Consider the following 72089-nt stretch of genomic DNA (forward strand, 5'->3'; position numbering starts at 1 on the left):
ATTAGCTGAAGCAAGCGAAGTCCTTGCGGAAAGATTTGAGGCTTGGGTAACTCGGGTAGAAGTGAGTGTGGGGACAAGGATCCGGAGGAACACTGTAGAACTCACTTTTGTATCTGTGTGCCTGGGGCAAACGCTGAAGGAAGTGGGCATGGTGGTGGAAGATGGAGTCCTGTCACCTGGATAGTGACTAAATAGAGTGCTCGCCTCCCCCACCTCTCTGAACCACAGCCTGAATGCCACAAACTCTCCAAGCTTACACCTCTCCAAGCTTACACCTGAGAGAATCTCTCTGCCTGGCTGGAAGGATGCTTTGATGTTGGTTAGGACTTGCCAGGCTCTATAGCACTGCCAGTGGTCTCTGAGGGAGCCAAGCAGACTCTGGACTGCTGAAAACAAGAAAGGAAAGGAGATTGGCCTGGGAGAGTTCCTCTCCATTCTTTCATTGTAAATACTGAAGCCTAAATACTCCCCAAACGTGTCTAGACCAGAGTGGTATTCCTAACAGCTTTCATCCTGCTGTGCCAAGCCTCCTGGCCCTCTCTGAAAGTCTGTTAAGTCTGGCTTAGGAGAGCTCTGCAGGCCTAGGGTTCTCTTTGATCTTCTTTTGTTTTTCTTCTTCTGGTTTCTGTCCCATAGGCTTATAGCAGATGATGCCTCTTCCTACCTCCCCAACACGGGAGGAGGCTGATTCTTCATTCCATATGTCATCATCCTATGTGGTTTCCTTTGGCTCCATGCCCTGGGAGTAAGAGGAACTCCATCCTCAAAGATTCTTATCTTTGTTCAGCCAATGCTCAAAGCTCAAAGCTACAGAGCTGGATTACTGGGGAGACAGGATCAGGATCCTTCCAATAAGGAGAAGAGTCTTTGCTTTTTTTTTTTTTTTTTTTTTAAATAGGGTAGCATATTTGAGTAGTGTGCCTGACTCCACAGATTCCAATACTGTTGACTTGGGCAGGAACTTGAGAGATAACCCTGGAATACAGAGACAATGAATAAGAGCAATGCTTGAGAAAGGAACTCAAGAAGGAAGGACATTCATATGACCCCAAACCGTGGGTGGTTTTCTCAAGAAAGGCCATGAAACAAAAGGGTCAAAATAAACAGGACAAGGAGCTTGTAGGTCACAGAGGCACCTGGTGGCACTCCTATGGGGAGGTGGGAAGTGCAAACATGAAAGCTGGTCAGAGGCCCGAGTGGGTGGGCTAGCCTAGAGTACAAAGTACAGTAGCAGAAAAAGTGAGATCCTGCATCACCAAGGTGAAAGTTGAGAACCAACTCCTGAAGAGTCACCCTCTGACCTTTAAACATGTACCATGGTGTGTGTGTGTGTGTGTGTGTGTGTGTGTGTGTGTGTGTGTATGTGTGTGTGTATGTGTGTGTGTGTGCAAGTATGCATGCATGTGTGTCTGTGACTGTGTGTGTGTGTGAGTGCATATCTATGTGTGTATGTGCAAGTGTATGTGCAGGTGTGTCTGTAAGTGTGTGTGCACATGCATATCTGTGTGTGTCTCTGTGCGTGTGTGTATGTATGTGTGTGTGTACAGATGCATATCTATATGTGTGTTTTAAAAGTCTTGGGGGTGGTGGTTTAAAACTACAATTACAATGCTCTGCAGGGAAGAAAATACATAAAGCTAGGATTCCCCAGTTGATGAGAGAGAGGAGAGATACTGCAGGCGAGGGATGTCGAGATTATGATGGGAGGATGTGCAGAGATGACCGTCCACACCAGTGGAAGCCCATGAACTGTGGACTGGTGGCTGTGGAGCCACCATGGGACTGGACTAGACCCTCTGGATAGATAAGACGGTTGTTTGGCTTGAATTGTTTGGGAGGCACCCAGGCACGGGGATTGGGATCTGTCCCTGGTCTATGGGCAGGCTTCTGGAACCCAGTGCCTGTGGTGTGACACCTTGTACAGCCTTGGTGCAGTGGGAAGGGGCTTGGACCTGCCTAGGCTCAGTGTGCTGGGCTCTGCTGACGCCCCTTGGGAGACCTCGATTTGGGGGATGTGGGGATGCGGGGTGGCTTGGGAAAGAGGGTTGGGGGTGGGAGGAGGGAGGAGGGGGGATCTGTGGATAGTATGTGGAGGGAGTAGAAAATTTCTTAATAATGAAAAATGAAAGAAAAAAAAAGCTAAGATTCCCATTCCCATTTTTGTTAGTATCCCCTGTCCTTCCTTCCAACATACCTTCCCCTAACACAGTCACAATTTGAAATTCATGTCTACTATGAAGCAATTTCCTGATTTTCTAACCTTACCCCTGTATCTTTCTCTTCTGTTTTTTTGTGGGGAAGGAGGTGCTCACCCCAGGGCTTCATACATGCAACCAGATTACATCCCCAGAGGTATCTTACACTTCTAAATTCTATCGAAGTTTTACTATATTATCTCATTGTCAGCTATAATACCGAAGGTCCTTGTATAAGGTAAGATCTCCTCACATGTCAAGAGCAGACAAAATGAGCAAGACTGTCATGAGAGGGAAATATCTGTAAAGGAAACTGGAGGAAATGTGTCTGAAAGACTGGGTGTGGGGGATGGAGGATGACAACACAAGACTTAACCCCAGTGACCAGGAGAGGCCAGGCAGGGCTGGGACATCCTCTTGTCCTGGGCAATACTGGAAAGGTCTCAGAGCCTGCTGTGAAGCTGGAGAGCCAACACTTGTGAGTAAAGCAGCCCGGTGTTTCCGGGAGATGAGTCTGCTTCAGAAGTCTGGTGTACAGACAGTGGATCTCAGAGCACAGCAACCAGTTCTCAAGGAAGCTGCACAGTGGCAGGGCCTGTCAGTTACTTCCGAGTGCTAACTCCAGTATTCAAAGGAATCAGTACAATAATCGGTTATTAAAGGAGTAAGGCACCAAGCTCCATGCTCAGCCCAAGTACACATATTTGTTATACAAATGTGACGCCTTTTACAGAGCTCAGAATGTGAAGGTAATAGGAACGCAGGGAATCTTGGTGATTAAGTCAGTTTGATCTGGTGATATTGGTGACACAGCAGCCAAGAGGGTGAAGGTTAGGATGTGCAGCCGGGAAAATTTTAGCAATGAACCCTCCCAGTCTTGGATTTTTCTTTGTTTGAAAACACATATTATTCATTTAATCTCACTACTTACTTTTGGTTTATTTAGGTTTTTAAAATATCTTAATTCAGTTTTGTCCCATAAATTTGGCCATTTCCTCCAGATTTTCCAATTCACAGCATATTTTTCCCCAAAATCATCCCCATGGATGAATTTATATGGTATTAGTTGTTATACCATCTTTTTTAATCTCTAATTTTATTCTCTCCCTCTCTCTCTTCCCAAGCCTCCTCTTCTCCGTACCCCTCTCTCATTTCTCTCTATCTTCACATATGTTTTGGTTATTGCTGTTTTGTTAGTTTTGCTAAAACTATTAATTCCCTCTTTTCAAAGGACTTTCCCCTACTGCTGTTCTTTAAAGTTTGATTCATTTGTTTCTCACTGCACTTTATTTTTCTTTATTCCCACTAATTTGGGTTTGTTTTGTTCTTTCCAAGTTCTTGAGAAGCATCCTTGGTTTGTTTATTTGAAGTCTTTCACTCTCACTCTTATGACGTGGACACTCACTGCTGTTAACATTCCCCCTTAGTACAGCATTGCTGTGGACCACAGCTTTTAATATTTTGTGGTTCTACTTTCATTGGTTTCAAAGAATGAAATTTTTTTTCTGACCTCATTGACCCACTGCTCAACTGTTTATTATTCTCTCTTCATCTATGTGTCATTTCTAAAATTCTTCATTTTATAACTAGAAGAGACACAGCATATGACTCCATTCATTTTTTAATTTGATAAATCTATTTTCAGCCTCATATATGGTCTACTCTAGAGAAAATTTGCAAGCATTGATGAAAACAATCTATTATTCACATTTGAATAGAAAGTTCTACGATTATATGTAAATCTGATTTCTAGTAACACCTATCATTTTGTTCATATTCCAGTCATTTTGATACTTTGATTATTTTTTCTTATTCATCTTCAGGGTATTTTATAATGCCCAATTCCTCCCTGTTCTCTTCCATATGTCTGTTTTTTCATATTTCATCATGATGGCAATTATCTTCCTTTCACTTTTGGATCTTCTATAAAGGCTGGTTGGTGAACATGATTTTCTTCAGTTTTATTTATCTTGGGTCTATTTCTCCTTCATTTCAGAATAGGAGATAGAGGTATAGTCATTTGTTTGGTGTTTGTTTTCAAGATGTGACATATGTCATTCCATGTCCTCTTGATCTGTAGAATTTCTACTGAGGGATCTGCTGTTACTGGAATGTGCTGACTCTAATGTATAAATTAGAGCTTTCATGTGTCTGGGGAGGGGAGGGGTGCACAAGTAGGGCAAAGGAAGATGTAGGGTATCTTTGTTTTTTTTTTTTTTTCTTTCTGCCTTATTGCTTTGAGATGGGTCTCACTGACCAAGAGCTTACTGTTTTAGCTAGTCTGGCTCAACACTGAGCTCCCAGGATCTGCCTGTCTCTGGCTCCCAGTGCTGGGGTTACAGGCATGTGAATGTCTCCATGCCTGGCTTTTCATGTGAGTGCTTAGAATTTGAACTCAGACCCTCCAGCTTGTGTAACAGGAGCTCTTACCCACTGAGACATCTCCCCCACCTTATTTGGGATTTTTCTCTTGCAGATTTAAGAATTCCTTCTTTGTGCTGTATTTTGACAGGCATATGTAATTGTCAACATGTCCCCTGGTTGTGCCTTATTGTTGGGAGTCTGCACATATTTATTTATTTGTTTGTTTGTTTATTATATATAGATGTCCACATCTTGCCTGAGATTGGGGACATTTTCTCCAAACTATTTTATTGAATAAGTTTTCTATGTTCTTAACCTTTATTTTTCGCTCTCCATACATGACAAGATGAGGACCATAAATCACTTTGTAGTCCCAGTTATCTTGAACACTCTCATTATTCTCCAGTGTCTTCATTTTTCTCTCTGACTGTGATGTTCCTAGAGAACAGTCTTCACATCTCAGTATTCCTTCTCACATTTGTCCTAGCTTCCTGAGCTCCCACTCTGTTTTCATTTGGCTTACTGAATTTTTCTCTTCCTATTGTTTTTGTTTGATTTCTAACTCTATATCTTTGCTGTGTCTCTCATTCATTCATATTCTGAATTGTTTTCCTATTTTCATTCAAACACTCATCCCTAGTCGTCTAGAAATCGGCAGTCACTCTGAGTTCTTCAGCAAGAATTTCATCCTTACTCTATCTTTGGAGTGAGTTACCAGAGAATTATGATCTTCGGGGCATGGCCCATCTCCTGATTTGTGCACCTGGGATGCCCTTCTTTAGTACACAGCTTCCTCTCCTTCAGAGGTGTCAGTTGTTAAGCAATTTTGTGTTTATTTCTAGCTGATAATCATGACAAAAGTCTCCATGTAGCCTCCTTAGCTGTGGTGAGTGAGTGTGGCCACAGTATATACACCCCAGTGTCAGAGAGACCCACTGTCACTGAAGGTCATGCAAGAATAGAAAATGTGGTGTAGATAACAGTGTGTGGGATGCATGTGGTAAGGCTATCCCTACAAAGGAGTAGTGGCCCCCATGATGTGGTGGGGTTCCATTAAGCACTCTTGATGCTATTTATGTCACCAATAGGTGTCTCTGGTACTCATAGTTCAGTAGTCTTGAGAAGCTAAGTCAAATTCCTCTGATTAAACACTGGTGTGGGCCCAGATGTTTCCTGAGAGGCAGTGACAGGGTGACAGCACCCCTCTGTGGCACTCCCATCTGTTCGCCAGCACAGAAGGATGAGACAAGGTATGGTGATGATAGGGATCTGTGCAGGTGTGGTGACAGCAGCAGTTTATACCACTTCTCCCTGCAGCTACTATGGGCCTGCCTGCCCAGGAATGTCACTTCAACCTAGATAGAGACAGTGTTGTGACTGGAAGGTCTTCTCTCATGTATCCTATTAGCTGTTTCAAACTTCATTGACTGAGAGTGAGCGATGCCTACAGTCACAAAACTTACCTTAGCTGATGTGTGAACAAAAGGAGAATATAGGTTGGCATCAGGATATGTTTCTCTCCAGATACTACGTGCCTCATGGGCAAGATAATAGTTATAATAGCTGTGGTGTCCAAGATCAACCAACACTCTCAATTGAGTGAGAGAGCCATGGAATCAGAGGTGAGGTGAGGTGACAGGCCCCATACATGATTCTGGTGACAGGGACAGAGGGAACCACATGAGTAACTGTCTTCTGGCTCTGCTGTGAGACCAATGCATGGCTGAGCCTTTGTCCCCCAGATCTCTGGTCCTAAGATAATACTGCAAGGTTTTAATTCTATGCCAATATCCAGTAGAACAAACCTCACTTCTTTAAATTGAACAAGTCATTTAAAAGTGTACTTTTCTTCTGGATTCATCTATATGTGGTTTCTCCAGTATTTAATACAAAGAACAGTGAAGTGATTCCTTTAAGGCAACAGTTTAAACAAACATCCATTTTTCTTTGTCTACAAGGACACAGCTCTCTCTCTCCATTGTTGACAAGACACACACTCTAGGTTATTTTTGAGTGGTTTCGCCCCAAGCATGTTGTCTTAGTTTGGGTTTCTATTGCAGCAACAAAACACCATGACCAAAGCAAGTTGGGGAGGAAAGCGTTTATCTGGCTTACACTTTAACAGCAAGGGAATCCCACCCATTGCTTATGAGCTATTGACAATTTATAACTGCTGGGAGAGGAAGAGTCACTTTGTGTTAAAGGCATGACCTCTAGTAGGGCACTCTAGCTCTGGAGGATGCCCCAGAATATTTGAGAAGTACTAATTCCACTTGATGGGTTAGAAAAATACAGGACACAAAGTTGACTAGGTAGGGAAGTAGGGTTAATCTAGAAAAATTTGAGGGAGGGTGGATGTGATCAGAATATATTGTGTGAATTTCTGAGAGAAGTAATAAAATATTATTAGAAAAGAAGACACTTGTATAGTACAGATATGGCCTGAACTTCAAATATTCCATGCCAAAATTTCTTTGGCTTCTAAAATTTCATATTAGTAGTACATTAGGTGACATTTTAATAAGTGCTTGGGACAGCATGTTGCCAAGCAGATAACCTTTGAAAACTAGATGAAGCTAGCTACTTCAGGGTGAAAAGTGGTGCACTTAAATTGTTATCGTGCTGTGCTGTGATTTGACAACATCATGTTTTAATTAGAGTCCAACATTATTATTTCTTTCTGAAAACACATGCTTTTTATTAAAAAGAAAACATTTCCCAAAAGTTTCAAAATTTGGAAACAGAATGGCAACTTGCTTTAAAAAAAAAAACCTGCTAAAACTACCATAACCAAAAATATGGGCTTTATTCAACACTACTGTATCAATATCATCTCATTACTAATATGAGATTTACATATTTGTGTAAGATGCTAATAATCGAGCAAGATCAAAGTGGGCATATGTGAACTATGTGCTATGTGTAACTTTTACTTAAATTTAAGTTTCCTCCAGAAGTAATTTATTTAAGATAGCTTTTAAGTGACGTTTAATTATATAACTACTCTCATTATCAACATATACAATATCTCCATTGCACCTAAAAATTCCCTGTGCTTTTTATTCAGTCCTTGTACCTGATCCAAGTCCCTGTATACCATTGACTTGATATATTTTGACTATGGATTGTATGTGCTAAAATATCTAGCAGAAAAGGTAGGTAACAAAGAGAAGTTTTGGAAGTTTTGCATGTCAATTGTGAAAGTAAAAATGTGCATATGAACTATCAGAAGAAATCTTTTAATAGATTTCTCAGCAGACTAGGCACAATGGAAGGAACCCTCACTGAACAAATGAGGACAGTAGGAATTATTCAAGTGAAAACATAGCACAAAAACTGAGGAGAGGAACAGAGCAACCAAGATCTGTGAGACAATGCCACGGTCTCTAAGGTGCAGAATTGATGTCCTCCTTGGCAGAGAAGAGGCACACATTCCAGAAAGGATAATCAAAAGTAATGGTGAAGAGTTTTCCAAATCTGGCCCACTCTGGTAATCAGACTAGTGAATACCCTAACTGTCATCATAGGGCCTTCACCCAGTGACTGATGGAAGCAGATGAAGAGATCTACTGCTGGGCGCCAAACCAAGCTCCAGGACTCCAATTGATGAGGGGGGGGGGGATTCTATAAGCAAGGGACATCAAGATCATGATGGAAAAACATACAGAGACGGCCAGCCAAACTAGTACAAATGAATGAACTGTGAACCAATAACTGAGGAGCCCCCATGGGACTGGACTAGGCCATCTGGATAGGCGAGACAGTTGTTTAGCTTGAACTGTTTAGGGGTCCCCCAGGCAGTGGGATTGGGATCTGTCCCTGGTGCATGAGCAAGTTTTTTGGAGCCCAGTGCCTATGGTAGGACACCTTGAGCAGCCTTGGTGCAGGGGGAGGGGCCTGGACCTGCCTCTGCTGACTCCCCATGGAAGACCTTGCCTTGGAGGAGGGGGGGGTTGAGGGGGAGAAGGCTGGGGGGCGGGAGGAGGGAGGAGAGGGGAATCTGGGGTTGGTATGTAAAATGAATAGAATATAAAAATTTAAAAAAGTTTTTCAAAATCTCTCATGGTGCTCTGGAGTGAGAACTACTCCCCATTGCCCCCTTTATCTGGACACTTGACACTTGGTCTCCAGTTGGTGACACTGTTTGGGAAGGCCAGGGAACCTTTAGGAAGTGGAGCCTGGAGGGAGGAAGTGCTAGTGGTAAGGCGGGCCTTTTAGAGTTTGCACTTGATTTATTTCACCTCTATCTCCCCTTTTCCCTCCTCCTCCCTCTCCCCCCACCCCACTCTTTCATTTTGCATTTGAAGATGTATTCAGGCAACTTCCTGCTTGGGCCCCATGCTGCCACACTTCCCTCACCATGATAGACTCCCATTCCAGAACTGTAAGGCAAAATAAACTGTCTTCCATAATTTGCTCTTAGTCAAATCTCTAATTTGGATTCAGCCACATATAACACAGAAAAGGAACAGCTCAAAACTACCCCTGGGCCTATACTACACTGATCATATATTAAAACTGAGAATGCTCAGGAAAATAAATAAATAAATATTTAAATGAGCACTGATTTCCTTAATATATTTGCAGCATAGAATTGATTTCTTGGCTGAAACCTGCAATTATACTTTTGAATGAGTGACAGGTAGAGATGAGAAAGGAGAAGTGTGATGTTTCTTATGCAGATCTCTAAACCTTGAGCTTCTCTGAGGAGTTGGGGGGGGGCAGCTCACACTTGGGAAGAGCTTTTTTGGATGCTATTTCAAAGGAAGTTCAGATCTCTAAGGTCCTCCTCTCCATCATCTTCTGTTCTCTCGAGCACACAGAGGCTTACATTTCAGCACAGCTTCTCCTCCGCTTTCTTCTGTAGTTACCAACTCTTCTGAAAGCAGACCTCTAACCTCCAGGGTCACCTGGCTGACCTCCCCCAGCCTGACTTAGTGCTGACTTGAATTATCAGCTCTCCTGTGAGGTCTAGAGAGACACTGCCATGGTTTCCAGCTTCTTTCAGTGGAATACTTTACAGAAATTACTTATCCACACATATCACAAGTGCAAAGCCATCTCTTAAAGAGAAGTCATAAGTCAGTAGCGTAAAATGAATTGTAAATGGTTAGTACAGTTTTAAGGTATCAAGTTCCTTACAAAATTCCAATGGAAAAAAATGTGACTTTTAAAATGTTAACTCAGCAAATATAAAAGAAATGAGGTTAAGGAGCAGGTTACTGGCCTCTTCAGTGCTGACAGGGGGGTTGAGCATCCTTCAGAAAGGAATTTTGATGATTATCAGTAAGCACATCATTCTTCATATGACACCATGATTTCAACTCTAGGTGATTTATTTTAAGGAAATAATGCAAAATATAGACAACTATATAGGGTGCATATAATTAACCAAGAACTACTTTTAATCAGGAAAGTATTTTATATTCCCTGCGTGGTCATAGTTAATTGAATCATAGTATATAAGTAAGACAGAAAATTATGCAACTTCCCAATGTATCCAATGTATTAAGTATCCTTCCTATGGCTTTAATAAGTGTCAAAAGAAAAAAATATAAAGCCATACTCTGAATTCAGCTACTCTAAAAACTAAATAAAATAAACTACAGGAAAAATATTTCAGATATTAGTATTGGTTAGACATATGATAGATATTTTTCTTTGCATTTTTATATTTTTAATCTTTTCCCAAATTTTGTTCTGAGAACAAAATTCTTTCATAATCAGAACTAATAAGAGGTAAATTTTTTTGATTTATGTTAGTATTAGTCACAGCAATTAATCAGAATAAATAAGAGCCTGATGGTTTAATATTACAAACTAGATAGGATCTAGAATCCTCAGGAGACAAGCCTCCAGATATACCTACTAGGGATAACATTGGTTGAGATAGCCTCTGGCCATACTTTTGAAGGAATAGCATAGAGGGAAGACCCTTCCAATCGTAGATGGCACCACTGCCAGAGCTTGATTTCTAAACTGCATAAAAAGAAGGAAGCTAGCTGAACAAGTGAGCATTCAGTGTTCTCTTCTTTCTGATGACTATAGACATAGTGTGACCAGTTGCATCAACCTCCTGATGCCTTGATTTCCCCACCAAGATGGACTGCACCCTGGAACTTGAGCCAAAATAAAAACTTTCCTTCTTTCATTTGTGCCTTGGTTAGTTCTTTATCAACTTGACCATGCTCAGTCATTTGAGAAGAGGAAGCTCTTTGAGAAATGCCCCCCTCCACCAGATTGGCCTATGGGCAAGCCTACGGGACATTTCCTTAGTTAATGATCAGTGTGGGAGGGTCCAGCCTACTGTGAGCAGCGTTAGTCCTATGAAGGTGGTTCTGGAAAGTGAATGTATAAGAAAGCAAACTGAGCAAACCAGGAAGAGCAAGCCAGTAAGCAGCATTCCTCCATGGCTTCTGCTTCAGTTCCTGTCTCCAGGTTCCTACATTGAGTTCCTGCCCTGACTTACCTCAGTGATAAAGTGTGAGCTGATAGTTGTAGAATGAAATGAACCCTTTCCTTCCCAAGGTTTTGGTGTTTAATCACAATAGAAAGTGTAACTAAGTCGTATTGCCTTTGCTGGAGTATTTCATTATAGCAACGAGACAAGTAACTAAGAAAGAGATAATCCTGGTTAATTTAATTTTCAGATAATTAAGTATGTATGACTTGTTGAAAACTCTGAATATCGCAACTTTGAGGAATCTTATCATAAAACAATGCTAAAACATACGCAGATCAGCTTTTCTTTGGAGATTCATACCATACTTCAAATATGACTATTTTGAAAGATCACAATTATGAATTACTGATCTGTCCATCAAAACACTTCTGTCTCTTCATTGTCTTTGCCTTATCATACTGAAGGTTTGTCCATCATTTTTTGCAGTGCTTTACAGTTTTTTTGCATTTATTTACTTTATGTTTGTGTTTACGTGCCCCTATGTACACACAAATGCATGTACACGTACACACATGCTCACATGCACTTCCTGTAGAGATCATAAGACAATTTACTGAAGTTGGCTCTTTCCTTCTACCGTGTGGCTCCTAGGGGTTCCTCCTGGGTCTTGAAGCCTGGCAGGAAGCACCCTTACGTCCTTAGCCATTTTGTCAGCCCTACAGCCTCTTGGTAATTTCTTCCCACTTCATCCAAAATCAACTTTTCCTTCATGTCTTACAAATCAGTCACAAAGTCACCAAAAAGCATATAACTTTACTAAACTTTTCATCCAAGTCCTGCAGTTGGGACTTGTACGCAGATCTGTACTCAGCTCTCTGATTTCACCTCCCCCAACGCCTTCTCTCTAATACCCCCTCAGGGTATGATGGGAATAGTGAAGAACAGTAATTATGGGTTGATTTAATACCATTTGTCTAGTCACTCAGAGGTAACTTAATCTACATTTTCTCCCTCTTTATACTGATCAGTAACACACTCCGTTTTCTACCTAATGAGTATTTGGGCACTCAGTTGCTAGTGCCACTTTCCTGTCCTTTCATGCAGGGTTTTCACCCTGCGGGTTCCCTGGCAGCCACCTCCCATCACTATGGTGCCCTCCCTTCAGATTGGACACAGCAGCATAAGCAGCTGCAGCACAGTCCTTTGTCCTGGCTCAATAGGAGAACAATGGACTTGGCAGCAGGAGCCGACCAGAAGGAGCTGTCAGTGAGGGACGGACCCTCTCCTGAGCTCTCTCTAAGTGCCCACTGTCCCACACCAATGAGGAGCTGTCGGTGAGGGACGGATCCTCTCCTGAGCTCTGTAAGTGTCCACTGTCCCACACCAACGAGGATCTGTTGGTGAGGGACGGACCCTCTCCTGAGCTCTCTCTAAGTGCCTACGGTCCCACACCAACGAGGAGCTGACGGTGAGGGACGGACCCTCTCCTGAGCTCTCTCTAAGTGCCCACTGTCCCACACCAACGAGGAGGAGGTGCTTCCGAAGCTGACACAGCAAAGCCTGCACACCAAGCAGTGAATGCCTCGAGCTTGGCTCTGAACCCGATTTCTTATTTGACTGTGCGAGATAGAAGAAGAACAAAAGCACCCGTCGGTACACAGTGGCGTCTCCTCAGCCTTGGAAACATTTCAGAAGGATTTAAATCTTCCCTTTACTGGGACAGGCTTGGTGTGACTGAAGCTGGGAGAGTTTCTAAGACTGCATTGGATCAGTACACCACGGGCACTGTCGTGTACATCATGGACGTCTGTGTGTGTGTGTGTGTGTGTGTGTGTGTGTGTGTGTGTGTGTGTGTGTGTGCTTACAGAATGTTAAATTTATAAAATCATGTATTTCCAACACCCCCAGTAAACACTCATATACAAATAAAAGTTGAAATATGCTTGAGCAGGATTCATAAAAGTTGTGTATAAGAATCTGAAAACTGAGAAAGATTATTTTCTAACAATTAGTTCATGTAGGCCAAATACAAGTAAAAAGGGTTATATTTTGTGAAACTGTAGTAGGTATTCTTTAGCAAAAAGAATAGTTATTTAGGGTAATAAATAACTGAGAATTTCTACTCTATTTCATCATCATATTATGAATCAGAAAAGTCATATTTTAAAAATAAAGACAACTGTTATCTTTTTGTAAGAAAAATGCAAGCTGTGAGCTGGAGAGATGGCTCTGCAGTTAGGAGCACTGACTTCTCTTCCAGAGGACCCGGGTTCAATTCCCAGCACCCACATGGCAGCTCACAACTGTCTGCAACTCCAGTATCTGATGCCCTCACACAAAGATACATGCAGGCAAAACACCAATGAACATAAAAGGAAAAAGAGAAGACAAGTACAAACTATTGTCACTTCGAACATCCTGACAATAGTTGTGGGAGAGAGAGAGGCCTCTTGCTAATGAGCCCATCACTCCCTCCTTCGCCACAGCCCGTGTCCTAGACACAGGAGCTTGAGTACTCGCACTCACAGTGTGAGCCCTACTGTCTCTCATCTCTGTTATCACCTTCATTCACATCTTCGATCTTGCAGAGGTGGTGCATCAACTAAAGCATACAGAGCTGCAAAAAGAGAGAGGAACTAGCTCACGTTCACACAGAATTTTACACCTGCTGGGCAATGTTTGCTCTGTGGTCTAAGCGCTTTTCCCCTGGCATAGGCTCTGTTACTTTAAAAAAAATCACACGCTGGCCGTGCCCGGATGTTAAGCAGGGAATTTAATACTCTCCAAGTGTTTGAAAGGTCTCTCACCGTCAGTCCCACTCACTGCTTCTTGTGCCTTCTAACTTGCTTGTAACTGTGCTTCCTGTTTACATTTGTTTGTTCTGGTTCAGTTTTTATCTGTGTTTTTTAAAAAAAAAATAATATTTCTGTGTGTTCTTCAGAGACATTTGAGTTCGCTTCTCAAACTTTATGAAGTATTTTAGATACATGAAAACATACTACATACATCTTTTTGGTTACATATACTCCGCCCTCCTCCATCCTCCTACACCCCTGCTCAGTTAACCCTCCACCGGTCCTTTCTTTCCAATCATATGCATTCTACTATCTCTCCAATTGTATTTTTTCATTGTGTTGTGAAACAGTAAGCTTCCATACAGCACTTTATACACCACTCCAAAATGCCTCCTAAACGTTTAGGTTTATACATGTGCCAGCCAATTTTATGCCAACTTGACACAAGCTAGAGTCATCTGAAATGAGAGAACCTTAAATTAAAAAAAAAAAAGGCCTCCATAAGTTCTGGCTGGAGGGCATTTTCTTAATTAGTGATTGATGGGTGAGGGCCCAGCCATTTTAGGTGGTTCCACCCTCGGTCTGATGGTTCTGGGTTCTATAAGAAAACAGGCTGAGCATGTAATGGTGGGGAAGCCAGTAAGTAGCACCCATCCATGGCTTCTGCATCAACTCTGACCTCCAGGTTTCTGGCCTGTTTTAAGATCCTATCCTAACTTCTTTCAATGATAGATTATGATGTGGAAGTGTAAGCCAAATAAACCCTTTCCTGCCCACCTTGTTTTTGGTCATGATGTTTCATCCCAGCAATAGAAACCCTATCTAAACAGTATCCATGGACCTTAGGTACTCTCACCTTGGGTCGAAGCAGCTTCTCTTTGCTGTGGGCAGCATTCAATGCAGAGGTGCATAATGGGTCAAAGTCCTAAGACTAAGAGACTGAGTGTTTAGCCTTTAACCATATCTGTCAAACACACACACCAACACACACACACACACACACACACACACACACACACACACACACACACACACACACAGGACCCAGGGAATGTGGTAAAAGAGAAAATAGAATGTAAGGGCTGGGAGATGGGACAGAGCACTGTGAAAGCTGTCCTCTGGGCAGGATATGGCCATGGCATTGATTAACTCACACCAATTGTGTTTGGACCCTTCTATGAGCAGTAGATCAAATGAAGCTAAAGACCCACGCTGTAAGTCAATTGATAACCTGAGATTGAACTCTATCTTAGGAGAAAATGCTATGAAAAACATTATCGGAAAGTGTCAGCACACACATTGTCACCATCTCAGACAAATGCTGGTATTGGGGCAAAAAGTTGGGACATGGGTATTTTCCTTTCATGGATGTGTATACAATGTTTTACTAAAGAGAAAAACACACATTCATATTATTTGGGAAGAGAAAATACAAAGTTGTGAGGATATGTGTGTTGGAAAGATTGTGATTTTTATTTTTAGTCATTTCTAAATTTTTATTAGTGAGAAATACACCAACCCTATGTAAAAATAAAAATATTACATTTTGCATTTATTCATATTAGATTAAATTTTGAGGGATTTTTTTTTTTTTTTTGGTTTTTTTGAGACAGGGTTTCTCTGTGTAGCTTTGTGCCTTTCCTGGAACTCGCTTTGGAGACCAGGCTGGCCTCGAACTCACAGAGATCCGCCTGGCTCTGCCTCCCGAGTGCTGGGATTAAAGGCATGCGTCACCACCGCCTGGCCTTGAGGGAGCTTTTACATGATTCTGCCTATACTATCAAGCATAACTGCTTGATTCTAATAACTTAAGTCTGTCTATTTTTAAACAGCTCACCAGATTGTCTAATTTTATTTCTCATGGTGTTTATTTTTCATGTTAATACTTACCTATTAGAGTTAAACAACCTCAGATAACCTAAAGAAAAATCAGTTCAAAAGTGCAAGTACTTCAAAATCTGAAGAAGAATCTTGACATTAACAGTTGTGTTTCAAATTAGCTAAGAAGATCCTATGAGCTAGTCAACAGGAGAAGCCCCACCTGCCCCCTCCACAGAAACAAGGACAGAGTGAAACCCAGACTGGATGCATAACATCAGGCGTGACTGGTGTGTCCAAAGAGGACAAAGCAGTACAAGAGCCAGAGAATTTGTGTCCGAGGAAGTTGCAAAATCATCCCGTATCTGAGGTCATCTTGTCCTTGGATTTCAAGGACATTTTTCTTCCTGAGCTGAAATCTTGGCTTCCCAAGAAGACAGATGAACATAAAATCACAGGAATAAAAGATGGTTTCATCCAAACCTGGGCTTATGCAGGGTCGCTTGGCTCGGCCTGGGAGGAGGGGACTGGACCTGCCTGGACTGAGTCTACCAGGTTGATCTCAGTCCTTGGGGGAGGCTTTGTCCTGGAGGAGATGGGAATGGGAGGCTACTGGGGGGAAGGGGAGGCAGGAGGGAGGAGAACAAGGGAATCCGTGGCTGATATGTAGAACTGAATTGTATTGTAAAATAAAAATAAATAAATAAATAAAAAATAAAAAAGATGGTTTCATCCTATCGTCTTCATCAAGGCTAAGTAAACAGGCCAAAGTATTCACAAAACAAGGCTACATGTGGGTCTCTGAGTGAAGCCCAGCATTTGTGAAATTATTACTGGATGCTATAGAACGGAACCGATTTCTCCAAACAACAGTGACCTCAGATAAACGTGGTCCAGTGGCATTCAGTACACAGTTAAGAGTCAGCCCTTAAAGATTCCGTGATAGAGTTAACCATATAGTCACAGGTTTGTGTGTGTGTAACTAGTTGTTAAGCTGATTAGTTGGCTCCAATACAGTACCTCTGAGGATTTATACCTTCATTGGTTGCTAACATGCGAAATGTTGCATACAGTCAGCCCCTCGTAGTTACAGATTTTATAGGCAGGGATTCACACATGGTGGATCAAAAATGCTATTTTCAATGTTATGTTATGTCATGTACTATATCGTTAGGATTCTGGTGGTTGCATATGTTTAGAACATACACAGACTTTTTCTCTTGTCATTGTTTTTGAAACAACATAGTATAACAACTATTTGCATAGTGTTCACATTGTATTACTGATTTAAAGGATATAGAAGACTGTGCATAGGTCATATGCAAACATGATGTCATTTTATACAAGGGAAATGAGCATATGTGATTATTAGTATGCATTGGAATCTTAGAGCTATACTGAGGGATAAATTTTTATTACATTCATGTGTGTGTGTGTGTGTGTGTGTGTGTGTGTGTACATGCTATGGAGCATATGTGGACTCAAAAGACAATCTGTGGGAATTGGATCTCTCCTTCCACCAAAGCAGATCCCAAGGATGGAACTCAGGTCACTAGGTTTGGCAACAAGCAATTTCACCTGCTAAGCTATCTCAGCAGCCCTGGGAAATGAATTTCATCAAGATTCATGAACCTACAGAGAACCATGTGCATGGAGGCCTATTATGCTCATAATACTGCTTTAATTCTTACTATTATAGAATATGATTCAAAAACCTTCAATAGAGCTTTCAAGTTCATCTACATTATGAAAAAAAATCATTTTAAAGCCCCCATTGTCTGCTTTCAGATTCTCAATAAATTCATCTTCCTATACTTGATATTATTGTTTCTGATGGAAGTGGTCATTCTTCCACTTTTACTATATCATAATTGTATAATCCTTCCTCATGAAATTATCTCTAATCATTTTTAATTCATTTCTGTTTCCACTTTATCATTCAGTAATTTCACTCTTTGATTTGGAAATACTTGTGGCATGTCTACTATGTATAAACTGCAATAGCTATAACTATGAATTTTTAAATGTGACTGCTTTTTTGCAACTTATATTCTTCAGTGTGCATACATGGGAAATATTTTTAGCATGTAATGAATATATATAACATAATACCTCTTATATCACCAATAGTAATTTATAAAATTTTATCCTTTAAAACTTGATGAAAATATTATTTTTCCATTTTTTTGATTTCTCTTAAAGCTCAACAAGTGCTTCCTAGATAGTAAGTGTTCAACAAATATGACTGAATTTATTGTTTCAAAGTGATACATTTTAGGGCACCTAGATTAGATCTTGGTAAGCACACTCAGACCTAGCAGAAGCCAAATAACTCTCAGAGTACCCAGCAGCATTCTGTGCCTTGAACTTTCTTTGATGAAGGTATGAAGGGATGGCTAATTCATAAGCTTGACAGACTCGGACTGTTCACCTTCATTCTATACTGATCTTGTCAGTCTGTCCTAAATGTCCTATACTAATCCCCTTTTGATAAATTAGAAACTACGGAGTTAGAACTATTTTTAAGTTTTAACTTTGCATCTTCTAACTTGCTAAACACAGCCTTTTGCACAGTTGAGAAGACAGCTTTCAAGTCTGATAAAGAAAAATCTCCCAAAGAGCAAGAAAAGTCATAGGGAAAGATTCTTGAAATGTTCTTTCCAAAAGTATTATTCAAGTATTTTCCTTTTTTGTGGAATATTTGTGCTTTCATATTAACCTGCCATTTAGACCACGCTCTTGCAATGTACAGAAGTGACACAAGGCAAATGTTTGGTAGGTCATTTTCTTGGTTGTGTGAATATGAAAATTGGAGAAAGTTCAAGGCCAACAACCTCCTCAGTTAAGATTGTGCTAGAACTTATCTCCTCCAATTCATCACTTAACATATCTGATGCAGCCATTTCTCCAGGGACCAATGCTCATTGTGATGGAGAAACTCTTGAATTTATTTCACTTATAAAGAATGAAGCATCGTTTCCTTCTTTGTCAGTACAGAACAATGGGGCACATGTCGCACGTACTCAGTACTTGGGAAATAGAGATTTACATGACAGTTTTCATTTCCTACAAAGTCACAATGAGTTCCACATGCAAAAAGGAAAACAAAGATGTCTCCTGAGAATTGAGGTTAGAGAAAGCTGTCAGAATGGTGACCACACAGGCTATTTCACAACTTCATCTAATGGTCACTTCATTCTATCATGGTAAATTAGAACTTAATAACAAATTCAATGTGTACCATCATTTCTGGCATAATTCTTTCTATAGACCTGTCCTTTAATTAGATCAAGGTTTAAATGTTATGCAATAAATATCCAACATTGTTTTTGTATCATCTATATCATTTTTTCCTTTCAAATAATTTTTCCTATGCCTCCATCTTCTTAGAAAAGATGAATTTTTATCAAATTAAAGAAACCTTTATTTCTGAAAGAAAATTCTATAAAAAGCAAGCAGCAGTAAAATAGCAAATAAAATACATCGCAAGCTCAAAATGAGAAAGGCCCTCCCTCCCTCAGGGTGAGGCAGTATCTAAATTATGACCTAATTTTAATTCTAATTTATTCTAATGTGTTTTCCACTTGCAGAAAATACTTGGTACTTAAAAATAAGAGATCAATGGCAATGGCAATAGTTCAATAAGGCTGAACTAATGGCCTGGGGGATGGTCCAGTCTGTACAGTGTCTGTCATATAATTATGAAGACTTGGGTTTGGATTCCCCAACACCCATGTACAAAAGTCACAATGAGTTCCACATGCAAAAAGGAAAGCAAAGATGTCTCCTGAGAATTGAGTCACATGTGCTTACTTACATCTGTAAACCCAGGACAGGGTAGGAAGAGACAGGTAGATCTGCAGGATAAGCTGGCCAGCCTGTCTAACCAATTCATGGGCGCTGGGTTCTGTGATGAGCCCTGTCTCAGAAGATAATTCAGAGACTGATGAAGGGAGACACTCAACATCACACACTGGCCTCCCCAGGCATGCACGCACATATACATTATATGTACTTACATGCACACATACACACACTCACCAATAAGAGTTGGACAAAATTTTCCTTAGTGAAGACAAAACATGAGCAATCAAGCTTTGGGAAGTTCAGAGATATCTCCTGGGGCTTCTCAATGTTTCTATTTTAGTAAGACGTCAACTTTAAATTTGTGTTCCTAAATATATAATACACTCAGAGAAGAATGTAACTTATGTTTATTTCCTTCTATGTATGTGTGGCTTGCACATAGTTATCCTATATACAACTTTTACTAACTTTTAAGACAACTATAATTATGTTTAATGGAATATATAGTAAAATATTATATGGCAAAACAGTTTGAAAAATCAAAAATGTCTCAAATGAAATTTAAAATCATTTTAAAGGTGGTAGAAATACAATGTAACATTAAAAGCCATGGAAGCTAGAGCAGTACATTAGAGAATATTTATATTTAAATTCTTATAAAAAGAAATAAATCAATATAAATAATAGTAATAAATAATAAATTAATATACAAAATTTAAGAAATAAAATTCAAAACAAACAGAAGGAAGGAACTAACAAAGAAAAAACAGAGACAATAAATTAGAAAGTCGACACGTGTTTTTAACAGCAAAATGAAAGTCTAGTTCTTGCAGACTATCAGTAGAGTTGGCAAACTTTTATCCAGACTGACCAGAGGAAGAGATGGTAAGTAGAAATGACCGCATCGCGACAGAAGACATCACTGCAGACTCTTTAGACATTGAACGAAACCGTAATAACTCAAACCATAAGTTTGAAAACTTAGATGACAGTTTCCTGAGTGAATCAAACTAAAAGGTGGTGAATGAAAAACTACATCAGTTCTAGAGTCCTGTATCCATCAATTAAATAAGTCTTGAGTTGAAAACTTCCCAGTGAAAAAATAGCAGATCCACATGGTTTCACGTGTAAATTTGAGCACATTTTTCAAAAGAGAAGAATGGGGGACACAGACAGGAGGGGTGGACACAGACGGGAGGGGAGGGAACAGACGGGAGGGGTGGGCACAGACGGGAGGGGTGGACACAGACGGGAGGGGAGGGCACAGACAGGAGGGGTGGGCACAGACGGGAGGGGTGGGCACAGACGGGAGGGGTGAGCACAGACGGGAGGGGTGGGCACAGACGGGAGGGGAGGACACAGACGGGAGGGGCGGGCACAGACGGGAGGGGTGGACACAGACGGGAGGGGAGGACACAGACGGGAGGGGAGGACACAGACGGGAGGGGAGGGCACAGACGGGAGGGGAGGGCACAGATGGGAGGGGAGGGCACAGACGGGAGGGGAGGACACAGACGAGAGGGGAGGACACAGACGGGAGGGGTGGGCACAGACGGGAGGGGAGGGCACAGATGGGAGGGGAGGGCACAGACGGGAGGGGTGGGCACAGACGGGAGGGGAGGGCACAGATGGGAGGGGAGGGCACAGACGGGAGGGGAGGACACAGACGGGAGGGGAGGGTACAGATGGGAGGGGTGGACACAGATGGGAGGGGGAAACACAGACGGGAGGGGAGGGCACAGACGGGAGGGGAGGGAACAGACGGGAGGGGTGAGCACAGATGGGAGGGGTGGACACAGACAGGAGGGGTGGACACAGACGAGAGGGGAGGGCACAGATGGGAGGGGAGGGCACAGACGGGAGGGGAGGACACAGACGGGAGGGGAGGGCACAGACGGGAGGGGAGGGCACAGATGGGAGAGATGGGCACAGACGGGAGGGGTGGACACAGACGGGAGGGGAGGGTACAGATGGGAGGGGTGGACACAGATGGGAGGGGGAAACACAGACGGGAGGGGTGGACACAGACGGGAGGGGTGGGCACAGATGGGAGAGATGGGCACAGACGGGAGGGGTGGACACAGACGGGAGGGGTGGGCACAGACGGGAGGGGAGGGCACAGATGGGAGGGGAGGGCACAGACGGGAGGGGAGGACACAGACGGGAGGGGAGGGTACAGATGGGAGGGGTGGACACAGATGGGAGGGGGAAACACAGACGGGAGGGGAGGGCACAGACGGGAGGGGAGGGAACAGACGGGAGGGGTGAGCACAGATGGGAGGGGTGGACACAGACAGGAGGGGTGGACACAGACGAGAGGGGAGGGCACAGATGGGAGGGGAGGGCACAGACGGGAGGGGAGGACACAGACGGGAGGGGAGGGCACAGACGGGAGGGGAGGGCACAGATGGGAGAGATGGGCACAGACGGGAGGGGTGGACACAGACGGGAGGGGTGGGCACAGACGGGAGGGGAGGGCACAGATGGGAGGGGAGGGCACAGACGGGAGGGGAGGACACAGACAGGAGGGGAGGGTACAGACGGGAGGGGTGGACACAGATGGGAGGGGAAAACACAGACGGGAGGGGAGGGCACAGACGGGAGGGGAGGGAACAGACGGGAGGGGTGAGCACAGATGGGAGGGGTGGACACAGACAGGAGGGGTGGACACAGACGAGAGGGGAGGGCACAGACGGGAGGGGAGGGAACAGACGGGAGGGGTGGGCACAGACGGGAGGGGTGGACACAGACGGGAGGGGCGGGCACAGATGGGAGGGGTGGACACAGACGGGAGGGGTGGACACAGATGGGAGGGGAGGGCACAGACGGGAGGGGAGGGCACAGATGGGAGGGGAGGGCACAGATGGGAGGGGTGGACACAGACGGGAGGGGTGGACACAGACGGGAGGGGTGGACACAGATGGGAGGGGTGGACACAGATGGGAGGGGAGGACACAGACGGGAGGGGAGGACACAGACGGGAGGGGAGGGTACAGACGGGAGGGGTGGACACAGATGGGAGGGGAAAACACAGACGGGAGGGGAGGGCACAGACGGGAGGGGAGGGAACAGACGGGAGGGGTGAGCACAGATGGGAGGGGTGGACACAGACAGGAGGGGTGGACACAGACGGGAGGGGAGGGCACAGATGGGAGGGGAGGACACAGACGGGAGGGGAGGACACAGACGGGAGGGGAGGGCACAGACGGGAGGGGAGGGCACAGACGGGAGGGGAGGGCACAGACGGGAGGGGAGGGCACAGATGGGAGGGGAGGGCACAGACGGGAGGGGAGGACACAGACGGGAGGGGAGGACACAGACGGGAGGAGAGGGCACAGACGGGAGGGGTGGGCACAGACGGGAGGGGAGGACACAGACGGGAGGGGAGGGCACAGACGGGAGGGGAGGGCACAGATGGGAGGGGAGGGCACAGACGGGAGGGGAGGACACAGACGGGAGGGGAGGGCACAGACGGGAGGGGAGGGCACAGACGGGAGGGGAGGGCACAAATGGGAGGGGAGGGCACAGACGGGAGGGGAGGACACAGACGGGAGGAGAGGACACAGACGGGAGGGGTGGGCACAGACGGGAGGGGTGGGCACAGACGGGAGGGGTGGGCACAGAAGGGAGGTAGTGGGGAGACAAACAGAAGGTGGGGGCACAGACAGGAGGTAGTGGGGAGACATACAAAAGGTGGGGTCACAGACAAGAGGTAGTGGGGGAACACAGGCAGGAGGTGGGGCTAACAGCAAGCCGATGTGGAACAGAGTAGGAGATACTGGCGATACCTAACTGCCCGGTAACACCGAAGGCCTGCCCAGAGCTTTTAGGACGTGCTACCAGAGGCTTCCGTATCCTCAACAGAGTTAGCTCCCACCCTACACCCACAGCACTTCAGCCACTGAACATGTGGTACCCGAACCTCTCCAGTCAGTGCAGGAGAAAATGCAGGCAGCCAGCTCCACCCACAGGCTTCAGAGAAAGTACTTGAGCTTAAGTTCTTCAGAGATGTGCCTAAAGGAAAATAGACAGGAAGCACTCAGGATACCGCTTGACTTTGTGGATTAGCAAAAGCATCAACTCGCAAGAGTGAGGAACTGAGCAGACACATCCATGGAACAGATTGGAGAGACACTCGGGATCCGGCGAGGCTGACTAAAGTGTCTCTTTGAGGTACTTTAAATACATGTTTCCTCAGCCGAGGAGACAACAAAAGTATTTCAGGGAACATGGAGAAAATATAAATATTCTTAAACGAATCATTTCTTTTTATTTTATTAAACAAAATATTTATTTTATTTTGTGGTGTTCTGCCTGTATGTACGTCTGTGTGAGGCTGTTAGATCCCCTGGAGGTAGAATTACAAGCAGTTGTAAGCTGCCAAGTAGGTACTGGAAATTGGTCCTGGGTCCCCTGGAAGAAGAGCCAGTGATCTTAACCACTGAGCCATCTCTCCAGCCCCAGAAATATTTTCAAAATATATTAAACAAAAACAAAATGACCAGGGAAAAATTCAAGTCAGCACTCACAGCAGATCAACGTTTTCAAGTCCAAAATGCAAAGCGAGCACCTCAACTGTGCCTCAGCAGAATTTCTCTATTTTGGAGTCATGTGGGGATGTATTTTCAGCAACAGGGGTACTAGTTTAAAAAAAAAATAATGATGTTTAGAAAACTGAACTTTCAAACACTGGGCTGATGAGATGGCTGAGTGGTAAAGGTGTTTGTAGCACAGGACCGGCAACCTGGGTTTGGTCACCAGAACCGGCATGATGGTGGGAGGAGGGAACCGACTCCAGGAAAGTGGTTCAGGGCTTCACATGTGTGCCATGGCACACCCACCCACAGACAGACATCATGCACACACGGTAACGAAACAGCAATAATAATATATTAAAAATCTAAAATTAGTAACATTTCGATGCACTAAGTTGATAATTACATCTAGATAATCTAATAGTGTTTAAACAGGTAATGAAGAAGATTTGTAGGGTGGTTCCAAATGATCAAACTTAAGGGAAATATAAATACACATAAAGAGTTTATAAGAGTGAAGGATGAAAACAAAATTTCATTTTCTAGCAATGAATTCCAGCAATATTTCAGCTTCTAAATAATATCCCCAGTTGTCACTATGAATTAGTGTGATTCTCGAGTTTTTGGAGAGTGTTGTATCATTTATTTATTAAACATGTTTGAATTCACTAAGATAAGACATTGAGAACATAGATGTAGTTTAGTAGTAGAACATTTGCTTAATATTTAGGAGATCCTCCATTTAATCACTAGAATCTACATAAAACAGTACAATAAAAACAATACAGGATAGCTAGGTAAAATAATAATGGCAAATATACACATAAAAATGTCTTTTCCTTTAAAGAAGGTCCATCCATGTTTTCTGTCATTTGAGTGACACGTCACTATCAGTCTGGAGATTTAAAATAAATAAATAAACAAACATTTCAGCTCTAACCTCGTAAGTCAAGCTCTGCAGGGTGGAGCTGGGCTGTGTCTTTTAGCACCTTCTGGGTGACCCCAACCCTGTGGTTAAAAAAAAAGTGAGGTTTTTACTCGATTAATTTCATTTTCCTTAATTCTTGATATGAATACCTAATTTTTTATCAATTCCTTTTTTAAAAAATCCCTAAAAGACTATTTAAAATGTCTCATGTCTAATTTTGCTAGGTAGATAGAATTGTTAGTTTATTTCCTAAATAATCTAGGATGGGTTTAAATTTTATGTTTTACTTAATATTTCTATATTACTGGATTTTTTTTTGTTGCTTTTGTTGTTTGTTTTGTATTGTTGTCTTAGTTAGAGTTTCTATTGCTGCGGCAAAACACCCTGACCAAAAAGCATGTTGAGGAGGAAAGGGTTTATGTGGGTTACACCTCCATATGGCTGTTAATTACAATGTTCATTACAAGGAAGTCAGGACAGGAACCCAGATCTGGAGTTCCTGGAGGCAGGAGCTGATGCAGAGGCCATGGGCGGGAACTGCTTACTAGCTTGCATCACATGTCTTGCTCAGCCTGCTTTCTTATAGAACCCAGAAATGGCACCATCTACAACGGACCGGGCCCTCCCCCACTGATCACTAATTGAGAAAATGCCTTACAGCTGGATCTCATAGAGGCATTTCCTCAGCTGAGGCTCCTCCTTCTTCTCTGATGACCAGCTGTGTCAAGTTGACACAAAACCAGCCAGTATGATTGTCTTGTCTTGGTTGAGGCAAGGTCTTGCGACCTATGCCAGAGTGGTCTAGAATCCACAGTCCTAACTCAGCCTTCTAAGGGCTATGATTACTAGTATGTGCCTCCATGCACTACTGAAGGTGTTTTTATTGAAAATTTCTGGTGGCTAGATTTGGTTTGAGGCAGACTAAACATTTTTTATTAATATCTTTATTCTGTCATCATTATGAATAAATATAATGTCATTATTATAACTTTAGCTTAAGGTACCTAGAAGAAGCTCAAGAAATAATATGATATCATATAAAATTAAAAAGCTTCTACAAAATGAAGGCACAACTCCATGAAGAGATAGTCTGCAAAATAGAAAACATTGTTTGCTAGCTATGTATATGGTATGACTAATATCTACATTATAGAAAGAAACCAAAACACTAAATACCAAAAGAAAAGCCCCCAAACAACTCAATTAATCAATGGCCTAATAACATGAACAGGCCATTCTCAAAGAATAAAATATAAATGGCCAATGAACACATAAGAATGATTTCACATCCTAAGCCTTGAAGGAAACAAGATTAAAACTACACTGAGAGCTCATTTCACCACAGGCAGGAAGGCTGTAAAAAAAGAAAACTGATGATAAATACTAGTGAGAAGGGAAGCAGTGAATCCTTATATTTACTGGTTCGAATGTAAATTAGTCTAAGCACTATGGAAATTTATACAGACGTTCCCCATAAAGCTAAACGTGAGCCTGCCTTCTGACACAGATGCACCAGATCTGACTGTTGACTCAAAGGACTCTAAACAACAAGCCACAGAGATATTTGGAAATTCATGTTGACTATGGCACTAGGGCCTATAGCTAAGCTATGCAATCAGTGGAGGAGTTCGTCAGCAGGTGAATGGATAAGAAAATGTGATACCCATGCCCCAGGCACACACAATGTAGTTTTATTCAATAATATACAAGAATGAAGTTACATAGTTTGCTAGAAAATAATCCAACTTATGACCATCATATTAAACTAAACCAGACTCAGAAATATAAATACATATTTGTATTCCTATATCTTTACCTGGTTGTTCAATTCTTTGTTCATGTCAGGGCACAAATTCTGGCAATCCACTAGATAACCACCAACACTCTGTTACACTATTTTAAATCTGTATTGTTTCACAGAAAAGTTTGCTAATGTCATAATTTAATTCAAGAACCTACCATTTTGTATTGGCATTTCCTAGACTACAGTCACTAAAAGGTCTGTGCTCGGTTCATTGGATTTAATTGTCTCAGCTTCTAAAATTATCTCTGCTATCATCAAACTTCCCACATGCCTCCTACTTTGTATTCATCAGTATATTATTGCTTTTTTTAATTCAGGAGTTTATCACTTTGCTTAGGTGCATCTCATGTATAGACATATTTTGTGATATTTTTCAATATCAGTATTCAATAATATGAATTTAGTCATGTTTATGAATATGTTCACTAGCATGCATTCAAATGCATGTTCAATGCCCCTTCTGGGTTATCTCTTCTCTTGTTTTATGTGTAGCTAATTGTGAGGTTTTTTTTTTACATCTTTTTCTGATTGGAAAATGTCTTTTAATATTTAAGAGTAAAAGAATATTATCTGCAGAAGCCTAAGAGAGCACTAACTACATACATAGAATCCAGATGTCTTCATGGTGATGCATGGTACAATCTGCAAAAAATAAAAGTCTTCCTGACTCCACCAACAAATAAATTAAATATAAAAAGGGGTTCCTGTAGCTGGAGAGTTTTCTCTCAGGGACCTGCCAAGCCCTGGCAGTCCAACAGCCCACTTATAAAATAAACACACAGACGTTTATATTATTTAAACTGTTTGGCCTAATGGCTCAGGCTTTTTGTTAACTGTTCTTATATCTTAAATTAACCCATTTTTATAAATCTATACCTTGCCACGTGGCTCATGGCTTACCGGCATCTTTAAATGTTGCTTGTCATGGTGGCAGCTGGCAGTGTCTCCTTGACTCAGCCTTCCACTTCCCAGAATTCTCCTCTTTCCTTGTCCCACCTATACTTCCTGCCTGGCCAATGGCCAATCAGTGTTTTATTTATACAGAATGATATCCACAGCACTTCCCCTTTTCTTTTTAAAGGAAGGTTTTAACTTTCACATAGTAAAATTACAGATAACAAAACAATTATTAAGCAAGAATTACAGTTATAATATCTAGTCTACAATAACTTGTCTATTTATATTTGGCAAAATTAAAGAAGATATCCTATCTATCTTATATTTGTGAGTCTAAGGTTTCATATCTAACTTATCTCTTATATAACTAAGGAAAAATTGTAACTATCTAGCTTTAACTACATCAAAGACCTCAGAAGGATATACTATTACCTGAGAAATGGGAGAAGGATGTAAGCAATTTTCGGGAGTCTTGTAGGGTAGACAGAGACAGCTGGCAGCCTGGACAGTCACCTAATGTTCCTTTGTCAAGTTGGGGCATCTGTCTTTAGCCCACAGGGCTAGAGTCTCTTGGTTACTTTTTTCAGTGTCCTGTAGAATGTCTGGCAGTTTCCTCTGTGAAGCAGGAACCTGAAGGACCTTTTTGTCAAGCAAAGTTCAGTAGTCACCTTTCTATGGGTCCTGTATGTCCAGTCGATCAAGCAGTCCAGGCAAGAACAGTTTCTTGCCCAAATGGCTATTTTTGTCAAGGTGAAGATAAACTCCATATGGAGTGTCTTCGATGCCCATTCTCCTCTCTGAAGTAAATCGGTGCTGCCAGGAGCAGACATGTCTCACCATCCAGAAAGTCTAAATTTTTAAAATATTTTAAATGCCATATTTTGTAGGTCTTTGAAGTATTTGAAGATTATCTATCTATCTGAAATATGTCTATGTATACCTAGAAGACTTAACTAACATGGCTACGATATGATTATCATAGATGACTAATTATTAATCTATTTTTAATTAGCCATTACAATTTTAAATGAGCTGTACAAACATAACACCTTAAACAAGAGTAGAAATATACACACAGTATAACAAAATTAACTTTAAGTTTGTATCAGTAAACTAAAATCTATACCAATGTAAAACATTTTAAAGAAGCTGCTCTTTAAAAGTAGGTTCATTAATCTACCCTTTTATCCTATCATATCTATATCATATATATCTATATCAGGTTCCTTAGATGGCTTAACCAGGAAATGATCCCACCAAAGTAGCATTTGTTCACTGTGAGAGCATCAGAAGAAGGACTTAAAAATAAGGGGGGAAAGCAATGCAATCGACAATACAGAGCTGCAGCCTTGTCCACAGAGATTCCCTGGATCCTTCACTCCCCTCCCTGCCTGTTCACTCCTTCTCAGAAGAAGATGTGGAGAAAGCAAAAAGGTGGACTTCCAGATGTCACCTATCAGGTTGGTTGGAGACAAATGAAAAAGAAAAATATAACTATCAGAAAAGGTGGCCTGAATACTTTCTACATTTCCCATAATTCATCTTACTGTGGAAAAGAAGCTGCAGTGTTCTTAGACCTGTAAAGGCCACCAGTTTAAAGGTGGTTAGCTACACAGACTTGTGTAGCCTATTGAAATACATTATTCCAATAAGACCACTTATGCTCTTGTTAGCAATTCAAAAAGTCTTCACTTTATTTTATTTGTAGTAAACTTTAAAAATACAGTGATACATTTAAAAATATTCCTTCTTAACTATGAAACAAGAAAAGTGAAAAATACTCTTATAGGTTTTGCTTTGCCCAGCCATACATTTCAGTGCTATATAGCTGCTTTCTGCATCTTCACATATTGAATAGTTTTTAGACCATATATGTTTACTTTAAGGAAGTTTTTACTTCTCTCTCTCTCTCTCTCTCTCTCTCTCTCTCTCTCTCTCTCTCTCTCTCTCTCTCTCTCTGTGTGTGTGTGTGAATGGACTCCTCTGTGTAAGTGGAGACCAAAATGTCCATTTTGGATATCATCTTCTGTCACAATTTTTACACTTTTTATATTTATTTTATTTTATGTGTATGAATGTTTTGTCTGCATACACATATGTGCACTGTGTGTGAGTGTGTGTATGATGCCTTCAAAAACAAGAAGAGGACATTAGCTTGAAACTGAGTTACAGATGATTGTGAATCACCCTGTGGGTGCTGGGAATTGAATTCGGGTCTTCTTCAAGAACACATGCTCTTAACCATGTGTATGTACCATCTCTCTAGCACCCTCTGTCTTATTTTTGAGACAAGGTCTCTCATTGACCCTAGAGCTTATCTAGACTGGCTAAGTCAGAGAGTCGACAGTATCCACTGGCTCCTATTCCTCCCTCCCCAGTGCTGAAATTCTAGACACAAAGCACCACGCTGCCTATTTTATATGGGTTTTATATGAATTTAGGTCCTCATCCTCACACAGAAAGTGCTTTACCCACTGAGTCACACTCCCAGACCTCAACAATTATTTTAATGTGTGTAATACTTTGTAAGACATGACATGATAATGACTTAACCATAGTTGTAATTGGTTACTATTCTCATAGGAATAAAAGTTTTTATATATTTTGTGCTCTTTCCCACTAGTAATATTTTGAAATTTGAGCACCCAAAACGTGAGCAGAAGAATGTATTTGGACATAGAGATTGTAATGAATTGATATTGGTTTATGATGGTCTAATATAACTGGTGTCATTATAGAAGAGGAAAGAGATATAGACCCACATCCATACAAAGGGCTGTGTCAGTGGAAGCCCAAACTGAAGTTCTGCTAAAATGGAAAAAATGTCAGCTATTGCTAGAGAATTATCAGAAGCAGGAGAAAGACAAGAGTTCTCCACCCAGAGTTTCAAAGGATATACTAGCTCTCAATAATTAATTTCAAATATATGTTTTAAAATAATATTTTATTAATTTGTAATTTTCATAGAATGTGTTTTGATCATATTGATGTACCCCCCCCCAATTCCTCCAAGATCTCTCTCTATCCTCATCTCTTTACCCAACATTGACTTTCCTCCTCTCCTCGCCCCCATACAGTTAAGTTTGTGTTACTCGGCTATTTGGAGTGGGGACTGCTATGGAGTGTGGTAAACTTACCAGAGGTCACACCATTAAAAAAGCTGACTGACCCTCCCTTTTCCAGAAGTTATCAAATGTGAATAGCTCCTCAGCTAGGGGTGGAATTTTGTGCTCACCTTCCCTTCTCCATGCTGGGATTTGTCTGGCTGGAGGTGGAGTGAGTCTTGTGTATGCTGTCTCAAACCATGTGTTCAAGTTTGAAATTGCACTGCTTTTGTCTAGAGGGGGGGAACTGTTTTCTGAAAGTCAATCCCTGCCCCTCCTGCCCCCCCACACCTCTGGATCTTATAATTGCTCTATCACTCTCTTCCCTGAAGTTTCCTGAGCCTTGGTGAGAGGGATGTCATACGAATGACCCATTTATGGTTGTGTGATCCACAGCATGTCACTCTCTTCATGTTGAACAGCTGAGCATCTTTGTGTTGTTAATTGCCATCTACTAAAAGAAGAAGCTTCTCTGATGAGAGCTGAGAAATGCACTGTTCTATGAATACAGCAATGAGTCATTACAAATCATTTTAATGCTAATGTCCATTTAGCAGAATGATAGTTTTAGGTTCTCCCCTATAGCCTATGGCCTATCTGGCCACATGATCTTTGGACTCATGACAGGAATGGGTTCCATCTCATGAAACAGGCTGTGATGGTTATTTTTGGTTGTCAACTTGACATCTGAAACTAATGAAAACCCAAATGACTGGGCACACTGTGAGGATTTTTTTTTATTAATTAAATCATTTGAAGTGAGAAGACCCACTTCTAATCTGTACCTTTTTGGTAGGAAGACACACTTTTAATCCAGGTCTTTTTTTTTTTTTTTTTTTTTTTTTTTTTTTTTTTTTTTTTGGTTTTTCGAGACAGGGTTTCTCTGTGTAGCTTCTCTTTGTGCCTTTCCTGGAACTCGCTTGGTAGTCCAGGCTGGCCTCGAACTCACAGAGATCTGCCTGGCTCTGCCTCCTGAGTGCTGGGATTAAAGGCATGCGCCACCACCGCCTGGCTAATCCAGGTCTTTTGAGTGAGGAAGATCAACCCCTAATCTGGAATAATACCTTCTGCTGGCAGGCTATGTAAAGGACATGGAAGAAGAAAGCTTACTCTGTGTCTGCTTGCTCTTGTTCTTGATAGCAAGTCAATTCCTTCACTGGCATTAGAGCCTACTACTTCAAGATTTAGACATATACTGAAGACCAGCTGAGACATCAGCCTTGTGGACTGAACAACTACTAAATTCTTCTGTCTTCCATTTTTAGACAGCCATTATTGGACTAACTTGACCACAGCCTGTAAGCCATTCTTTAAAAAATTCCTCTTGAGATAGAGACTGAGGTAGAAGTATAGATAGATATATTCATTCTATAAGTTTTATTCCTCTAGAGAGCCCTGACTAATACACAGAGCTTAGAATTATCAGATAATGGTTGCTTACATCCACAACATTCATGTCATTATTGCATTAGTGGTCATATCTTGTTAGGTTTGTCATTATTTCAGCTTTCATGGCTCACATTGGGTGAGATTGATGATTATTTTTCTCATAGCATTCATAGCACCTCCAGCACTATATAAACTAGCCACTAGGAATAGAGCTTCCAAGTTAGTACAAAAATGATTTTTTCCTCTTTCATTGAGTCCAATAAATGATGTCTTCAGCAGTAGGGTCTTCCTGTCAAGTTCTGGAAGGTAAACAAGAACATTGGTAATAGTGAATAATGCTTGGGGAGGTATTTATAGATTTCATTGGCCAAGAACTCACAAAGAGATAGCCTAAAGAATGGTAAGACAATGTAGTTCTGTTGTTTTAAATAAAGCTCATGCTACTTTCTTATGGAAGCCCTAGAAAACTAATAGGCTAAGTTAATAACATTTATGATTTTGTAATGCTCTTGAACAGATTTTGAGTTAATTAACATATGAATTTATTATATGATTCCCCCAAAGAAACTTTGAACTCAGAATTGTCCTCAATCTTTGTTCTGGTACAGATTTAGACATGTATTGTTTATGAAAGAAGAGCCATCCTTCCCATAAATTCTCAAAGTCATCTGTGACTTCTACTCCCTATAGAAAACTACCACCCAGAAACCTGTTATAAATCCTGCTTGTGATATCTCTAAATGAATATCTCTATATTCATTTCAAATACTTCTTTGGGCTTTTAGTATTTGTGTTGAAGTCCTGCCTTCTGTATAAATTTGAAACAAGGTCAAAATATTCATGTGAGTAAATAAAGTAATAAATAACTTTAATAGAATGATACCTCACTAACACATGTGTTATAAATAAAGGCTACAGGGTGCTGTTTCAAATGAGCCACAAATTCTTTATCAGTTCTTGTTGTTGTTTTTTTCTCAGTCTTAAATCAATATTTTGTTGTGGTTTTTTGTTTGTTTATTTGTTTTGTTTTGGGGGATTGTTGTTGTTGTTGCTGCTGTTTTGTATTTTTTCTATATGAAAAATATATGGACGTAGAGTTCTTAAAAACTTCAGGTAAAATCTATATTTCTAAAATCCCTTCATTCTGTTTCTGAAGGTATGTGCTGGCAGTCATACAGGAGCTCTATTGGGGTCTTTCTAAATCTGCTTTCTAAACAATATGTTTCATAGTGGTTACCAAGTTCCCAATTTATTACCAAGAGAATTCCCTAAAATATCTCTAGTGTTGGTATTTTTTTTCCATACTATAAATTCTTTGCTTGGTTGGATCAGTACTTGGCAAAGGTGGAATTTTTCTCAGGTAGGTTATGCCAGGAAAAGTAGCTATGGGAAATGTGCATGAAAACACCCTCTTGTCTCTTTATACCATAATAATTTTGTATATCACTGACAACTTGAGCTGTGCATGTGTTTACTTCAAAGTGGGAAAACTAGGTTTTTGATAAAAATATCACTTGGAAAAGCATTTGATTCTCTAAATGGCCCATCACTTCTTATTTCAAAGTTATTGTATTTCATTGTAGAGACAAGAACCCTCATTCTAAATCTTAAAATGAATACTTACCTTTTGCTAGTTCCGCAAGCCTGCTCACACACTCTTAGTAATTATATGGTAGTGCCTTTCTACATTTCAGACATGTCTAACATGATTTTATTTGTTACAGAAGAATTGTATTTTCTTAGTCATTTGATGTGCTGCTCCATGAGCAGAAGCCTACTGTGAGTGTGGATCACCAGCATCAAGGGCTGGCCCTGATTTTAGCAACAGTTCTACAACAATTATAGAAATATCTTAAAGGCTTCTGTTGCTGAGAAGTTTCTTTGTAATAAAAACATAGATAATTCATAGTCTTTTTAATATGTTTTCAAATGAATGACCTTCCTAATACTAAACAAGTCCAAGTCTTAGTCAGAAAGCTGGAACTCCTTGACCTGGCAATTTATACACTTCTCAGACTTTCCAATAATATCAACAGGACAAGACAGGTCATTGCTGCCAACTGTGGCTGAAATGTTCAAAAAGCTTTGGAATAAAGGATGACCTCACACTCTGCATGCCCTTCTGCAGACCAGGCTCCAGCACTGCTTCTAAATAAAGCTCCAAGCATCTTAGCTGAGGATTAGCAGATGCAAACATTTACACAAATATATTTAAAAATGAAGACTCAAAATTCAATTTATAAGAAACAAAGAAAAATATAGGAAGAAGGGGAGGTTAAGGAGCGAAGTTATATGTATTATTATATCAACTTTTCTGTAATTTTATAATTTCTTTTCTATATACTTTCTTTTAAAAATTAGACTCTTTTATGCAATATATTCTGATCATGGTTTCCTCTCCCCCAATTCTTCCCACACCCTCCCTCACTTCCTAGCAGATCCTTCCCACCTCCCCACCCACTCAAATCCAAATCCTTTCTCTTTCTTATTAGAAAACAAATAGGTATCTTAAAAAATAAAGTAAAAACAAACAAACCAGAATGGGACAAAAACAGAAAAGAGAAGAACCAAAGAAAAAGTACAAGAAACATACAGGTGCTGAGACACATACAGAAATCCCATAAGGACACACAACCATAAACCATAATACATAAACAAAATACCTTATTTTGAGGTAGAGAGGCAGAAGGAGATGAAAAGATGCAGACACAGCATTATGTGGGGGAAAAACACAAACAAAAACAAAAAACCCTCCATAAACACTACTAAGCTCGTTTTTGTGTTGGTCATCTACTGTTGCACATGCCACATACAGCCTACCTTAAATGTGGTTTGTATACTTGTAGGCAGAGTTTTCCTCTGCCAGGGTCCACTCTTGAATAACCACTGGGTCTTAATATTAATTGTAAATGATCGGCCAATAGCTGAGGCTTGTTACTAACTAGCTCTTACATATTAAGTTAACCCATTTTTTCTTATCTTGCTTTGCTACATGACTTATGGCTTATTACCTCATTTTCTACATGTCCTGCTTCCTTGGCATCTGACTGGCATCTCCAGACACTGCCCTTCCTCCTCCCAGAATTCTCCTAGCCTGGCTCTCCTGCCTAACCTTATTCTGTTCAGTTATTGGCCAGTCAGCTTCTTTATTAAACCAATCACAGCAACATATATGTAAAGGGATATTCTACAGCATATACTCAGTGAGACTTGCTTGGAGAAAACAAGTAATTTTTCTTTTGTGACAAGGTTATGCGTTGGAGATAACTTCTGGGTTAGGAATGAGGGCTTGTGTCCACTTCTCCTTTCAGCATTGAGAACCTATTTGATTTAGATCTATATAAGATCTGTGTGTGCTGCCATAGTCTCTGTGAGTTCATAGGTTCATTAATCCTGTTGTGTCTGAAAGAAACTGTTCCCTTGGTGTTCCTTCACCATTGGCTCTTATGATCTTTCTGCCTCCTCTTCCTCAGAGTTCCCTGAGACATAGGCAAAAGTATTTGATGGAGAAACCCCATTTAGGACTGAGTGTTCCAAGGTCCCTCACTCTGTGCATGTTGTCCAGCTGTAGGTCTCTATATTTGATCCCATCTACTGTAAGAGAAGTTTTTCTGATGACAGCTAAGCCAGGCACTGATCTATGAGTACAGCACATTAGTTGAAGACATTATTGCTATGTTCTGGTAGCATAACAGTAGTATTTAGTTTCCCTTCAGTCCATGTCCTATATAGTCTCAGGTTCTTGGCCACCTGAGCAGTGTTGGGCATGGGTGCCTCTCACAGAGTGGGTCTTAATTCAAACTAAATGGTGATTGGTTACTCCCACAACTTTTTGCCACTGTTGCACAGTTTAAACTGTTCCTCTCCATAGTCCCTCCCTTAACTATCCTCCCCTCATAATTTGAAGATTTAAGTTTTAAATTATAAAAAAAAAAAAATGGACTCATCAGGTTTTTTAAATTAAGAGGGCCTGGAGAGTTGTCTCAGAGGTTAAAAGTGCTCGCTGGTCTGCCAGAGGACCAAGGTTCAATTCCTAGCACCCACATGGTGGCTCATAACTATTCGGTAACACTGCTTCCAAGAGATCCAACACCCTCTTCTGGCCTCTGTGGACACTGCATTCACATGGTGCACAGACAGACAGGCATGCAAAACATTCATACACATTTTTAAAAAGATGAGCCCTGAGGGAAAACCTAATACTATTATTTTAATTTGAACATATAATAATATAATTCCTAATGACATATTGCTATAACCATAGAAGAGTGCATCATTCAGAGAAGATTCTTCTTGCAGTGAATGGTAATTAACATAGAGACCCACAGCTGTATAAAGTGGAGAGTGAGAGACTTTGGAGCACTCGGCCCTAAATGTGAGGTCTTTGTCAAACCTCTCCTCTCAAGTTTCAGGGATTTGTGCAGAGGAGAAGGCAGAAAGACTGTGAGAGCCAGAGGTGATATGTGATCCAGGGAAACAGCCTCTTCCAGACACAATTCTCAAAATACCATGCCAAGTTTTAAAAAGAAAGCATGGGCATAAAAAGATACATGTATGAACTCACATAGATTTTGATGGTGTGCACACACAAGATTTGCAGGAGTTCAAAGCAGACAAAACCCGAGCATTGAAAAGGAAAGTAGACACAAAGTCCCTCCACTTACAAGGGAGCAATTTGATAAATACAGGCTGAGAAGAGGGAGGTCAGTCTTCTCCAATCAATTGACATTGGGTGTATCAACCATACTCTAGGTCAGACCCTATTCCCAGGAGTAGCTAGATGTGCAAAATGGACTCCATGTTTTTTTGTGTGTGCCTTTTGGTTCAGGAGGTGGGATTTTTGGGGGGTATTTTTTGACATTTTTCATTATTTTTGTTTTATTTTATTTTATTTTTTATATTGATATACTGTTTTGTGGAGCTTTTTGAGAGGAAGAACATGATATTGTGTAGGCAGTGAGTTGGAGTGAATCTGGAAGGAGCTGGGTAGTGTAAAGAATATTATTGAACTATATTGAAGAAAATTTTTAAATAAAAATAAAAGAGAACATGTGGAAAGCTAAGGAGCAGGTCTGGGAGAAATTAGGAGAAGGGGTGGAGGGTGAGCATGATAAAAATACATTATGTGAAATTCTCAAATAATTAATATATTAACTAACATGTTAAATGCAAAAACACAAATTCAAAGTACTACAATATATCAAGGATACAACAAAAGATAATTAAATATCTGGGAAAGAAGTTAAAAAAAACATTAAATGCATCTTAGAAAATGAAATGAAATACCATGTTTATAGATAGAGATATTCAAAGTCAAAAAGTGATTTGAAGAGAATGGCAAAAATAGAAGATATGAGCCTCTGAGGCAAGGAAAACAGAGAACAGGACTCAATGAGTCTAAGACCTGGAATTTACAAATATCTGTAGAGAGAGAGTGAATAGCTCAGAGGAAGTGTTCCAGAAAGCTTCAGAAGGAGTCTTTTAAAACTTTGACTAAATAATAACCTATACATTCAGAAGGTGTGGTTCCATGAGAAAAATATATGAATGTTTATATACATTGAAGAAAGGACAGAACAACAAGCTGGAAATGAAATCTGGACAATCAAGGAACTTTCAAAGAACAGACAAATATTCAACTTCTAAGTAGCCTGAATGCATTAAAAAAAAAAAAGTTCATTTAAAGTAGAGGGCTCCAGGAAAATGCTCAGAAATGCCAAGCCCCCCACCCAGGACAGTTACTCTAAACTTTCTCTAACAGAACCTATTAGTCTTGAAAGAATCTAATTGATCCGAAAGAAAATAAGTGCCTGTCAAAAAAACCTAGGACTCTTTAAAAGAAAATCATACATTTATGGCTTTTTACCATTCATACTGTGCACATGAAAAACAAAAAGAAAGGAGGAAAACAAGGAAAGGAGGGAGGAATGGAGGGAGGGAGGGAGCAAGGGAGGGAACGAAAGCAGGAAGGAAGGAAGAGACAGTGACCCACTAGACAGGAAATCAGGATAAAAATACACCTTGGAATCACAGAATTGCTGGATAAGCCCTTAAAGTAAACATATAAGTACACACACACACACACACACACACACACACACACACACACACACACACACACACAAAGGCATGGACACAAGAATCAAGGAATCTAGGGAAAATGAGGCATACAAGAATGAAGGGATTAGCGGGCGGTGGTGGCGCACACCTTTAATCCCAGCACTCAGGAGACAGAGCCAAGCGGATCTCTGTGAGTTCGAGGCCAGCCTGGGCTACAGAGTGAGTTCCAGGAAAGGTGCAAAGCGACACAGAAAAACCCTGTCTCGAAAAAACCAAAAAAAAAAAAAAAAAAGAATGAAGGGGTTGATTAAACCTACAAAAGTGAATGTATTACGTCAAAGAACAGCTGTTAGTGTTAGGTGTGAGGCACCATTCTCTAAACTGGAAGAAAAGGGGGATAAAATCAGCAACAATGTAAAAAAGGTATTTGTGGTGGGCCAGCTTACAGTCCTGGTTCTGGGCCTGGGCCTGGGTGGTAGCTGGGTTGGTCAGCCCGCCAGCTCTCCCTGTTCTTCACTACCCAGGTGAGCTCTCCAGCACTGCCTGAGCAAGCTCATCCAGTGCAGCCTGCAGCAAGGGGCGGGCCCACCTAAAATCTGCCCAATCTATGAACTGTTGGAGCAGGTGAAAAGGACGGACCTACAGATCCAAAACAGCAGGATCTCCATGACACAGGACAACGGGATATCTAAGGGGAGCCCCAGGGAGAGCCCATGATTAGTGATGTGGCAGACACCAGAGGCCTGGAGCCAGACCAATGACTGTGGCGATGAACACTTGGAAGCAAAGACGAACGGTCTAAAGGGTAACCTGTGTGACTCAACAGGCCACACTACAGCCTCCACGATGAGAGTCTTCTTATTTTGTTTGTCTTGTTTTGTGTATTTTCTTTGTTTTGTTTTGTTTTTCTTTTAAATTTGGTTTTGATTGGGGGTGAAGGTTACAAGGGCAGAGGGTGGCTGAGAGGAGACAGGGAGATGAGTGAGACTGGACTGCACTATGTGAAATCCACAAAGAATCAATAAAAGTTTTTTTTTAATGTATTTGTATCCAAGTAATGGTCAAGATTCCAAACCAGATGACCTTTATCTGAAAATAAAAATTTCGCAGAAAAAAATATTTCAGAATAAAGAAAAGTAAATGCTGTAAAGATTTTGAGCTATATTATAGGTTAAAAGGAGAAAAAATAAGTACAGGATAGTATTGAAGATACAAATTATACTAACACTGCTCATTTCAGTGACTAGAAACCAGTACTGGTTTATCATGGCTTTCAGATAGAAAAGAAATATGGTCTAAATAAGATCTAGGATCTAAACCAGATATTAGAAAGAGATGAAGCCAAATAAGAGTTAACTCAAAGAATTCGGAGAAATGACTGAAGGGGAGGTGATTGTATCACAGGGAGCTAATTACTTCAGAAGATAACCTGTTCTTTTGGGAATGATCTTGTTAGAACTGAAATAATATCCAATAAAGGCAAGGATTAAACGGTACTCATCAAAAAAATATGATATGCGTGTATGTACATTCTACAATGAAGTAGGGATGAATGTAATCTTTCTCTTGATGAATAGACAGATGTCAAGTCATATGTTGGTGTTTAAGAGGAGCATGTGGGAGGGGGGGCTCTTTCTGAGCTATCAGTTACAGGGGGCCTCATATAAGCAGGAAAGTGTCTGAGTGCTAGCTAGGGTTATAGGTGGATACATTTGTCTGGCCTGCCAGACTTGCACATCAAGTTGACTGGGAAATTTCATCTTTACCTTAAAGCATTCTTCCTGTTGAAATTTGAAATGTATTGAGCGAATGATTCTTACAACTTTTTCCTTCAATTCTTGTGTGGACAGCTAGTTCTCATCTTCCTGAAAGTAATTTTTATAAAAAGAAAGATGAGAAACGTCAGGTCACAGAGAAATTGTGAGAAGTAGACATTAATGAAACAAACAAACAAAAAAAGCTGAGAGCCTATGACTCATGATTATAATTGAGGTCAACACTGTATGCCATGTCTTGTATATGCTTAGAACAGACAGCCGTATGTAAGGTGTGGCTGCATGTTCTAACATGAGTCCAGGCACGGGCTTTCCCTAAAATCTGTGAATTTTATTGCTCATAACAGTTGGGCTTACGCCAAATTCCGTCAAAGGAAAGGTAAAATTGATGTGTGGTAAACTCAGTCCCCTGTCTCAGTACCTAAGACAGAATACTGAATAGAACACAATGTCAAATATAATCTCTGAATGAGTTGGAACAGGAGGCTGGGGACAGCGTGAGAAAGTAAAGAAAGGTGTCTAGTATTTGGTTTCTCTGTCTCTAGGTAATTAATTCCTTTCTTGGAAAAATTCAAACTGAGTTGACAGCTGTAAGTAACAGGCTTGATGTTAGAGCTCAAAATCAGATTAGAGCTCCTTTTCTATTTTCTTGCTTCAGAATTTCAGTAACTACTGTTCATACTTTACGCGCGCACGCGCGCGTGTGTGTGTGTGTGTGGGGGGGGGGGGGGGTGTATGTGTTTGTGGTGTATGTGTGTGTGGTATGTGTGTATGTATGTGCATGTGTGTAATGTGTGTGAATTATGTATGTGGTGTGTGGTATGTATTTGTGTGTGTTCACAACTGTCTTGTTCCAGGTCATAACAATAGGAAAAAGAGGCCAAGTCTCAAAAGAGGTCAGAGGTTTGAAACTTAGCTCATCCTATAGGACTTACATCTTAGACCTATGTCTTTAGCAAGAACCACTCTGGAGTGGGCAAAGGAAAAGCACATAAAACTGTTTAAGTGCTGAGCGTATATTATTATGACTCTAGTTCACTAGTTTTGATAAGATATTTCAATTATCTGCATTGATTGTGTTAGAAATTACCATTAGTTCTACTGATTAATACTTAAATACCAAGACTTCATGAGCACAGTCTCTCAACCTATGTGCCTTTGTAACAATGAGTCTACTCATGTACTAAACTATGTCACTAAACATTCATGATTAAATATATTTATTTTAGAATAAAAAATGAGTTAGTGAATGATGTCAACAAAGTGGCAAATTACAGAAACCCTAAATTTCTGTTCTTTGAATAAACAAAATCACTTTGAATATGACAGAAATAACATTATATGTAAAAGGAAATGACCTAATTGAAAGAATGAAAGGAATGAATAAAAATTAATGAAGCTTCAAGCAACTGTAACTTACCATGTGGGATACCAATATAAACACAAAGGACCTCAGAAAAAGATGCAGAAAGAAAAAATCTGAATAAATAATGCCCTCAAACTTTTCAAATGATTGTGTAACACATAAATATGAACACTAAACAAGACCTTCAGAAATAAGTTTGAAGAGATCTGTGCACAAACATATTATAAACAGCCAAAGAAATCAAAAGAGAAAATTTGAAGCTATTTTGAAATAAATGGATTTCCAATAAAGACACAACTTAGTAAAATATATGGGCTTTAAGGGCTAGGGAGACAGTTCTGTGGGTAAACACTTTACCAGGCAAGGATGGGGAACTAAATTTGAACCCTCAGAATGCACCAAAAGCTATTAGAGCAGTGTAAAGTTTCTGTAACCCCTGTGCTCCTATGGGAGAAAGGAGAGTCACAGAAGCCTGTGGGTCAGCTAGCCCAGCAAAAGATGCATAAAACATCAAGAGACTCAACCTCAAACACAAGTCCAGAGCCTGAAGCTGTCCTCCGACCTCCACACACTGTGATGTGTGTGTGCCTGCATTAACACACATACACACATCATATACACACAAACACACAAGTTAAAAACAATGTAAGTGATAATAATTCATGTCCTTCAGGTAAAACAGTGCTGGAAGGGAAACCCATCGCTTTACTTGCCTATTTTTGAAAGGAGGAACAGTGTTAACCAAAAAACGTATCCCCAGAAGACATTTCCATAATCAATCTGATGGAGGCAATTCCCCAGCTGATGCCAAATAATGCAAAATACGTCTGTGTTTGTGTCACCTTGACAAAAGACTAACCAGCACTCCAAGCAAACATCATAAAAATCAAACTCAGACAAAGATCTAGTGTACAGAGCCTAAGATCCCTGCATCTCAACCACCAACTAAGAGCAGCAGATTTGAGTTGATATCACTTTAGAGAACAAACACTCAGCAATCACGTGGAAAAACAGCTAGCACAAGCATAAAGAAAGAAACTAGAGTTAGAAGCTCCCCGCCTCTCACTAGCATTCATAGTGATGAGAGGCGCCATGCTAGCAGTTTGGAGAGGAAACTCTTCAACAACCTAACCCAGCTGTGCATCCTGCATGCTACTATACTCACCTTCCAGCCAAAATATGTCCGCAGGTGTGATAATGCCCCATCTGTTCTCAGGGGAATGAATTCCTTTCTTGTCACATCTGAGGCCTGCTTATGGGAGGGAATACATTCCTGGCACTGTAAACCTGATCAAAAGCAATAGGACACATGCCCTACGTGGTCATTTACTATGTTTTGGTCAATTAACATATATTTAAACTGCCTTCTAAATGTTTATGATTATTCCTATAGGTTAGTGCAGCTCTCAGCCTTTAGTCACAGAAACTGCTCTTACTGCCCTTCCACCCTGGTCAACTACTGTTCCTTCCTACAAATCCCTTTCTGACATTTATATCTTTTTGTTTTGTGACTGAGTTCAACCAGGGCTGTCTGTGTTACCATGACTATCTACTGGAGCCAGGTAGGCTCACCAGTGATGACCACAACTGAAGACAATGACTTGTACTTCCCTCGGGAGATCAGCCAATAGTTTAGAAGGGCCCCATGAGTGCCCAGTCAGTGATTAACTGTAGATAGGTCCAGTTTTATGGAGGCTCAGTGCAGGCAACCACAGGTTCTGTGAGACCATAGTCACGTCATGCTCTAAAGATAGCATTTCACAGGGCTTCACCATATCTTCTGGGTCTTGCATTCTTTTTGCCCCTCTTTCAAGATGTTCCCTGAACCTTGGAGGGGGTTGGTATAAATGTCCTATTTAGGTTAGATCACTCAAATGTCACATATCCTCAGCATCTTGAACAGCTATAAGTCTCTGAATTCATCAGTGTTCAGTGCAATAAGAAGCTTCCCTGATTAAGTCTGAGAGCAAAATCTGTCTATGTTTACAAACACAAACCAGTTTGGCTCCATGTCAGTTTAACCAAACAAAAGGACTAAGTTCACTCATGGGACCCTGGACTTCTCCAAACATGTTTTTATTTTTGTTTTGTTTATTTGTTTTTTAACTAAAGTTATAGGACAGACATAAATTCCTTCCTCTTGAATTGGCCTCACATCTAATCAGAGAGTGGTTGGTTACCCCACAACAGTAGTGCCAGGTTGGTATTATAGTTTTAGTGTGGTGATATTTTGTTTGTGCTCTAACAAATAAAGCTTACCTAAAGATCAGAGGGTGGAGCTAGCCACTAGTTAACCCATAGAGGTCTGGAGGTCTGTACAGACAGATAGGAAGTGATATGGCTAAGCGGGAGAGGAATATAAGGTGGGTGGAGACAGGAGCTGGCCCCCCTTTTTGGTCTGAGGAGTTGAGGAGTCATGGAGGTAAGAGGTGACAGTGGTTGTTCCTTTACTTCTCTGATCATTCAGCATTTACCCTGATTTCTGACTCCAGGTTTTTTATTATTAAGACCCAATTAGAATTCACACTATATCTGCTGTTCAACTTTGGGGGACAAATTCATGAAAAAGCCACTTGCCTGTGGCTTTGCAGCCACCGGCACATAGCGCTGCATGGAGCGGAGAGTGGGGCTGTGTGTGTGTGTGGGGGGGGGTGTCACAACCTCTCTGCCTAGGTTTTCCTCTCTTTTTTTCACTAAGCCACTGAGCAAGTTTGGGATTTTTTTTTTCCTGTTGCAACCTCTCTGCCACAAACTCCACAGGCATGCGGGCTCAATAGGCTGCTGCTGATGGGGTTAGGCCCTCACTACCAGGCAGCTCTGCTTTTAGGCAGTTCCTGTTGCATGTACTGCACATGATCCCCTGTGTCTGTTTTTCAGACAGTGGGTTCCCTTTCCTGGTGGGTTGTGTGCTTTCTCTGCCATACTAGGTAGCTGCCTTGACACCTGCTTGGGCTTCTACTGTTCTATGCAGCAGCAGTCAGCCTCATACTTCACCATCATCTGAATCATCATTGTTGGCAGATTTGGTGAGACAATTGGGAATTCTTAAAGGGAGGAATTAGTTAAAAGAGAGAGTTTTTTTCCCACATTAAAAAAATGGGAAACATTATTACAATGGAGGGAGTCAGGTCTCTGTACGATAATATGCTGGATGGTTTGAAAATGGAACAATTAAATGAGAGGATAATTAATTGAGATGGGGTTTATGTTATGTCAATTATAAACAGTATCAGTTTTATCATTTTTGTTTCATCATTAAAAAAGTTGGTTAATATGAGTGCCATGATACAAGTTTTAGAAAAACTTATTAAAACAGATCATAGAGATATTCAGACCTAGACAGAGGAATTTAAAAGAGAACCAATCTCAGTACTACATTATAAGGTTAGAGAGGACTAGATTAAGGTTTTCAAACAACCAACTTCAATTTCTCCTGTACCCTTACAGGAATTGCCAAATGATAGATATCCCCAAGGCTGTGTAAGAGCTGAATGGGCTCCTTTGGAAATGTTAAATTTAAGGAGATTCCAGGAAGTGATAGTCTCATATGGCATCCATTCACCTTTTGTGAAACAGATGTTAAACTCATGGTCAACTTGTAATAGAATTATCCCTCAAGACTTAGTTACAACAGTCTTGGAGCCTGGTCCTCAATTACAATGGAGGACCTGGTAGAAAGATAAGGCTAAGACCATGGAACAATTAAGTAGGGCTAGAGGTATAGAAATCTCCCAAGACCAACTTCTTGGAGGAGATTATGCTAATCTCTATATGATGACCATACCATGGTTCTATGTCATGCAGCAGCTATGAATGCTTAGCACAAAATTGAAGAAGTGGGAAAGCAAACTGAGTCATTTACTAAAGTTATACAGGACCCAAAAGAAAACCTTCAATGATTTATTACAATGATTGACCTCATCAGTAAATAGAATGATACCAAATTCAGAAGCTAGATAAATAATAATTGAATCTCTAACTTTTTTCTAAATGCTAATGCACAATGCAAAAGAGTAATTAGGCTATTAAAGCCAACATCAGTACCCACAGAGGAATGGATCCGAGATATAGTCAACACTGAATTTCATAATTATGACGATACTTGGATACGTGATTTCCAGAGATTTGAAGGAAAATCAAGATGTCAAGTGTTTCAAATGTGGTAAACAAGGTCACCTAAAAAGGGATTGTAAACAGGGCATTCCTAAAAACATTTTTTTTCTGAGAATAACCCAAATAGAACACTCCTCCCTTCTGTAGTATGCAGAAGGTATGGCAAAGGCAGACATTGGACTAATGAATGTAGATCAACAAGGGACAGTCAAAGTAACCCTTTGTCATCAGGAAATGCCTTGAGGGGCCTTTCACAGGCCGCCATGTCAAATTCAATTCAGTTGTTTCCTGTCATTACAGAGGAAACTTGTAGGCAAAATTCTAAACAGTCTTAGTAAATAAGAAACACAGAGCCAAATACAGAGGTAAATAGCCAATGAGATCAGAGAGTCACAACTACCTTATCTTACCACCTCACCACCATCACTTCCCCAGAAGAGAGACTTTCTTCCTGCCTGATTTGTGTTTTTATTGCCTTTCTATTCTGCCTTTTCATTGGCTCTAAACCCAACCACATGACTTCCTCATCACTTCCTGTCTATACAGACCTCCAGGTCTCTATAGTTGGTACTGAGATTAAAGGCTCAGGTCACCATGATTGGCTGTGTCCTTGACCACACAGAGACTCTCTCTGCCTGCCATGTAATTGGATTAACAGCGTGGGCCACCAATACCTGACTATTGTTCCTGGCTCACTATGACCTCTGATCTCCAGGCAAACTTTATTTATTAACATACAAATAAAACTACATTTCAACACAAATAAAATATCACCAGAGCAATTAAGGAACCTAATGCCTATTGAAAAAAAATGGCAGCAACAACAAAACAAAACATGCTGTTTTGAATGATAGAACATCTAGAGAAGAGAGGACAAAAATTCATGAGAAAATAAAAAACAAATATTTTGGCAAACTTCTATAAATGAACAAAGACCAAAATTAAAAATATAAATAAATGATGTTGTCATTGAAGGTCTTGTAGACATAGGTGTGGATGTAACAATAATTTAAACAGACTCTTGCAATTCAAATTGGCATCTTCAGGAGGTAAATGGTCAGCTTTTAGGGATTGGAACATTATCTCATGTAAAACATAGTGTGAGATGGGTTGAATGTATAGGGCCAGAAGGACAGAGAGGAAAATTAAAGTCATGTTTGGCTAACATAGCAATGAATTTATGGGTACATGATTTGTTACAGCAATAGAATACTCAGATTAACATTTCTCCAATCTCAGAAACAAACCATAAATTAACATATGTTTCTGGGAAAAATATTAGAAGGTATTATAAAGGACAATCACTGACTATTTGGGTTGTACAAGAATAGGGCACAACAGCTGCTGAACTTTCAAAGGCCCCAACAGTCCTACCTTTAAAATGGTTAACAGAAAAATCTGTATGAGTTGAGCAACTGCCCTTAACACCAAAGAAATTACAGGCCTAAGAACATCATATACAGGAGCAGCTAAATGCTCAGCATATTGAAGAATCAACCGGCCCTTGGGATTCTCCTGTATTTGTTATTAAAAAGAAATCTGGAAAATAGAGAATGATAACAGATATAAGAGTTGCTAATAAGGTGACTCAGCCAATGGGCTCTCTACAGCATGCAAATTTTTTGCCTTCTCTGTTACCTAAAGGATGGCTTCTTATAGTTGTTGATTTAAGAGATTGTTTCTTCACTATACCTTCACAAGAAAAAGATAGAGAAATATTTGCATTCATGGCACCTATTTATAATAATTCTCAGCCTGTTAGGAGATATCAAAGGAAGGTTCTCTCACAGGAAATACTAAATAGCCCCACACTGTACCAATATTTTGTATGACAGCCATTGGAAATGATACATAAGCACTTTCTTCAATCTATAATTACCATTATATGGACAATTAGCTGATTCAAATATAGATACTTTAGAAAGAATGAAGACAAAAAGAAAAATTAGCCTTGTTGGAGATTACAAATTGCTTCTGAAAAAAATACAAAGAGGAGATTCTATTAATTACTTAAGATATAAAATTGGTCTCCCAAAAGGTACATATTAGGAGAGATCAATTGTGGACTCTTAATGATTTTCAGAAATTGCTAGGAGACATTGCCCATCTATGGCCCACTACTGGAATAACAAATTCAGAATTGAGTAATTTGTTCCAAACATTAAAAGAAGACAAGGACTTAAATAGTCCAAGAGAACTGTCAGCTGAAGCTGAGAGAGAATTGGCTTTGGTTGAAAAGAAATTACAGTATGCACACGTGGATCATTTTGATCCAAAGCTTGCTTTCTGGTTATTTTGCCCTCTATGCATTTTCCTAAAGAATATTAATGCAGAGGGAAGATATTATATTGGAATGGATATTTCTACCAAATAAACAGAATGAAAAATTAAAAACTTATGTGGAAAAGGTCTCTGGGTTGATTCTAAAAGGAAAATTGAGATTTCATCAATTAGCACAAATAGACCAAGCAGAAATTGTAGTACCTTTAATTAATGCTGAAATTGAATCATTATGGGCAGAAAATGAACATTGGCAAAGAGCTTGTAGTAATTTTTTGGGAGGGATTAAAAACAAATATCCCCAAAGCAAGAGAATTTAATTTACAAATTGAACTGACTGGATTCTTCCTCATATTATACGAGGAACACCAATTTCTGGAGCCCCTACATTTTATACTGATGCAAACAAATCAGGAAAGGCAGGTTATAAATGAGGAAATTTAAGCAGAGTGGTTCAAAGCCCTTATGATTCTGTCCAAGAGTCAGAATTATATACTATTCTCATGGTATTGATAGATTTTACAAAACCTCTTAACATAGTTACTGACTCTCAGTATGCAGAAAGAGTTGTTTTACACATTGAAACTGCTTAATTTATTTCTTATAGGTCAAAATTAACTTTGTTAATTATACAATTAGAAGAAATAATAAGGAATAGGAAACCATCCTTTATATGTAACACACACCAGATGCCTTACAGGTCTGCCTGGCCCTCTTGCACAAAGTAATGATGAAACTGATCAGCTATTGGTAGAAAATGTGCTGGAGGCCTCAGAAATTCATAAAAAAAAAAGAAACACCATGTTGATAGCAAAGGTTTGAATAAGGATTTTTTCCATCACTTGGCAACAAGCCAAGGAAACTACATGGAAATGTCCTACTTGTCCTTTATACAACCAAACTCTACTATCTGCAGGAAGTAACCCGAAGAGTACTCAAAGAAATGAAATTTGATAGATGGATGTGTTTTGAAGAATTTGGAAAATTAAAATATGTACACCACACCATAGATACATATTCAGGACTTCAATGGGCAATGGCTTTGAGTTCTAAAAAGGCTGATTTTGTAATCACACATTTGTTAGAAGTTATGGCCATCATGGAATACCTGTACAAATTAAGACTGACAATGCTCCAATGCAAAAATAACCCTTTCCTCCCCAAGTTGCTTTTGGACATGGTGTTTCATTAAGGCAAAACCAAACTAATAAACAAAAAAAAATCCTTAAGACTAGGATTATCTGCATTCTATCACATTGATGTATTTATTTGTCCATTATTTCACCAATATTATTGACTTACTATACTTCTATAAAAAAAATCACAAGCATATCAATCCTATGTACTTGTTCTCATTCAGTACAGCTTTGACTGCTGTGGAATTTTTTCTTTTCTTTATGAAGTTCAGAAGCATCTGTTTTACTGTCCACATAGCAGTTTTCTATGACTTTATTGAGTTTGCATTGAATCCATAGATAAAGCTTAGGAAAAGCTGCTATGTGTGTTATTGTTTTTATTCTTTGGCTCTTTGAGGGGCCCACCAACCAGCTCCCAAATAAGTACACAGAGTCTTATTCTTACTTAAGAATGCCTGACCTTAGCTTGGCTTATTTCTAGCCAGCTTTTCTTTTTTTTAAATTTTATTTATTTTATTTTACAATACCATTCAGTTCTACATATCAGCCACAGGTTCCCTTGTTCTCCCCCTCCCAAGCCCTCCCCTTGCCCCCAGCCCACCCCCCATTCCCACCTCCTCCAGGGCAAAGCCTCCCCCAAGTACTGCGATCAACCTGGTAGACTCAGTCCAGGCAGGTTTAGTCCCTTCCTCCTAGCCTGAGCCAAGTGTCCCTGCATAAGCTCCAGGTTTCAAACAGCCAACTCATGCAATGAGCTCAGGACTTGGTCACACTGCCTAGTTGCCTCCCAAACTGATCAAGCCAATCAACTGTCACACCTATTTAGAGGGCCTGATCCAGCTGGGGGCCCCTCAGCCTTTGGTTCATAGTTCATGCATTTCCATTCATTTTCTAGCCATCTTTTCTTAACTTAAATTGTCTACCTTTTGCCTCTGGGCTTTTTTTTTTTCTTATTTCTGTTTATCTTACTTGCACTCTTACTCCATGGCTGGCTAGGTGGCTGGCCCCTAGCATCCTCCTCTCCTTGTCCTTGCTCCTTCTCCTTCCCAGATTTCTCTTCCTATTTATTCTCTCTGCCTGCCAGCCCCATCTATCCTTTCTCCTGCCTTGCTAATGGTCATTCAGTTCTTTATTAGACCAATCAGGTTTTTTAGACAGGCAAAGTAATACAGCTTCATAGAGTTAAACAAATGCAACGTAAAAGAATGCAACACATCTTTGTATCATTAAAATAAATGTTCCATAGTATAAACAAACATAACACATCTTAAAATAATATTTCACAATACATATAGATAACAGTGAGCATTCCTCTCCATGAACTTGGAATAGCTTTTATTCGTTTATTTAATTTTTTATTTTATCAGAGTTTTGTGGGATTTTGCATACAGATCTTCTACCAACCATGATATATTTGTACCTAAGAACCCCATGTGCAAGTTTCAAATGTAAATATTTCTTTAACCTTTTTTCCTTTTTATTAAAAATTTTCATATAATATATTTTTATCATGTTCCTTCCCTTTCCCCAACTCCTCCTAGATACCCCCATCTCCTTACCCACCTAAATTTGTTATTATTTTTATATTTTTTAAATTCCAAATCCACATATTTGTTGATGTTCAGGAAAGCAATTGGTTTCTATATATCCACTCTGCAGTCTGCACCCTTGCTATAATTGCTGATTTCTCCAATATTTAAAAATCATTAAATGTTGAAATAATCTTTATTTGCAAAAAAAAAGTCATGGAAAAAAATAGTGGTAGCTTTTCCATGATCCTGCATTCAGTTTTAGCTTGTGTTTTTGTATTACACAACCATGGAATTATTCATCAGTCCTGAGAAAATAAATGAACTACGATATTAATATAATAAAATAAGCTGAGATTCAGAATGTATTGAGAGTTCATTAGATCTGCTCATTTCCTTCTCTGCATCAGGAAATTACCCGGGATTGATTACTTTTACTAACTTCAATTGATCTTTTCAAGGAAACCAGGATCAGCACCCCCACATGACCTCCATTTTACATTCATCTTCACATTACAATTGTTTCTTGAATACTTTTTATTTTATGAGTTCTGATCATAACTCCAATTTACTATTGTTAGCTTTTAAAAGTATATGGTCAAAGTACATCACATGCTTGAAACTCATATGCAATAATATGTGCTAATTAAAAAAACAAAAAAGCTATTTATTTAGCCTTTAAAAGATAGTAAAGCTGGATAGCTTACACTTCCTTTCACTACACTTTGCCAGTCTACATCTTAAATGTGTTAAGTTAATATTTATAAAATTTGATTATTTTATGTTTTATTACAGAATTCCTCTCTTAATTCTCATTTTATTTTTATCTACCTAAATGGTCTATTGACCACCCTGTTTGGAATTTCATTTTTCTAGGAAGCTTGTTTTTTGCCTCACCTCCTCTTCTCATTCTCTTTGTACTTCAGAATTCATCAGTACCAGTGTTCACGACTTCCACAGACCCTTGAGTGTTTCTTGCCCCTCTCACTTCTCCCTATTTCTATTGATCTTCTCCCCACAATTCTTTCATGTTCAAATTTTTTCTTGCCTTTTTGAAATTCAACATCTTGTTCATCACTATCCCACTCTTACAAAATATCTGTCATATTTTCATCCCTAGACGCTAGCTCAAATTTCTTAGTTTCATATACATAAACTATTTTTAATATAAAGTTGATCAACAAATCTCTAGGCCTTTGCATCTTTAATGTGTCAAAATAAAGAATCAAGCAAAATAAACAAAACTGGGAGCTCTATGAATGAAGTTCAACATGAAACTGACTCAAAACTCATTCATGTATTAGCACCAGGATTTATTAGCCATGCTTTGAAATTGAGGTTCACATGTACCAAGATCATTTTCCTTGATATTAAATTAATCTTAATAGAAATGAATGAATAGCCAAGTACTCTACTACATTCTAAATTACTAAGTCATCTTGGATAAATTGAACCACATTAGTTGTGTTTCCCTTTCCCTAGACTAAATCCATTGAAAATAGTCTCAAACTTCCTGTAAAATTATAAGAGCTTGTGTGTTCAATCTTGTGTCATATACGTAGATTTGGGAGGTGATTCCTTAGCTATTATGTTGATTGTGATGTGGTTGTATGTGGCAGGTATATGCATAAAGTATTTTTCCTTTTTTTTAAAGTCATGCCAGTAATTTTAAAAATAGTATTTATACCTTGCCCTGACATATTTGGTGTGTGTAGAAGGGAATTTTTGATGCCTAAAATTTGAAAGGGGAGATACCACGTTGTAAGAGCTGATTCTGAGGTAACCACAGTCAGTTAGCAGAAAGCCTGAAGGATGCTGCACTTGCCACAGAGCTGAAGAACAAGAAGCAGCACACAAGGAAACTGCAGAACATGCCAATTGTGAGTTCTGCTGTTCTAAGATGCAGAAATAAAAAAAAAATTTAAAAGGCCAGTCCTGGCCCCTGGGATTTCCTTTTCTCTCAGTCCAACTCTTTGGACTCCAGTCAATCCCAGCAGCTGGTGTCCCAGACAAGCCTTAGTAGGTCAGGTTAGAATCCTGCCATTCCCACTCAGCCCTTCATCTGTACTCACCACACACAGGGGCGTTTCAATGAGACTTTAAGAATCAGAGCTCTGCCTATTCTTCACTTTGGGCAAGATTCATCTTTGTTTCTCAGAAGACAATGGCCGTGCTCTTTTTTCCTCTTGGTTGAACTCTTGGCAACCTACAAAAAGCAGAGCATCTGCTGTGGTCCCAGTTTCCCACTGAACTTAATTTGCTCTTATTGTATACATCAACTCTCCAAATGTGTCTGAAATATACTTCCAGATTGTGAGTGAGTACCATGAGCTTCGTGGCTGGAATGTGTGTCTGCCATAAGCTGAGTCGGTTTAGGAACTGGAGATATATCTTAAAGACACGGATGAAGAAGCTGATCAGTGTCAGAAGCAGGGACTCAAAGCAGCTGGCAGCCCCTTTACTCCTAAAGCAGCTCTCTTCCCCTTCTTTTCTGGCTAACATGAGTATGCCATTATGGAAGAGATATTTGGTGGGTTCCTAATGTGTATGGTGAAGGGGTATAAAGTCATATAATGCATATGACCACAGACTACAAAGATATTTCAATTTAGTGAAGAATATATCAGAACACGCTATTTACTTGCTCCAGTCAACACATATTGGTCATTTACTGTGTGCTGGCCTGCTGACAGATCATCCCGTCCTTCCCTTCTTTTATCTCACATCTTCATTAGTCCTTTAGGACTATGTCTACCTTGCCTTAGGTATATTTCAGAATCCAGCCACTTCCTACCATGACTACCATCACCCTACCCTTGGGCTATTGACATCTCCACTGTGAGCTGTTAACAGACTCCCTTAACTGAATGGCTTCTGGTTTCTTCCTCTATTACCTGTTCCCCATGTAGCATCCCAGGGCAAATCTGTTAGGTTCAAGTTACCAGTGGGATTGGATACTTGTTCAAAGTACCTCAATGGATTGGAAACAGATTAAAAGCAAAACCCAAGTCTGCTTTCTCTGCGGCCCAAGTGGTCTTGTCAGGGCTTGGTCACTTTATTTTATTTGCAATTGCCCCTGTGCTGTTCTCTCCTCTCTGGCTATTCTGGCCTCTTTTCTGGTCCTCAAATCTCTTCAGCAAGTACATATCAAGACTTCTTCAGCAAGTATGCATGCAAGACTTCTTCAGCAACTACATATGGAAGTTGATTCTCTGGCAGCTGCAGAAATCTCTCTGCCTGAAATTTTCTTCTCTCACACAGGCATGTGAATCATCACACCAACTCACTCATGTCTTTTCTTGAATATTGCTTCTTCAGCTGTATGTGCTGTTCAGATGCGTGTGACAGTTTGCAAACCATAATCTCCTCGCCGATTCCCTTTCCCTGCTTTACTTTTGCCTCACACACTTGGACATTTTAGAGTGTTCTTGTTTCCTCAGGTACAGGTTCAGGAGTCAAAATGTAAAACTTCCTATACTGATAAAAGATCTGAGACAATCAACTTCTTTGGAGAAAAGGCTCAGTTTCTTTCCATTTCAGATGTCTTGCTGTGGAGCCTGGGGTGTGGCAGTGTATCACAGTAAGGGGGAATGGCAGAGTTAGTGGCTTGTCTCAAGAAAGAAAGAGAAGTAGGAGGGGTGAAGGTCACAATATCCTCTGCAAGAATATGTCCCTTAAAGCCCTCCCTTCTTCCTATTAGGTGCCGCCTCTTAAGGGTCCCATCACCGACCATTTACTATGAACTGGGGACCAAGCATTCAGCATGCTGGCCTTTGGGAGCCACTGATGTAAACTACATCCCGTTTCTTATGGAGATGTATTATTGGGTCTTCTAGCTCCAGTTTCTAAAATAGTGCTGGATCGTAGCAGCTATTCAGTGAGGATCTGAACAGACTCACAAAAGAAACAGTTGATACTGTGTTACAACACAGATAACTTCATAAACGGGCCACCTGTTCTGCAGGTGGTCTCCGGCATTGAGGATTGGATTTGCAAACTAAGCAAGGAAATAAACCCCTATACCAAAATACAGAGATCAGCACAACGTACATAAATAACACATACAGTCACCTACCTAATCCGCCCTTTTAGGATGAGAACCTCGGGGAACTGTACCTTGCAGGAGAAGGTAGGAATCCTAGGCAGAGAGAATACTGCTCTGTCTTCCTTTCAGCTCCCATCTTCTTCCTTGCTAGGAACAATAAGAGGCAAGTCTGGTAAGGCAGGCAGTAAAACACTCATGTGGGATGCCATACATATGATACACAGAGGAAGCTTCACTGAATACAGAGGATCCCTCAGAAGAAAATCAAGATGAGAGAATGTTGAAGAAAAGGAATAGAAATGAAATGGTCAGATGCTTCTTCAGGAGCTCGGGTGATGATCAGTTGCTAAATCACCACAGTGACAAGAGCAATAATGATGATTCAATTGACCAGAGAGATGATGGGAAGAGTCGACAGGATGTGAAGTTCATGAGTTCTGGTTGGTGATGGAGGAGAAAAGCCTAAGAGAAGAAAGATGGCAGAGTGGCTTGGCTGATCTGATAGATGAGGGTCCCGTTAACAGAAGAGAAGAAGACAGGCATGACAGTAGAGTAAACTGCATTTTCACACTCTGGTTTAAGGTCCCCAGCAATAGCTGCCTATCTCCTTAGCATGTGGTTGGTTGTATCTAGAGAACAAATATTTAATTTTGAGCATGTAAAGAATACATACATAGATAAAAAAAACTAATAGATTTCCATATGTGTATGTATGTATCACACAAATTCAATAAGCATTTTTTTGTTTGTTTTTCAAGACAGGGTTTCTCTGTGTAGCTTTGGAGTTTGTCCTGGAACTCACTTAGTTAACCAGGCTAGCTTCAAACTCACAGAGATCTGCCTGTCTCTGGCTCCCAAGTGCTGGGATTAAAGGCATGTGACACCACCACCCAGCCCTAAAAGTATTATCTTATTACCAACCTAATTTTATCAGTATCCCCCCCATGTCCCTAAACCTAGGCTGCAAAGATGTATCAGAAGTTAGCACTTACTGCTGTTACAAAGGACTCCACTTCCGTTTCAGTACCCTCTTGGTGGCTCACAACTTTTTGTAACTCCATTCCCAGCATACCAGTCCCCTCTTCTGGCTTTCATGGGCACCAAGTATGCATATGGTGCACATACGTACATGCAGGCAAAAGACTCATACACATAAGATAAAAAATATTTTTAATTATAAGAGCAGTCTCAATGTCATTTTCACATGAAGAAATAATAATATCAGGGTAAAATTTTATTACTAAATATCCTGTTATGTGAAAATTTCCACCACTGACTGTGCATGAGTTTTAAATGGAGTCAGAATTGAAACATTCAGGATGTCTGCTAAGGTTTCATTTAAAATCTATTTTCCTATTTCCCTCTATAGATTTTCTCACTTCTTCCTCCTCTTCCTCCTTCTGTCTTTTATCCCTTCCCTCTTTTGTTTCCCCCAATTTAAAGTTCATGGGTTTTTTCCCCCAAGTTTAACATATTTTCCATTTGCTGACTGTGCCCAAGTGATGCACTTCCCTTTGTAGTTCCTATGAACTATGCACTACGCCTGTATATTTTATCAACATCAAGTTTATTCTTTCAACAAGAAAGTCCATAGACAACGCAGACATGTTTTTCTACCACTGGGCGCAAGATGTCTGTTTACGGCCCATTCCTTGATATTAACAGCTACTGGTGTTCAGTACCTGGATCTGTTATCTTATTAAAGATGGTGACATTCAGTCTTATTAATGCTTTCCTACATTTCTGTTTCCTTGAAGAAAGAATAAGAAAACAGAAATAGCCGTGTTAGGTTGCCTTTCTAAGTATAAATGAGGACTGAAAAAAAAATGTATACTAACTCTTCCATGAGGAACTCCTGGGTGGGAATAAATCTAGACAACGCCAACTGTGACCACAGATGACATGAGCCACCTGAAAGTCACTGATAGAGCATTCGAGGAGGGAGGGTGTTTCATGGAAGAGAGTAATCTGCGGTGACCCAGATAGTGAATACTAAAGTCCCTGCCAAGAAGTGTCCGAGAGCAGAGCACTGGCAGGTAGCCCAGCATGTGAGGCACAGGGGATTGGGTGAGTTTCAGGTCCTCTGATTAGCAGTTCAAATGCTGCCTGTTGAAAAGTCATTGTGTGTGGAGGAGTAAGGTAGCAGGAAAGTAAGAATTCTAGGTTGAAGAAAAACTTGGGGCTGCCAAGAGGGCTCAGCACTCGAAGATGCTTGCCTCACGGTGATGCAAGCCTGACCACCTGCACATGAGAGTGGAAGGAGAGAACTCACAAAGTTCTCCTCTGGCCTCTGACATACGTGCACTCTGACACACACGTTAAAAACAGGGGTTAAGTAAATATTTCGAAGTCTAATCTCTGTGAATTTTTTTCCTCATGGAACAAGCCTTGGAGAGAAAGGTACAGGCCTACCTCAGCTTCTTACCAAACTCACCCAGCTTACACTAAAGCCATTGGGGGTCTTGGTTTGGTTTTGGTTTTCTCTTAAGCTCCATAGAATGGAGACTGCATTTCTCACATTATATTTTAAGTTCTAAATAAATAAGAATATACTTGGCAATCTGTATCTACAGGTTCCACAGTTATAGATTCAGCCAACTATGGGGGGACAGGAAGGAGCAAAGGAATTGTGTTTCTATACAATAGCAAGTAGATAATAATTATAATAATAAATCACTTGCAAAAGCATTGAAAAATACCAAGTCTAGGAATAAATCTAGCACAGCAGAAAGAAAACTATAAAAATCTTCTTACTATAAAATAAAGAACATACAAACAGGGAAATATTTCATATTTATAGTCTTAAAGCTGCAGTATTATCAATATTTTAATTTTTCTCCAGATTTAGTTTAATTCCCTTTAGTATACCAGCAGATTTTGGGGGGGCATGTTGAAATTAGCAAGCTGATTCTAAAAACTTATCTGAAAATACACAGGATAAGGATGAAATGAGGCAGTCATGAAAAATGAAAACAATGCCCAACCACTTCAAACCCCAGCTGTTGAGACCTATTATAAAACTATAGACACTAGGGCTTGAGGCATAGCTTTTCGTAAAGTATTTTCCAGACAAACACAATGAGCTGAGTTTGGCCCCCAGAATCCACGTTAAAATGACAGGTATTCAATAGGCATAGTGGTATACACCTTTAATTCCAGCAGTTGGGAGGCAGAGGCAGGCAGATCTTTGTGAGTTTGAAGCCAGCCTGGTCTACACAGTCAGTTTCAGGAAAGCCAGAGCTACATGGTGAGATCTTGTCTTGAAAAAAACAAAAGGAAAAAACCAGGTATGATGGATCATGTGTGCAATCCCAGTGCTGAGGAGGCAGAGCCTTAGCAGACATCCCCGGGCTCACTGGTGAGCCTGCTTAGCCAAGTCAGCAAGCACCAGTCCATGAAAGATCCTGGCTCAAAAAGCAAGGTTTGACCTCTGGCCCCTGCATGCATGCACACATGCATACATGCATATATCCACATATCCAAGCGCACTGTGTGGTGTAAGGAAAGACAAACTGGCCATTATAACAGATAGAGTACAGAAAGAGACCTATAGAAGCCTCCAAGTAATAATAGTACACAGTGTAGGATTCTGTGAGAAAAAACTATCTTGGATCATTTCTCTTGTAAATACACACACACACACACACACACACACACACACACACACACACACACACACACACACGGAGAGAGATCATAGATCAAGAGATGAAACCAAAGATATACTCAAATCATCTTTTAAAAATTAAAAAAAAAAGACAAGTTTCTTCAACAGCACACAAAACTCGATAGTGTTGAAATGGGAAATTAACAAATTGGACTATGACAGATAGAAAAATATATTTGTCAAAAGACACAAATTTCAAGAAAGAAAATAAACACAGATGACATGTTTATATTCATGTTCATATATACCGTGAATTGCATGCTTAATATTTAAAAAACTATAATAGATAAGTGTGTTTTTATGAGCTAAAACTTGGTCAGTCACAACCTTCTGAGGGCTAACTTGATCGTGGTTTTTCTCCTCCAAGGCTTCTTACACCCACATTCTTGGCTACCTGAACTTTTACTAGGTGTCTCCTTTAAATATTGATGTTTAAATACTTCTTAGTTTCTCTCATTAACTTTCTGTTTCTACTACACAAATTTAAGGCGATTTCAGTGACTGTCTTCCTGAGAGGTGCTGAGCCAAAATGAAACACGCACCTCTCGCATAAACTGCTGGGGAGAAGGTACGCAAAGCAGAGGCATGTCTCTCCCCCCATGATCTCCAGACAAGGGAGAAAAGTGGTTCATGGACAAATACCTAATCAACTAGGAACTCAACTCAGTGCAGTCTTTCATTTGCTGATGGTAAGAACTACCCTCTTTCAAGAATGCTGCGAAAGTCCCTGTGCCTAAAGGCTACTGCCTGGTATCCCCATCGAATGTCTCTAAAACATGACTCTCCCGTCACCTGGTGGTAAATCTTTTCCCTGATTCCAGGAGACAAGTACCTATAATAGGATCCCAAACTCACTGGAACTGAGACCTCAGCTCAGTTCCTAGGTTCCTCTGTGCTGATTAGTTACTCAACCTTGAGTCTGGAGAATAATGTCACGCCCAGATGTCACTCATGAACACTGGCCTGTAGGTGCATATTTGGAACTCCTGAGCACATTCACAGATAGAAGCTGTCCTGGCATTCCCCCATAGGATTCTGTCTATCCTCGCATACTCTGTGCAGGTGTTGGCTTTCCCTTGGCAAATGCTGATGTTGCAACTGTACCCTGGACGCTCATTATTTGTGCCCTTGGTTCTTTACTTAGCTCTGCAGCATTCATTCCAGCCTGCAAGTTAGAGACCAATTGTGCTGCACCAAAGCCCTGATCTTGCAGCATTCTCATGGGATGAAAACACTTCCCTGTCTTTATGAAGCTTTAGTGTAGTTTAACCTTAAAGGACTTCAACTGCTGTATGCTTCTCTCTTTTGAGATATAGGGCATTCGCTCAGTTAGCTTCCTTATACCCAGACCTCCCATTTTCCTCCCTGATGACCTTCCAATTTATTTTATATACCCCTGTGTGGCACCCAAGCACATCTTAGCATCCTCTTTTGCTTTTACTAGAATGATATTGTGAAGAGATTGCTATTATTAATCCATAATTGTGGTAAAATTACCATTTCAAATTTGGTGAGTGGGCTTTTTTTTTTTGCCTTGTTATATTTTAGAGACAGGGTCTCACTGTATAGACCAGGCTGTTCTTTAATTCACAACTATGACTCAAACTCATGAGTACTGAGTTTTGGGGTGTTGCACCAGCTCACTTGGTCAGTTATTTCGGAGTGTGGAGTTCATGCCACTAATCACATTTATAATATTAAACAACCATGTGCATTATCTATTCCAAGTATTTTCATTTCCCCACTTAGAAACACCAATTAATCTATTAGTAGTTTAAAACTACAATAGGCTCCTTTATCTGGATCACTAGTTAAAGAAAAATAGATTCCACAATCTTTTACAAAGATTTTTCTCAATATTTTGCATGTGCTATATCTACATGTCTATGCATGTTTTCAAATGTGTGGGTGTACATGTGTGTGCATGTACTTGTGTGGGCCAAAAGCTTATGTTAAGTGTATTGGGTCTTTGTGGAGACCCACAGATGTTTCATAGTAAGAACTTACTCAAGGTCCAATAATTTGAGCTTGCTTTACCCAGCAGGCCTCCATAAGGGGATGATTTGACCACAGGTGTGGTTACCAGGTGTTTGGAAGGGTCTACACTTGGCTGTGTGGTATGCTTTGATCTTGAAAGGGGGAAGTCTTCTCCCCCCTGCCCCCCGGCATATTTTAAAAAACACTTTTGAATAAACAGAAAAGTCCATTGGCTAGTGATCCAGGACCTCCTGGAGCTATCCTGTGTTTCTATTTTTCTTCTTGTCAGCTAGTTCTCTCCATCTATCTAGCATTTCTTATTCCTCTCTCCTCCACCTAAGAACCCTTCAGAAGGTGGGAGCTGGCCTCCCACAGATGGCACCAGAACGTGGGACTTAGGTACAAAGGATAAGAGAAGGAAGGGGCACTGTGGAAGCAGGGGGACATGTCCGATTATGAATTAAGGTTATGTGGTAGTATTCTATTCTTTATGAGTAAAACTGTGTATATATATATCTAAAACAGAGTGGCTAAAGTTAAGCTGAAGCAAGTAGTAAGAGTTAGGCTGCAGTGAGTATCTCTCTCTGTCTAGGTCTATGTCTATGTTTCTCTAAAGTTGTAAAAAGGTTTTGGTGAAGTTTGGGGAATTTAAGCTTTGGGTCTAGGGTTATTATGGTGGAGGTTTAATAAGAAAGTCACTTAGGGTAAGAGCAGTTTTTTCCTTAGCACAGAAGGGACCTGAGATGCAGAAAGCAGTAGCAGGAGCCAGGGCTGCCCCAGCCAGGCCTCGGTAACTGAGACTCATGGGGTATCTTAGCATCACAGGCACTGTGCAAGCCAGTGCAAGCAGCAGGGTCCTGCAAGCTTTCTGCTGAGTAGAAGCTGTGGTAAGGAGGGGAGCAGAGACACCAAGAGAGAGGTAAATGGCCAATAGTGGCAGCAGCTTGGAGAGTGTAGCAGAGGCCTTGGACCCCAGTGACTGGAGCAGGGTCTGAGTCCCTAGCAGCAGTGTGCAGCAGCAGAGCTCCAGGCTGAATGGCTGAGGCACACTGGACGCCAGGAGTAGCCTGAGCTCCCAGAGAGCCAGAGCTGTGGAGGAGCCTGAGAAGGCATTTGGCCGTGCAAACAAGGCAGTGCACAGGGGTGCAAAGGTCACTGGTGGAGCAGGAATGGGACCCAAGAAAGCCACAGCTTGTAGTGGCTGGGTTTCCTCCCAGAGCCAGGGTTGCGGGAAGCCATGGCTTGTAGCAGTGCCAGGAACCTCGAGCCCATGTGGCATGAGGTGATTGAAAGCCCTCTAGTCTCAGGATGCAGGGGTCTTTGGCAGATGTGTCTGTTATAGGAGGCACAGAAAGACTGGAGCTGTAAAAAAAAAAAAAAAGCCTTGCAGTTTCTGTTTGGGGGCTATAAGAAAGAAGGACTCTTTTGAAAGGACTCTGCCCCAGCCAGCTAGCAGCTTTTACCCTGGAGCAGTTTTTACCTAGGGGAAAGCTAACTGAAATTGCCTCTGTGGCTGAGAATGAGGCCCCAGAGACGCTTGTTTGGATTGAGTTGAATTGTTGCATTCAGTGGAACTGCAATAGTTTGGTAATGGGATTCCTCATATTTGGAATTGTTTGCCTAAGAGTTATTACAACTTGGACTGTTATCCAAAGACTTTAGGGTAGCTGACAAGCCAGGCCCTGATCTTGGGCTGTCAGTTGAACTTTGGGACTGGTATTATAACTGCCTTTTTGAACTTTTGCAAACCTCAGAAATAGGACAATTTTGACTTCACCTATATACTCTATCAACGGTGATGACTTATAAACTGTTTTGTGTATGCATATATGCTTTATTAACTGTGGTGATTCATAAACTGTGCAAAATGAAAATGTTTATGGAACTGTTATATAGGAATGTATGGAACTGGTTTTGGGTAAAAATTGAGAAGTTTGGGTTTTTTCTAACCAGGCTCAAGATGCAAATAAAAAATTATAAAGAAGCGGGGGAGTTAATATTCCTATTTAATTTTTATAAAAATATTTCCTTGTCCCTTGAGTGGATTAACATTAACTTGTGTTAATGTACCCTATGTTTTGTATAGGTCTGTCAAGAAAATGCTTTTGAATGTTTGCTAAAGTGTGTAAAGTGTAAGTATTCCTAGTGAGAGTTTACTTTTGGATGTAAGTTTTTAAGAATTGTAATTTTGTATAGTAATATTCAGGCTAGAATTATGTTAACCTGTTGATATTGATGAACCATAGTTTGGTGATGTTAAGGGAATCTTTACTTTTGAGGTGATTGTATCAGGAGTTTACTTTATTTGATGCAGTTGCATCAAGAGTTTGATTTTGAAAAGGGCTTGGTGCTGCTGAGGCTGCTATAGACATTTTAGACCCATTCAAAAAGGACATTCCATCTTGGTCATCCTCTACTCCTTTACTGGGAGGTGTGGCAGCCATAGGGATTGCTGTAGTTGTTCCAGTTACTTGAAAGCTCCTAGTGGGAACCTGATTCAGAGCTGCATAGAGTTAAGCTCTATACCTTCCCCTGCTAGAGGCTGGTAGTCAGAGATGGGTAAGTCCTTCTTGCTAGCTGTCAACCTAAGGCAGTGTACACTTGATGGAAAGTGTATCTCAATGACGGGTAAGGCTGATTAGTGAAGAAAAAGAAGAAGAAGAAGAAGAAGAAGAAGAAGAAGAAGAAGAAGAAGAAGAAGAAGAAGAAGAAGAAGACAATCTAAGACAGGTACAGTTCATCTGAGGGGTCTGAAGGGCCATTTAAAATACTAAGAAGTGAGGGCTGTGGAGACCCACAGAGGTTTCCTAGTGAGCACTTACTCAGGGTTGGAGAATCTGAGCTTGCTTTACCCAGCAGGCCTGCATAAGGGGATGATTTAACCACAGGTGTGGTTACCAATTATTTGGAAGGGTCTGTATAGTGTGCTTTAATCTTGGAAGGGCAAGGTCTTTTGCCATGCCCCTTGGCATTGTTATAAAAATCCCTTTTGAATAAATGGAAAAGGCAGTTGGGTAGTGATCCAGGACCTCCTGAAGCTATCCTGTGTTTCTGTGCTTCTTCTCATCAACTAGGTCTCTCTTTCTATCTAATATTTTCTTATCCCTCATAAAAATCCTTCAAAAGGTAGAAGCTGGCCTCCCACAGATCTTCCACAATCACTCTCCACTTTGTTTATTAAGGCAGGGTCTTTCGTTGAACCCAGAGCATACAAATCAGACTAAGAAGACAGCTTGCTCTAGGCATTCCCCATCTGTTTTCCAGCTGCTGGGATTACAGGTACCTGACATATCTGCCTAGCATTTACCTGGAGATCTGAACTCCAGTTCCCACACTTGTGCCGTAAGTGCTTTATCAACTGAGCCATCTCCCAAGCCCAGTAAAGATTCATCTTATCTTTAAATTTAATATTCTTCCTTTGGGAAAGAAAGGATGAACAATGGATTCTATGAGTGGTCAGTGTTGTGTTCTGAGCTACTATGGATCTAACTCCATCTGTCCTTGGAAGCTAAGGTTTTTATTCTCCAGAGCTGAAATATTAACCACCATTCTAGTTTATGAACAGGTTCCATGGGTATGCAAGTATAGTATACCCATTAGATTTCAAGTGTCCCTCAGAAGCCTTATGCCACTATTATGAGGTAATAAAACTATTAGGAAGTAGAAGCTAGTGGTATCTAATTATGTCATTGAGAGTATGTCTATGGAGAGGACACTGGGTTCCCAGTCCCTTCATCTCTCTCTATTTGCTCCATAGTCACCATTAGATAAATAGACCCCTTTCTTGTGCACTACCCACTGTGATGCTCTGTCTCATCACAGGCCCAAAGGCAACTGGGACAAGTGACTATGGAGCCCAGATTCTGAAACTGTAAATTAAGATAAATTCTTCCTCCCCATAGACTGACTCTCTTGGGCATTTTATCATAGCAACAAAAAACTAACAGGTATACTTTAGTGTACTATTACCATGTAGGGTCTCATGAGACAGATCAATGAACAGAACTGAATAAGAGACAGCAGGATCAGCCTTATAAGTGTATGTCCTTCGGTGCTGATATGCCTGGACATATGTTTTAACTTCAAAGTTTTCTCTTGATCATTATCACTGTGTGCTGTAAGTTGTGGATGGACTATGGCATCTAAGGGCCATGTTTGAAATTAGAGCCACAGCATGTGCTAGTTCCAGAATTTGCTGGGGCTTCTGCTTACAAAGGCAAGGTAATCAGCTCCTCTAATGCAGATGGAAATAATGGTGTCCCAAGGCTGCCATGAGGAATCAACAAGAGGAAACTTGTAAATTGCCCAGCTCAGCATCACTTCTGTAAAAAGCAGTTACTACATGAGGTATTAAAGTTGTGAGTAAAACATTAATAATCACAAACAACTGAAGTGTTTACACGCTGTCCTTGGGTTTCATGGATTGCATATTAACAAGATTGCTCAAAATACCGTTTAAAAATTAACAAAGCTGTTTCTTTACTGGTTGCCTGTCAGGTTTTGGAATGGAGTAAATCAAGCATTCTTCTTTCAGTCTTTCTCTTCCAAGTCAGGGGTGCCAAGTCTCGGGCAAGCACCTGAATTCCAAGTGACATTCAAGCATAGCCCCAGGAAAGAGTACTTCAATGATCACTCCTCTATAGTCCTGATTCTATCTTTTTCATTTTTGTGAAGAGGGGAGCCTGACATTAAGTAGCTATTTGGGGAGTCCAAAGAAAACTTCAAGTTCATTAGAAACTTGTGCTTGTTATTGTTTGAGATTATTCTAAATTAAGTAGAACATTCTATTTCAAACTGTTGTAACAGAACAGGCCATTACACACCTGAGCACGTCCACGGAATGTGCAAACAGATGCCAACTATTCCAGCTATGTGTCCATAGTTCATATATGTATCTGAGCAAATATTATGCCATGGCCCATGATCTCAAGGCTTAAATATGTTGAAGCATATCATGTGTGAGAGATTCATCCTCTGTCTGTGGGTACAAGGTAAACAACTGTAAATATGTTTACTCAGATTGAAAGCCAAAAAGTCAATAAATTAGTGGCCCAAGAAAAGCCACAGTGCCAATGGTAGTTTTTTCTTTTAGATTATGTACACAGCAGCAGTTGAGTCTATTCAGTGGTTTCCAGAAATCAATATCCATCCAAAAGATGTAATGCTATAGCCCTCTGTGGCTCCTAGAGCATAGTAACTCCATCAAAGTAGGAAAGAACAGCAGCATTTTAGCTATGCAGTGGGTAAACTTTAAGCTCTCATTTTATTTTCATTAAGTAACAGATACATTTCTTAAATAAACTAATAACATTTTAAGTTACCCATTTTGTTTATGGTCAGTATTTTACCTGTATGGTTGATAATCTTTCTATAGCCTCATGAACTGTGGATCATTTACAAGTCTCAACCTGAAGCATGCATATTCTGATAGTTAAGTAGACACTAGAAGCAAATTAATCTTCCTCAGGTGGAGTCTATTGAAAAGCTGAACTCTTAGAAAATGGAAGTGGAATGAATGGAGGCATGTTTGTCAGATACTGTAGCATTAGCTACTAAAAATAAGTTTGGGAACTCTGTTATACCACCTGGTGACTACAGTTAGTTATAGTGCTATAGTCTTTAAAACTACGGCATAAACTTTAAGTATTGTTATCATAAAAAATAAGCATTTTAAGAAAACCTTATGCTTAGCAGCTTGATTTAGTTCTATGATATGGGTCAGTGATCCCAAAGGACCATTTGTTCAGAGTTTATCTCTAATGTGGAAACTTTAGGAGCAAAGGCCTGGTAGGTGGTCCTTGGTCATTGGTCTTACACACTTTAAGAGGTTCCAGGACCTCAAATTCTTCCTCAGTCCTGATTGTTTCCTGACCACCACAAAATGAGCAACTTTCATGTGCTCCTATCATGGTGTTCTGCTTTAGGAAAGGTCCAAAAGCAAAAGGATCAATAAACAGACAAACACTTACAAAGCTCTAAGCCAAAATAAATGTTTGTTCCTTTTAAGCTGGTTATCCCAGATATTTTGTTATAGTAACATAAAACTGATTGACATAGTATTCTTCACAAAGTATATATATATGTGTGTGTGTGTGTGTGTGTGTGTGTGTGTGTGTGTGTGTGAAATTTACATGTTGTATATGATAAATACACTTTTTATTTGTGGATTCATAATTAAATCTAAAAATACATTTGGCAAGACAAAAATAGTAATACATTAATAATATTGCAGGTTATTTGTAGAACATCAAATAAAATTGAGGCACTAACAAATGCAGCCCCCTATGGAGAAGAGCAGTCTCTGAAGGAAGGTACTAGAGAATGGAGACAATGCAGTGACACCAAGAGGTATGTGCTGGGGCAAGATGCCATGGCATGCTAGTGTTAGGAGAACAGCAAAGGGAGGTCATAAAAACAAGCCTGACCAGTTGATCTGCTGAGGCACAACCTCCTGCCTTCTGGGAAGATTTGCCCCTCACGATGCCTCTAAAGATGGCTGTTCAGGGAGGAATGGGGAAGTCTGAAATTCAAGATTGTATAACAGGCTACATTTGAAAGCAGATGCTGTTGCCCCCGTTATGATAACTGTTTGTCTTCAGTTTTTTTCTTGCAATTTTTGCATATACTGCAATGATAGGGTAAATTCAGAGCCATGTGAACTTCACCTTTAATCCACCCTAAAGAAAGGGACTCTTTGCAATTCTTAAAAAGTCTGTGGTAGGTAGACTCAGATACAAGGTGACTTGGACAGACCCTGGAGCCTACTAGAGGACTCAGTATAGCTCTAGTAGGGGAGCACATACTAACAATAATGACAGATGGATTCACAGCAGACTTCTACTAGACATTCAAAAAAGATCGATTGTCGATCCTTCTTGAATTATTCAAAAAAAGAAAGAATGAGAAGGAGCCCTCTCAAACTATGTTTATGAAGACAATATCACTCTAATATCAAAACCAGGTAAAGATACAGCAATAACATAAAGAAAAAGAGAAGGAGGAGGAGGAGAAAAAGAAAAATACAGACCACTATCCCTGATGAACATAGATTCAAAAATGTTCCCTAAAATGCTTGCAAACAGAATGGAAATGTACATCAAAAAGATTATACACCATGAACAAGTTGGCTTAAATCCCTATAATGTAGGGAAGATTAAACATGTGCAAGTCAATAAATGTAATAAATCACATAAAGAAACTTAAAGACAAAATTGTCATGGTTATCCAAAAAGATGCAGAAAATGCATTTGATGAAATCCAATATGCCTCCTTTATGATAAAAAGAGAATGTAGGACTAGAGTAAGCATACCTCAAAATAATGAAAGTTATATATGAGGAACTCATAACCGACATCATCCTAAATGGGAAAAAATGAAACAATCTGACTGAAATCAGGAATAAGACAGGGCTATTCACTTTCCATACTCATTTTAAATATTGTGCTTGAAGCAGTATCTGGAGAAAAGGGCAAGAAAAACTAAATGGATACAATTAGGAAAAGAAGTTAAACTATCCCTATTTATAGATGACATGCTATTATACATCAGAGATCCAAAAAATTCTACAAGTAAACTTCTAGAAATGATAAATTCATCAATGTGGCACGATATAGAATGAATGTGAATGAATCAATAGCTTTTCTTTTTCTTATTTTCTTTTTATTTATTCTTTTCTCACACAATGCATCTTGACTGCAGCCTCCCCTCCCTCCACTCTTTCTGGTCCCCCCACTTCAACCTCTCCCAGATCCACTGCTTCTCCATTTCCCTTCAGAAAAGAGCAGGCTCCCAGGGATATCAACTGAACACAACATAACAAGATGCAATAAAACTGGGCACAAACCCTCATATCAAGGATGAACACCAGGTAGTCCAGTAGAAGTAAAAGGGTCCTGAAATCAGGCAAAAGACTCAGACACCCCAACTCCCACTGTTAGGAGTCCCACAAACACCCTAAACTAAACTAGCATGCAGGCTCCAAGATTGCTGATCAATAGCTTTTCTTTAGACCAGTAACAAATGTACAGACAAAGAGATGATGGACACACTCCTACTTATAATATTCTCTCAAGTAAAACAAAATATCTAGGAATAAAACTAACCAAGGAGGTTACAAACCTTTACAATGAAAACTCAAAACCACTGAAGAAAAAAGAGAAAGACACTAGAAAATGGAAAGACATCTCATGCTCTTAGACTGGTAGAATTAATATGGTGAAAATGACAATTTTACCAAAATCTAGTTTACAGATTCAGTGCAATCTCAATCAAAAGCTCCATGTCATTTTCCACAGAAATAGAAAAAAAAATACCCTAAAATTCATATGGAACCACAAAAGACTCTGGATAGCCAAAATAATCCTGCACAAAAAGAATGATGTTGGAGCTATTACTATTCTAGAGTTCAAGATATATTACAAAACCATATTAATATAAACAATATGATACTGGCACAAAAACAAACATGTAGACCATGGTAGTTTGAATATAATTGGCTCCCATAAGTTCATAGGGGGAGGTGTACTATTAGAAAGTACGGCCTTGTTGGAAAAGTGTGTCTCTGTGGGGGCAGGCCTTGAAGTCTCCTATGCTCAAGCTACACCTAGCTCAGACCACTTCCTGTTGCCTGCAGGTGAAGGTGTAGAACTCTCAGCTCCTTCTTGAGAACCATGTCTGCCTGCAGGCCACCATGTTGCACCATGATGACAATGGACGAAACCTCTGAAAATGTATAATGTAAGCCACCCCAATTAAATGTTTTTTTTTTCCTTTATAAGGGTTGCTGTGGTCAAAGTGTCTCCTCACAGCAATAAAAAGCCTTAAAACTAAGACATAGACCAGTAGAACCAAATCAAAGACCCAAACTTGAGTACATGTAATCTCAGACACAGAATTTGACAAAGATGCCAAAAACATATGCTATAGAAAATATAGCATCTTCAAGAAATAATGCTGAGAACCTGGATGTCCAAGTGCGGAAGAATGGTAGTGGACCCATATCTATTGTCTTGCACAAAAACTATCTCTAAATGGATCAAAGGTCTAACTGTGAAAGCTGAAACACTGAAACTGCTAGAAGAGCGCATAGAATAGACAGTGTGCTATACCATAAGGGTGTAGGAAATGATTTTTTGACTAGGACTCCATTTGCCCTAGAATTAAGACCAAGAATTAGCAAGTGGGACTTCCATAAAACTAAAACAATCAACTCAAAAAATAGTCAAAAGAATAAATTACCCTTAAAAAATTGGGCCTGGGACATGAACAGAGAGTCCTCAAAAGATAAGACGTAACCTCAACAAAATATTGACCATTCCTAGAAATTAGGGAAATGCAAATCAAAACAACTTTGAAATTTGATCTTACCTAAGTCAGAATGGCAACAATCAACAAAATGACCAACAGCAAATGCTAGTGGAGATGCAGGAAAAGGGAACACTCATTCATTGTTTCTGGGATTGAAAATTGCTGTACCACTATGGAAATCATGTGGATAATTCTCAAAACAAACAAAACTAGTCTACCATATAACCCAGTTATACCACTTGTTGGCATATCCCCAAAGGACTTGAAATCCTACTCCACAGATGCTCAGCCATGTTCATTGCAGAATTCTAGACAAAATAGCTAGGAAATGTAGACGACCTAAATTTCCTTCAACTTACAGATGGATGGTGAAAAGTATTTGATATACTCTACAGAAGACTATTCAGCTGAAAAGAAAAATGGAATCATGAACTTTTCAAGTAAATAGATGCAACTGGAAAAGATCATATGGAGTGAGGTAACCCAGACCTAGAAAGACAAACACTGCGTGCTCTCTCTCATCTGAGACTCCTAGTTCCAAACCTTTAGATGTGAGTACATACCCTGAACTAACTACAGAAGCCAGGAAACTAAAAAGGGACCATTTCTGTGGTTCATGGGTAGTAGTAGCAGGGTACAAGTGATGCAAGGGAAGAATGGGAAAATGGGAACTCTAAGAGAAGGGAGGAAAATAATACAGAAAACTGAGGAAATAGGGTTAAAAAAATAAAGGTGTCTGAAAATGTAATAGCCAATCATTCTGTTAACTATCAACCTAAAAGACCTATAGTACATATAAATCAGTGTATAAACATACTTAGATAGTTTAAGTGAAATTTCCTCATCTGGGCTAAACAAGGCTCCCTCCAGGTGCCAAAGATCATCTAGCAAAAACCAGAACACCAGGCATGAGAATCCCTCTTTTGAGTTGTTGCTCAGAGTCATCCAAGATACTCCTAAAACATTACAGGCTGCTGTTACTACTCTTGTTTTGCTCCCCACTTGTGGTAGGTAAGTCCTTACAGCTGAAGACACCATGTACTTCTGACGCAAGGCCCAGAGGCCCATGAGCTGGAACTGACCTGAAAGTTGCCTCCCTGAGAACTAGTTTTCTTGATATCAAAAAGTGTCATGAAAACTTCCAGATTACCATTTCATAATTGCTTACTACAGCTAGCACAAAGTAGCTACCACAGTTAATTAATCTTTCATTCTATTGGGCATGATAAATTTAATTCAATAGTTATATACATTTCGGTTGGCTTTGAAAATTTATAAACTTGAAGTTTATAAATTTATAAACTCAAGTTCTTACAAGGACTCCAATTTGCAGTAAGGCTCATTAAGGAAGGGAATGGCTCAGTTGCCTTTAGCCTACTGGCTATGGGTGGGTTAGGACTTCTGTTGGTCTTTTCTGTGTCAAGCACACAGATTGCAAGCCCAGTACCACTTTGAGATCTTTGGCAGCAGTTAACTCTGCAGCTCACACACGACTGACCCTGTATGATAATGAATATTCAAAGACGAATAATGTCTAGGGGGTGCTCACCAACCTAAGACAGAGCGCCTGTGTGGCCTGGGCAGGCGTCTCCATGATGGGTAAGGTGACCTGCTGATGTCCCATGCAACCTAAGTCAGAAGCTCATTTATTAGTAAAAGGGGGACCTGTAGGGTCCTGGCCCCGGTTCTGGATAACTGTTACCTTGCTTACTAACCTTGACCTTGATATCCTCCCTATGCTAATTCCCTCCTGGGTTTCACCCTCCTGAATGCTTAAGGGAAGTTCCTTGTCTATGTATCCTGCATAATGGGCATTAACAGCTTAAATGCAAGATTGTAAAACATCTGTAGAGAACTTGTGCCCTCCAGGGTTCTCCCATTGTGCTGTAAGCCTGTATTTAAGACCTCCTCCCTCCTTCAATAAACAGCATTCAGCATAAAAAAAAAGAAAAAGAAAAAGAAAGAAGAGAAACCAGAGAATAAAATTAAAAAAAGAAAGAAAGAAAACTTCCAAAGGAGGGAAACAGTCAACAGATATAGCCAGCTATGATACCTATGAACCACAACAGCCACCACCATGGTAATACCTTCATAGTAACCAACAGCTCTCTAATTGAACTCAAGACCTGCTCAACAAGAAGAAAATCATGTGTGCAACTGGAAACCCAGCCAAATACCTAGGGCTAATAAAATCAAGGATCTTGCAGGAGACCCTCCAACTGCCACTTTACTACACCAGTATAATCCCCAACTATATTCTAAATATTCATCCTTATATCTATATAGAAGTGTAGTTCTCACCCCTCATCAAGGGAACATTTTTGCAACAGACATAGACCATTATAGTAAACAATAAAAATGTAGAATAAAGCCAAGTTTCAGGGATACCTCTCTAAGGCTCAGCAACTATTTCAGAAGAGGGGTGGAAAAATTCTAAGAATCAGAGGAACTGTTGTGGAATATTATTTTAAGATGTGCTTCACTGTCAGGCGGTGGTGATGCACACCTTTGATCCCACCACTCGGGAGACAGAGCCAGGTGGATCTTTGTGAGTTTGAGGCCAGCCTGGTCTACAGAGTGAGATCCAGGACAAGTACCAAAACTAGTGCTTTGGTGTCTTGGAAAAAAAATTATGTGTTACATTTGTTTATGCTGTGGAATATTTGTTTAATGATGCAAAGATGTGTTGTATTATTTTATGTTGCATTTGTTTAACTCTTTGAAGCTGTGTTACTTTGCCTGCCTGAAATACCTGATTTGTCTAATAAAGAGCTGAATGGCCAACAGCAATTCAGG

At 40.3% G+C, this 72089-nt stretch overlaps 1 long non-coding RNA gene across 3 annotated transcripts; it reads right to left on the bottom strand.

The window, feature by feature from the left end:
• Positions 1–31635: 31635 nt before the first annotated feature.
• On the bottom strand, positions 31636–57124 carry LOC121832561 (uncharacterized). Of its 3 annotated transcripts, none has more exons than XR_013042800.1 (5): positions 55336–57124; positions 54415–54490; positions 52371–52504; positions 39866–39964; positions 31636–32338 (listed from the first exon to the last, which is right to left on the bottom strand). It is a non-coding gene; the product is annotated as an uncharacterized LOC121832561 (long non-coding RNA). The 3 variants fall into 3 exon arrangements; XR_013042799.1 differs by having other exon boundaries at positions 54374–54490; positions 55336–57122; XR_013042801.1 differs by lacking the exon at positions 39866–39964 and having other exon boundaries at positions 54374–54490; positions 55336–57118.
• Between the last annotated feature and the right edge of the window lie 14965 nt (positions 57125–72089).

Source organism: Peromyscus maniculatus, chromosome 10, assembly GCF_049852395.1.
Source record: "Peromyscus maniculatus bairdii isolate BWxNUB_F1_BW_parent chromosome 10, HU_Pman_BW_mat_3.1, whole genome shotgun sequence".
NCBI lineage: Eukaryota > Metazoa > Chordata > Mammalia > Rodentia > Cricetidae > Peromyscus > Peromyscus maniculatus.